This window comes from Microcebus murinus, chromosome 7 (assembly GCF_040939455.1).
Source record: "Microcebus murinus isolate Inina chromosome 7, M.murinus_Inina_mat1.0, whole genome shotgun sequence".
In the NCBI taxonomy this organism is placed as follows: Eukaryota; Metazoa; Chordata; class Mammalia; order Primates; family Cheirogaleidae; genus Microcebus; species Microcebus murinus.
In genome coordinates, this window is record NC_134110.1 from 20,052,815 (window position 1) to 20,124,903 (window position 72,089).

The 72,089-nt window shown below is 39.8% G+C and overlaps 1 long non-coding RNA gene across 1 annotated transcript; it reads left to right on the forward strand.

The window, feature by feature from the left end:
- The first annotated feature begins 34,432 nt into the window (after positions 1–34,432).
- On the forward strand, positions 34,433–49,449 carry LOC142871909 (uncharacterized). Its single transcript, XR_012920097.1, has 2 exons — positions 34,433–34,736; positions 35,448–49,449. It is a non-coding gene; the product is annotated as an uncharacterized LOC142871909 (long non-coding RNA).
- The last annotated feature ends 22,640 nt before the right edge of the window (positions 49,450–72,089 follow it).

A 72,089-nucleotide genomic window follows, 5' to 3' on the forward strand; every position in this document is an offset into this window, starting at 1 on the left:
GATACCAGAACCAGGAAAGGATGAAATGAAAAAGAAAACTACAGACCAATATCCCTAATGAATATAGATGGAAAAATTTTCAACAAAATCTTAGCTAACTGAATCCAGATGCTTATCAAAAAATTAATCCATCAATACCAAGTGGGCTTCATCCCAGGGATGCAAGGATGGTTCAACATACATAAATCTATAAATGCAATTCACCACATAAACAGAAACAAAAACAAAGACCATATGATTCTTTCAATAGATGCAGAATCAGCTTTTGAAAAAATTCAACACCCTTTCATGATACGAATACTTAAGAAAATAGGCATAGAAGGGACATACCTAAAAATGATACAAGCCATACATGACAGACTCATAGCCAGCATCATACTGAATGGGGAAAAATTGAAATCATTCCCACTTAGAACTGGAACCAGACAAGGCTGTCCACTATCTCTACTTCTATTCAACATAGTACTGGAAGTCCTGGCTACAGGAATCAGACAGGAAAGTGGAATTAAAGGTATCCAAACAAAGGAGGTAAAAGACATCTACAGGGAGAACTATGAAACAATAAGGAAGGAAATAGCAGAGGATGTAAACAGATGGAAATCCATTCCATGCTCAGGGATCTGCAGACTCAACATCATGAAAATGTCTATACTATCCAAACTGATCTACAGATCCAATGCAATACCTATTAAAATCCCATCAGCATTTTTCACAGATATAGAAAAAATAATTTTATGCTTTGTATGGAACCAAAGAAGACCCCAGATATCAAAAGCCATTCTAGGCAACAAAAACAAAATGGGAGGCATTAATATTCCAGATATCGGCCGGGCGCTGTGGCTCACGCCTGTAATCCTAGCTCTTGGGAGGCCGAGGTGGGCGGATTGCTCAAGGTCAGGAGTTCAAAACCAGCCTGAGCAAGAGCGAGACCCCGTCTCTACTATAAATAGAAAGAAATTAATTGGCCAACTGATATATATATAAAAAATTAGCCGGGCATAGTGGCGCATGCCTGTAGTCCCAGCTACTCGGGAGGCTGAGGCAAAAGGATCACTCGAGCCCAGGAGTTTGAGGTTGCTGTGAGCTAGGCTGACGCCACGGCACTCACTCTAGCCTGGACAACAAAGTGAGACTCTGTCTCAAAAAAAAAAAAAAAAAAAAAAAAAAAAAAAAAAAATTCCAGATATCAAACTATACTACAAAGCTGTAGTAATTAAATCAATCTGTTATTGGCACAAAAATAGAAATATGGACCAGTGGAGCAGATGTGAGAATCCTGATATAAAGCCATCCTTATATAGCCATCTAATCTTTGACAAAGCAGACAAAAACATACACTGGGGAAAAGAATCCCTTTTCAATAAATGGTGCTGGGAAAACTGGATAGCCACTTGTAGAAGGCTAAAGCAGGACCCACACCTTTCACCTCTCACAAAAATCAACTCACGCTGGATAACAGACTTAAACCTAAGGTACGAAACTATTAGAATTCTAGAGGAAAATGTTGGAAACACTCTCCTAGACATCGGCCTAGGCAAAGAGTTTATGAAGAAGTACCCAAAGGCAATCACAGCAGCAACAAAAATAAATAAATGGGACATGATCAAACTAAAAAGCTTCTGCACAGCCAAAGAAACAGTCATGAGAGTAAACAAACAACTTACAGAATGGGAGAAAATTTTTGCATCCTACGTTTCCGATAAGGGATTGATAACTAGAATATACTTAGAACTCACGAAAATCAGCAAGAAAAAATCAAATAACCCTATTAAAAAATAGGCAAAGGACTCGAACAGAAACTTTTCTAAAGAAGACAGAAGAATGGCCAACAAACATATGAAAAAATGCTCAACGTCTGTAATCATCAGAGAAATGCAAATCAAAACTACAATGAGATATCACTTAACTCCAGTGAGAATGGCCTTTATCAAAAAGACCCCAAACAACAAATGCTGGTGTGATAATGGAGAGAGAGAAACACTCCTACACTGCTGGTGGGACTGCAAACTAGTTCAACCTCTGTGGAAAGCAATATGGAGATACCTTAAAGCAATACAAGTGAATCTACCATTTGATCCAGCAATCCCATTGCTGGGCATCTACCCAAATGATCCAATGACACTCTTCAAAAAAGACACCTGCACTCGAATGTTTATAGCAGCACAATTCATAATTGCAAGGCTGTGGAAACAGCCCAAGTGCCCATCAATCCAAGAATGGATTAATAAAATGTGGTATATGTATACCATGGAGTACTATTCAGCTCTAAGAAACAACGGTGATATAGCACATCTTATATTTTCCTGGTTAGAGCTGGAACCCATATTACTAAGTGAAGTATCCCAAGAATGGAAAAACAAGCACTACATATACTCACCAGCAAACTGGTATTAACTGAGCAGCACCTAAGTGGACACATAGGTACTACAGTAATAGAGTATTTGGCAGGGGGGCAGGGGGTGGGTATATACATACATAATGAGTGAGATGAGCACCGTCTGGAGGAGGGTCATGCTGGAGTCTCAGACTTATGGGGGGAGGGGGGAAATGGGCATTTATTGAACCCTTAAAATCTGTACCCCCATCATATGCTGAAATAAAAAAAAAAGACCCTTTTTTGTTGGGGGGGGTAAAAGAAAAAAATGAATTTTTAGTTGAAAAACTGGGTTTCTTGACCAACCATCTTGAAAAAGCTGTCAACTTTGTGAAGATGTTTGTCTTAGGGGCCTGGGAACTAGCCCTGGAAATCCTTACTTTCAAGTCACCTGTAGGGGTTTGTTCTCCATTTATCTTGGCGTAGTCTAGCATGGCTCTCTCAAATCCAGGGAGATAGTTTTCCTATATTTTTATGGCAGTGTAGGTGGTTAATAGTACTTTATAAGGGCCTTCCATGTGAGGTGAGAGTACATGTGTTTTTCCAAAAATGTTGATGTATACAACAATCTCCTGGTAGAAAATGATGGCAAATCTTGTCAGTTGGTAGAGGCCATGCTTCTTTCATCTATTGATGATTTGACCCAAGCATATTAGTTAACATGGGTGTGTATCTAGTAATGGTATCAAAATTTTCACTTAAATCCTTAGAGTGTTCAGCCAAACTGGTAATAGATGGTTTAGATGTGCCAATAGTCATGGGGAGATCAAATATTTCCAAAAGAATTTAACTCATGCTTCCTTTTTGGAGTACCCCAGATTTCTGTAAGGGCAAAAGGTAATGTTTCTGGCCATTTGAGTTTAGTGTTTTGACTTTCCCCAAAATCCTGTGTATGGCTAGATTTTTACACTCCAATCATACTGAGGATTGGGATGATTTGAGGTATGAAATTTCAATGAGTACCCTAGTGCCTTTGTGAGTGTGGTGTTACTTTTACTGAAAAATGAGTCCCTTGATGAGAGTCGATCCATAAAAGCATATTAAAATGAGATAGAATATTAGTTAGTAATTTCTTTACAACTGTTGTAAATATCAGTTAATAATATAAAATATAATATCATAATAATAATACAATATCACTAATTTCTTTACAACTTTACAACTGTTGTATCAGCATGCCAAGTTGGATAGCATTCAGTCCATGCACTAAACATGCAAATAATACCAAACAATGAAAATGTAACAGAAGTAAGGGTCTGGAAAAGGGCAAAATGTTTTATGAGTTTTCTCCTTAAAACCCTTGGCCCTTTTTGAGGAATTAAAACCTGCATTCCTACCCAAGGTCAGTAATCAGAGGGGCAAAGGAGTGTTCTGTTTTTTTTGTGTGTGTTTGTTTGTTTGAATTCTTGATATTCTTTCCTGTAATATATTAAGATAACAGAGAGGGGAAGGGATGTTGTAGTTTATGCCTCCCACTAGGTTCTGACATTATTAGAACATAGGGGAGGGTTATTGGTTGACTGCAAGAAGGTGAGGAAAATACCAGACCATCGTTTCAGATAATATAAACATTAAATTAAAGACTATGTCTACTCTCAATCCTTCCATCCTTTTATGAGATGAAGAGAGTGACACTTTACAGTATGACTGTTTAGAGATTCTGGAGGCTTTCTATTCTAGAAGGATTGATCTGTGCACACTATTTGGAGGTAAAGGGGGCTCCTGGTGGCAGGAAATATGGATATAAATTATGCCATTGAAATAATGTCCCTGATACATGCTTTGGCTAATCCCAAGTGGTCCATCATGCACTGCCCTTGTCACCAAAAAAAGGAGACATTTATGTCACAGAAAGAAAGCAGGCTATTGGCAAAGCTGCTAAGGAGTCCACTAAAAGTGATCTGTTCATCGGGGCTTTCATACCCCAGCTAGAAGTTTAAAAACCTCCCCCTTTTAAAACTAAAGACTGTAGTCTGATAATTGAGATGACAGAGGTAAGTGCTGACAGAATTCTCATGGACTCAAAAAATGAGTCCATGAGAATATTTGAAGCATTGGTTCAGCCCCTTTATAAGGCACCTACATAAATGCACACATTAAGGGCTTTGATGGCTTTGGTAGGACCTCATTTAAGAGGACCCTGTTTGCAACAAACTATCCAACAAATAGATATGTTATTTATGAGCACAAAACAATCCAAAGACAGAAAAGTGAACCACTGTACAGGGAATCCAGGATGTGGGGACCCACTATATTGATGATTGACAAATTGTTCTCACTCAGATGCATGAAAGAGCTGGAACTTCTATTATTAGAAACATTTTCAGGGTGGGTAGAGGCTCATCCTACCCACACATAGAGAGTGTCTGAAGTTCCAGAATCCTTCTGAAATAACTCCTTTTGAGGTATGGACTCCCTCCCTTCTTTCATGCAAAGTAATCACGGACCCTCCATTATACTGGAGGTAACACAGCAAATTAGAAAAGTCATACAACTAGAATGAAAATATATGCATCCTGAAGACCTCAATCTATGGGAAAAACAGAAAGTGAATCATGCCTTGAAGAAAATTACAGCAGGAAAGCCATGTAAAGTGGGACATAATGTCACCACTTACCCTCCTCTAGATAAAAGTAGCCTATAGAAGCAAGCTGAAGTTAAGCCTCTATGGAATAGTTTATGGGAGACACTTCCTAGCACCCCAAGGTAAGGATGGTCACATAGTTTTGACCCCAGAGAACATGTGAAACATGGACAAAATCTTACTTGTTAATGTTCTTATTGTTACAATTAATATTGACTATTTAATTCTAAAAACATGTATTAAATGAATAGAAGTCATAAAATTTTATTTTTATAAAATGTAATGAATAGAAGAATAAATTTCATCTATTTACATTTACTTTTGAATTATACTCAAATATTTAATTCTATTTTTGTAATGAAACTCTGTGACCCCAAGAGGAAATGTTTCTGTTTTTTAAATCTCTCTCTCTCTCTCTCTCTCTCTCTCTCTCTCTATCTCTATCTCTGTGTGTGTGTGTGTGTGGCAGGAAATGTGTTAAATTTTAACCATTATGCATGAGTTTGCCTTTTTCAGGTCCCCATCCCAGTTGGAAGCAGAGAAGTGGAAAGGAACCTATGAAGTGCCTTTAATAACTCACACCTTATTTAAATAATCAGAAGTGAAACCTTGTGTCCATCATACCAAAGTAAATTGGTGTCCCATAGAAGAATAGAACCTAAGCCCCCAGTAAATGGACCAGCCTTTAGGTAATCTAAAGTATATGATTAAGAAGAATGAAAAACGAAAATATTGATATCTTTGTTAACCGTTCTTTGGTTATTTGTTCTGTCAATAGGATGGAGAGACAAATCCTCAGTGAGGATTTTCCCAGGGTATCAGCTCTGCTGCTGATCTGTCTGACTGCAGGTTTTGTCATCTTAGACCTCGTTCAGTGAAAGTATAGTAAAATCTCTCTGAGCAAGTACTCTCAATTTTGTCTTCTCAGTCTCCCCAGTTGTAATTGTTTATGCCCCTTTCACCTGATAAATGGTTGCATTCTTTATTTTTGTGAATCTACTGCCAAAGATTTGCAATGGCATACCTAAGTATAAATCTTCCATCTAAAACATGGATACAATTCAGCAGGAAGTAGATTGATAACTACATCACCCATCTTCCTATAGATATGGAAGGGAAAAAAAAATGACAGTGGAGAATATATAACAGAAGAAATTACCAGAAAATGGGAAAACTGTTTTATAAGTTGTCTCTTGAACTCCCTCCCCAACTCTTATTGAGAATTAAAATCTGCATTTCTGTCCAAGGCCAGTGATCAGAGGGACAGGGGAGTGTCCTTTGTTCTTTGTACTACAGGAGATGGCTCAAGGGAATTGTCTGCACAGAGGTCATGTGATTGTCTTTGAGAAGATGGGGTCAGCGAGGACCATCAACTATAGTTAGATACCAATAGCCCTAGGCTTAAAACTTATTTTAAGCTCTGTATTTCTGCTTATAGATAGAACTGTGGTACTTTAATAAATAAGTCTGCCATACTCCTCATTTGCCAGAAAATTAATAAACTTCCCTTTCCCTCTCTTCAAACCACTTTTCCTCCTTCTTCTGATGCAGCCTTGAAGTAAGTGCTGAACTTTTGATAACATAAAAAGTGAAGTTTTTCCTTTTGCGAATATGTAATCTCTAGTGAGGACTGTAATTTCAGCTGCTTATGCTGACTTTATGGTAGGCAGAGAATACACCTCAAGGGTTCTGTGTGGGGAAACTATAGCATAGTCAGATAAACTTTCTCAGAAATCATGATTACAAGAGCCATCACAGAAGAGGAATGTGTCTACATTGTCTAAAATATGTCTTGTATATCCTCTTGTGGCTTTCACATCTTATTTCTAGCTATAAGGCAATCATGTGAAATGGAGTAGAGCCTCCATCATCAGGGAGTTGTAGGAGGATAGCTCACTTTAAAGTGTTACAAGGATTAAAATAATGGAGGGAGTGGCTAAGGGGACTTGTTGATAGGTTGTCTGTTGTCTAGTAGAGAGGTTCTGTGTTTCATAGACTTGTAAGAGAGCAGACACACCATGGGGAACATAGAGGTGAATAGGGGATCCAAATGCAATGGTGCTGGTCTTGTCAGTTAGGCTGACACCTGCTGTTATTGCACACAGGAAAGGGGGCATATCTGTCACCACAGGATCCAATTTAAATGAAAAACATGCTATAGGATGGTTCTGAGAGGAAAAGGGCTATTTTAAAATGCCAGCAGAAATTCCATTATTTTCATGGCAATTTAGGTGTAAAGGTTTTCAAAATTAAGTAATCCCAGAGCAAGAGGTATGAATAATGTTAATTGTAAGGGATCAAAGGAATATAATGTCTCTGAGGGCCAGGGAATGGTCTCTGGAAAGCTGTCTAGAAGGAGAGAATATGACAATGTAGCAAGAGTACCAAAATTAGGAATCCATTTATGACAGTAGCCAGCTGCTCCTGGAAATTTATGTAGTTTTTTCTTAGTTTGGGGTAGAGTGATGGACAAAACTGACTCAAGACATTTTGGGGTGAGCATTTGAATGCTCTGAGCTATTTCATGTCCTAAGTAAGTAAAAGTTGTCTATATCCACTGGAATTTAGACCTGGAGGCATTATGGTCCCTCTCAGCTAGAGCCTTTAAAAGACTGAGGAAGTCTTAGAGGGAACCCTGCTTAGTCTAGTTACAGAGCAAAAGATCATCAATGTATCAGACAAGAGCAGATCTGTGAGTAAAGGTTACAGAGTCTAAATCAGCTTTGAGAATTTGGAAAAATATTGAAGGAGACTCACTGTATCCTTGATGTATTTGTATGCATGTTAATTGTTTCCCTCTGAGGATATATGCAAAGAGAACTTGTGAGCCAGGGTGCAATGGAATTGAAAATAAAGAGGAGCAGAAGTCATTTGTAAACCAGTCTGCAACAGCAGGAATTGAGGTAAGAAGAACAGCAGGATTAGGCACAACATAGTGTCAATAGATGACAAAGAAGTTTATAGCTCTCAGGTCCTGTACAAATTGATAGATTTGATTCAAATATGAATCAAATTTTTCTTTTTTTATTGGGTGCTACAGGGTGAGGTAATGAATAGAAGCACCCCCTATCATAAAAGGGAGTCTATTATTGGTTCAACTCATTCTTCCCCCTCTCTTGAGAGGCAGTATTGAGCTACTGAAGGGAAGTGTTTATTTATTTTCCAGGAAATGTATATGGGTTCAGCACTGAGCAGCAGTCTGACTTTATTTGCATGGTTTGCTTGGAGACAGTCTGGGACATCCTGTAAGATTGTATCTTTAGAGGACTTTAAATCAGAATGGGATTCTGAGAATGTCTCTAGGACCCTCACAACAAGGAATTCATGTCTCCTGGGATGCAACAGATCTTATGAATTACAAAACCCATTGGCCTCCACTTTCAGAAGATCCTACCAAATTTAGAGAAGAATTGGAAAGGCTAATAGCCATTCACGATCCCACTCACAGGTACCTTGATTGGCTGCTAAAGGGAGTGCTCTCCATTGATGATTATACTACAGTCATTAGACAGGCAAAAAGTCCTGTAAGGAAAAAAATCCATAGAAGAAGCAGGTGGCCAGATCCTCTCCCTGGACCCTCTACAAATCACCAGAAAGTAGCTCAGCTAAATTCTGGCATTCAGGGCCTGACAGGGGTGATATTGGAGGATTTTCTTCCTAAATTTAATTTTTCTAAGGTTGAATTATATACTCAGAAGGAGGTAGCACACCCTAAAATTTTTATTGAGAGATTTATACAAAATTATCAGAGGATTACTGCATTAAATCCTGAAGCACCAGAGCATAGGAATCTTTTAATTTATGACCTAATTGAAAATCTACTTCCAAATAGAAAAACAAAAACAAAAACAAAACAAACAAACAAACAAAAAACCAATGAAAACAGCACAATTGGGTTGGCTGGTCAGCCTCTAAGTGCCATAATGGAAGGAACTATGTTTTGTTTGTTTGTTTGTTTTCTTTTGTTTTTTTGAAGATGGATTACAGGAGAACAAAAAAAAAAGAAAAGGGAAAATAAAGATATTATGAAATATGAAATATGATATTATGAAATATGAAATTTAGAACCCTAGCTTTGAAGTTTGAATAATAGCATATACCACATTCATCCACTCATGAATTGACAGGCACTTGGGTTGTTTCCATGACCCACTCTCAAGTTCTCCCAGAGTTCCTGTGGGGATATATAGGCAGGGGTCTTCAGCTAACTGCTTTGCTATCTGAGTCCTAGACTTAAAAACACATTTTCTCTCCTGGGGGTTTCCTACTGTGTGGAGACCTTTTTAACATTTGGGCAAAGTCTTTTTTTGTATTCTTTCTTTTTACAAAAATCATGCATAATTTGTCCCCTTCTATTACAGAACAGCCCTTGGTCATATTGAGTTTTCTGTTTAGAGGAAGAGATCATTTGCACCTGAGTTAGTTTCAGTGTCAACCTTCCCTGTCCCTCACAGGATCAGGGCTCTAAGGAGGCTGAAGCTTAGGCTATCTGCCCATCTCCCACACAATAATGGGCTCTGGCTCCTCCAGAGTCATGCATGCATCATATTTATCATGCCCACAGGCCAGAGAAAGTGTAGAAAACACTCATGCTCCCTGATTCCCTGAGCCAGCATTCATTATGTCTTCCACGAACAGACTATATGGAGCTGGTGGCAGCATGTAAGTAAGACATTTTATTTTGTAAGTACTCTGCTTTTGTTCTAGATGAACACTAAAGGGAGATAGGAATTCTGGCAAGCACAATACACAGTTATCCCAGGCCATGATCTGAGTGGATGGAAAAGGTACTTTTCTATGCCCTCCTACAGATTGGCCACGGGCTCCATGGCCCCTCTTTTGGCTTTCTCCCTAGTAGTTCACATGCCTCCCCACCCTGTTGGTCACACGTGTGGGGGTGGGAGCAACAGGCATTCTCTCCACCAACCCCCTAACTACATGGCAGCAGCCTGTGCCCACTGCATCCCCCTTCTGCTGGGGAAATTCAATTGTTAAAAGCATTAACTTTATCGCATACCTTCAAGATCTATTTAGGTCATTAATCATTAAATGTCCAGCCTCAAATAAATCAGGCATTTTGTAACCAATAAGCCAATGCATATAGGATCCTGTCTTATTTACCTGACCTTTGCCAAAATAATTTCAGTTATACAAGAGTACAATCTAAAGTTTCATTTAACAGCCACTTTTCCATATACTCTAACACATAGATTGGATTATGATAAAACCATTTTCCTTAAATGTAGGTTTGCAGCCATAAATTTGCCATCCAGCCAAATTTTTTTTACCAAGGACTTTTATACAGAACTTTCCTATGTTGCAGCAAACATTTACAAACAAATATAGACAATACAGAGAATTCTCAGGAAAAAATAGCAAGCCTATGAAACATATGGAAAACCAAAGGGGATAAGACCTCCCAAATTGCACCTCCACGGTGAGCCAAATGCTATGCTACAGAGCTGGAAGTTTCAAACTTTCCCAAAACGATGGCCCAGTATCCCCTATTTCATGGGAACCACAAGAGAAATCCAGTTCCCTTGCCCCAATAAATCACTAAATTTCTACCCAGAAATGTCACTTTTAAACCAACAGGAATGTCTGAAACTTTCTCCTCCAAATGGGTAGGAACAGGGTCTTGGCATCCCAGTGTGGTTTACTTACAAATAGCTATGGCTTTAATGACACTTCCCAAATCTGTTTTCTTCCCCTCAAATCAGTTCAGGTTGGTTAGAGCTGTGTCTATTCAGGCACAAAGACATGGGCTCCTGGGAGAAAATCATGCCCCAGCATGTCCTAGGAATCCATTTCTTACTTACCCAAAATGGTGATGCTCCCACCCATGGCTTGACCTGGAGCTTTTCCCTGCCCTTTCCAGAAGATACAGGGCACTGTTCTGCCAGGAAGACAATGGGCCAACCTAGGGGCACCAAAATCTGTTGCCAAACACTTGGCCACTTCCCCCATGAGGCTGAATCAGAAGAATGAGGACAAGTGGTTTTGGGAGGAAGAAAAGAGAGTTTATGTAGTAAAGGAGGAAAAATGATAGACTTTCTCATCTCAAAATCCAAATTTCCTGAACCTAGGCAGAAATACAGAGCTTTTAAAGGGAAGGTTTTCAGCTTCAGGAAATTACTATGATTAGCTATTTTAATCATCCCATCACTTCCAAAGACAAAGCTGGTAAACTCCACCAGCTGCCCACCTGGGGGGCTGGTGGCACCTGGGAGTTTTAACAAAAACTTAACATGCCTCAGGGATGCAGGATAGGCTGCAGTTCCCAAAAGGAGTTGAAGAATGTTTAAGATACAGAACATATTTTGCCATCTTTTCTCAGGCCATTCTCTTTGTTACATAATGTCTGACTCCTCATCTGAAAACCTTTTAGGTAGAGACCCCTCATATGCAAACCTGTTATGTAAATTTAATGGCATGACAAAATGCAATAAAAAGGTGTTTTTATTTCTCTGTCCCCAAACCAACCCACAAACTTCCTACTCTGCATAGGGTGGTGTGGAGCTCATGGAGTTATTGCCTAGGATGAGAGCTCTCTAAAATTTTCCTTAATTAAGGAGCTTTTCTATTTCAAAGTATCTGTATTCTGCCCACTGGTAATTAGAATTCTCAATGATAAACTTATCCCCAAAGTGACTCAATCCAATAAACCTATTTACAGAAATCTCAGGTGGTAATTATCCAGGTTTAGATAAGTTTTTTATCCTATAAGCAAAAGGTATTCCTGGAGAGGGCCTAGAGGAAGCAGTTCCCATGACTCACACAAATTCGCTCTCAGAAATAGACTTAAGATAGACAAAGAGGATGGGACCTTTTATGACAAATACACCACTAGAGCTTGAACTGTTAGGTAGAAAGTGAGAAGCCTATATCTCTCCAGGAGATGGGGAGGACAAGTGCCCCACTTTGGATAGCAGACACAGCAGGAGGGAGGAGAAGGGCACTGCCAATCTGAACTTAGAGCACTAACCTCAGAAGCTTTCAGTGTTTCCTGGCCAGAAGTTCAAGCAGTGCAGGCACAGTAGGATCTGTAAGATAACCAAAAATAATCTCAGGCCAATTATCATGTCATTAGCATAATGCTACATTGCAGTTTGCCTCCCTGTGTACTTTCAGAGAAGCTCATGGGAAATTTACATGTGCAGTAAGACTCATGTTATGTGATCCTTGCCTGCCACGGAGGTTTCTACCAAGAAAACATAAAATAAATTTTTGGTTAGTAGTCAGGGCCTTCTGTAATAAAAGTGGCCCATTTGCTGTCTGTTACAATCATATCTTTCTTTTGCTCAATAAACTTTGCCTCCTGTTTGCTTTGCTATCAGCATATATTTTCACTCTTTGGCAAGAGTGAACTTATAACCAGGAGTAGAGCACCAGACCAACATTTTGGTGCTGTGACATAGATCACTCTGACCAGGTAAGCCAGCTTGCTTTTCCATTGAAATGCTCATGTTTCAGCTCTTTTCACCTTGTAGCCAGTGTTTAAGTGGACACAGTGCTTCCATCTGTTTGTTGAGAACTTTTTGCCATTCACAGATTGTACAGTTGAGTTTTTGGCTAGATCTGTGTGTATGAAAAGGGGCTTACAGAAAGTATTCTTTGCAGTTGAGGACAAGTCCTTCATTTTGTTTAATTTTGGGAAAGAAGGACAGGAGAATGACTCTTCCTCCACTGACTTCCACATCCACTCAGGCAGGGAAGTGCCTGAAGTTAGTGTGCAGTTGTAGCATGGGCCAACAGGCTGTATGGAGAAGAGACAAAACTGGGAAACATTTTGAACTGTCCAGTGCACTGTGCTAGGTCCACACTAGGCAGGGATGGACTGGTCAAAGTGGACACTTCCCGTGGCTACAGGAGGAAGTTCTGGAGACAGTTTCTTGCTTCTGGAAGCTGTCAGGACTAGAACAAAGGAGGTAACCACCAAAAAGGAGGCTCTGCCCTTGAAAACCATCAAGGATTAGGCTAACACGGAGTGAGACAGAGTAAAGATCCCTCCTACTGAATAGATCTGAGTTAGTGCATCAGGGAAGCAGTGGAGACATCTTGTGGCTCTTAGAGACCAGCCTGCCAAACCCAGCACCTGCTCCCCACTGAGTAGTCACCTTCAGTTCTGACTCTGTGCATGGGCAATGGACATTTTGGGAGTCCATAGCCTAAAAGCACTGTGGCATGTTGCTGATCTGGGCACCGTCCCTTCTCCAGCCCAGGAGGGCAAGCTCAGGCAATGGTCTCTGGTGGCGCCACTGCCCCCACCTGGAAAAGCAGGCCCTGTGCTTTGAGGAAAGGAGTAATGAGAGAAGCCACTTTCTGAACATTCCTCTTCCAATCCAGCCACTTTCCTTTTCTCTCCAGCAGGTCAAACCCCGCCCTTGAAGGGGAGGAACAATGATAGAAGCCACTTTCTTGACTGAGTCACCAGGTGGCCCCAGGTGGCCCCCCGCTCTTCCCAGCCACCTGTGTTTAGCACCAAAGGGACAAACTCCATCCCTGGAAGGGTAGAATAGCAAAGGGGGCTGCTTTCTGGGCTGAGATACTTGGTGGCCTTGGGCAGGGCTTCTCCAGTGGGCCTGTGACATGTACTTCATACAGACTACAAAAACCTTTGGAGGGGCAGAGTAATGAGAGTAGCCACTTCATGGGATGAGATGCCTGGTGTCCTCAGGAAGTACCCATTCCCCAGCCTGGTGGCTTTACTTCTCCTCTGGCAGGACATACCCCACCTTGGAAGTGGGGAGAAACAAGAGAAGATATTTTCTGGGCTGGGACATGTGACAGTCTCAGCCAATGCCCCTCCCCCAGCCTGGCAGGGCAGACTCTGCCCTTGACGGTAGAGAGAAAGGAGAAAAGTCACTTTCCTTGTGACTGTCTTGAATTGTGGGACCTTGAACCTAAGCAAAAGGGAAAAAAATGGTTGAAATGGTACAGCACGTTGGTTTTGATCATCTGATAAGATCATAACAAAAGGGATTGCTCCTGGAGCCCAGCTTGCTGCCAGCTTTGGGGCTTGTGGGAAGGAAAATCATGACCAGATTCCTTAGCAATTGCCCCAATTGACACCCCCAACCAGGAGCTTCTCTGCAACTGTGGCAACAGAGCCCTGAATATTAGCAACTCTCCCCTAGCAGCAGATCAAGCAAACTCAGAAGTATACACTCTTTGTCTCAGTCACCTGTTGCTCTTTTTACCCCATATAAAGTGGCCAAAAGTCTCAAGTAACTCTTTGGGATGGCAAGACAGTCCCCCAAAATGGGGGAACTTGTGTACCCCATTCAGGGGTTTAGAGCCCAATAACAAGGTATTGGAATATGTTGATAACTGACTTCTCCATGCAAACTACAAGCAACAAAAGGGAGGGAAACCCCATAGCCCAACACAGTGTCTTCCTTCTCAAATTAGTGGAGTCACACACAAGAGTGATCCAACATTTGGGAGTCTAAGCAAGGAGGCAAAATTCACTGGTCTCCTATGGCAGGAGGTGAAGACAACAGGTCAGAGGTGACCCAACAGGCTAAAACATGTCTAAGAAAATACAAGACCAGACCACATCATCCACAGCACTGTCAAGGAATGCCCCTTCAGGAACTCAAAGTTAAGGCCATAAACCAGTCCCAGCATCCCAGGTTTTTGACAAGGTAGGCTGATGAGAAAGAATCAGTGAAAGCACACAGGAAACAAAAGATCAGAGAGAAAAGTCATTCCCAAAAGAAAATCTTCAATCTCCATCAATAGCTACCAACAGACAGGATATTATTAAACTGACAGGGGAAGAACTCTGAATATGGATTGTAAGAAAACTCAATGGAATTGAAGAGATAATAGAATCCAAACATGAAGAAACCACAAGAACAAACAGAAAATGAATGAAAAATTCTCTAAAAAAATTGAAATATCATGAAAAAAACAAACAGAAATCTTGGCAATGAAGGAAGCATTCAAGTAATTACAAAACACAGTTGAAAGCCTCAAGAACAGAATGGGTTACACACATGAAAGAATCTCAGAGCTTGAAGAGAATGCCTATGTGCTAAACAAATCAGATGAAGAAAAAGAACACAGAAAAAAGAGATAAGACCAAAACATACAAGAAATGTGGGATTATGGAAAGAAGCCAAATATAAGAATCACTGGCATCCCAGAGAGAAAAAAAGAAAATACACAAGTGCTGGAAAACTTATTTCATGCAATTCTGAAGGAAAATATGCCTGGCCTGGCCAGAAATCTTGATATAAAGATATAAGAAACACACAGAATTCCTAGGAGACTTGATGTGAAAAGGCAATCACCAAGTCACGTAGTTGCTAGGATGACCAAAGTAAACATGAAAGAAGGAATTCTTCAAGCAGTGAGGTGAAAGCAGCAGATAAACTACAAAGCAAAAGCTATCAGAATAACTGCAGAATTCTCAACTGAAACTTTACAGGCCAGAAGGGACTAGGTGCCTATCCTTAATCTTCTAAAACAGAATAATGCCCAACCTAAAATTCTCTATCCAGCAAAATTAAGTTTCAACCATGAGGGAGAAATAAAGACATTCCCAGACAAGCAATCACTGATAGAATTTGTTAATATCAGATCAGCACTACAGGAAATAATCAGACCTGCATTACACACAGAACAGCACAATAGACACTCTCCAAAGTAAAATCACTCAAGAGTTAAAGTATAGAACCTGGACTCCATGATGGTTCAAGGAATAAAACAAAACAATAGGATTTCACCCAACAATATGAAGGGAAATTTAACTCAAATTTAAATCCTCAATAAATGTGAATGGCTTAAACTGTCCTCTGAAGAGACATAGACTGGAAGAGTGAATAAAAACCCACAAGCCTAGTATTGGCTGTCTATAGAAAATGCATATAACCCACAAAGATGCCTTCAGGTTCAAGGTCAAGGGATGGAAAACAATCCTCCAGGAAAATGGAAGTCAAAAGAAACCATGCATAGCTATACTTAGCAAAAGTAAGAAAGGACAAAGACAGCCACTATATAATGCTGAAAGGGAAGATACAACAAGAAGAATGAACAATTCTTAATATTTATGCACCCAACTCAGGAGTTCCCAGTTACATAAAGCAAACCCTGTCTGATCTAAATAGCATGATAAACAATAATGCCATAGTAGCTTGTGACTTCAACATTCCACTGAATGAACTGGAAAGATCCTCCAAACAGAAAATAAGCAAAGAAATAATGGGCTTAAGCAGAGCTCTAGAACAAATGGTCTTACAGACATTTACAAAACATTCCACCCATATAGAGCTTAATATACATTCTTTTCATCAGCTCATAGAGCTTTATCCAAAATTAATCACTTACTAGGCCAAAAGTCAGACCTCAACAAATTCAAACAATAGAAATTATGCTGTGTATCTTCTATAATCATAGTGGTGTAAAATTAGATTTCAATTCCAGCAGAAATACCACTTCACAAAGTCATGGAAATTAAACAATCTATTATTGACTAACTATTGGGTCAAGGAGGAAATTCAGAGGAAAATTAAAAGTTTCTTTAAAAGAAATGATAATGCAGACACAAGTTATCAAAACCTGTGGGATACAACAAACGCATTTCTGAGAGTAAAACTAACAGCATTAAATACTCACATCCAAAAAACAGAAATCTCAGAAATTGACAAACTAAGAAACAGTCTCAAGGAATTGGAAAAGGAAGAGCAAATCAATTCCAAACCTAGTAGAAAAAAAGAAATAACTAAGATCATATCAGAAGTAAATGAAATTGAAACAAATAAAAAAAAAAGAACTGTTCAGATGATCAACAAAACCAAAAGCTGTTTTTTTTTTTTTAAAAAAAAAGATAAACAAAATTGACAGCCCTCTTGCTAGATTGACAAGAATTCTTAGGGAATGAACTCTAATAAATTCAATTAGAAATGAAATGGAGAGGTCACAACAGACACCACAGAGATACAATACATTATTTTTGATTACCATAAAAACCTATATGCCCAAAAACTACATAATGAGGAGGAAATGGACAAATTGCTGGAAACATATAACCTCCATAGTCCATGCAGGAGGAAATAGAATTCCTGAATAGACCAATGTCAAGCACAAAAATTGGAGCAGGAATTAAAAACCTTCCCGAAAGGTAAAGTCCTGGACCAGGTGGCTACACTGCAGAGTTTTACCAAACATATGAAGAACTCATACCTATTCTACAGAAATTATTCCACAACATTGAGAAACATGGTATCCTCCCTAACTCATTCTATGAATCCAATAACACCTTGATACCAATGCCAGGAAAGGACACAACCAGAAAAGAAACTACAGACCAATATACCTCATGAATATAGATCCAAATATTCTCAACAAAATTTTAGCAAATTGAATTCAGCAGTATATCAAAAAAATAATTCACTATGACCAGGTGGAGTTTATACCAGAGATGCAAGGCTGGTCTCATAAATAAAAGCAAGAACAAAGACCATATGATTCTCTCCATAGATGTAGTAAAAGCATTTGACAAAATCCAGCATACCTTTATGATAAAAACTCTTAACAAAATGGGCATAAATGAGATATACCTTTAAATTATCAAGGCTGTTTATGATAAACCCACTGCCAATATCATACTAAATAAGGAAAAATTGAAACTATTCTCACTTATAACTGAAACCACACAAGGTTGCCCACTATTTCCGCTTCTATTCAACATAGTACTGGAAGACTTTGCTAGAGCAAATAGACAAGAGAGGATAAATAAGTGCATCCAAATGGGGACAGAAGAGCTCAAATTCTCACTTTTTGCCAATGATATGATATTATATCTAGAAACCCACGATGATTAAACCTGGAATAAATAAATGAATTCAGTAAAATCTCATGATACAAAATCAATACACACAAATCAGAGGCATTCGTATATGCCAATAACTGTCAAGCCAAAATTCAAATAAAAAACTCAATACCTTTTACAATAGCCTCAAAGAAAATTAAATATCTAGGAATATATTTAACAAAAGATGTAAGGGACATATACAGGAAGACATACGAAACACTAAGAAAAGAAATTTTAGAAGATGTAACACATGGAAAAATCTACCTTGCTCATGGATTCATAGAATCAGCACTGTTAAAATTTCCATACTACCTAAAGTGATCTACAGAATTAACGTAATCTCTTTCAAAGTACCGTCATCATTCTTTACAGGTCTAGATATAGAACAAATAATTCTATGCTTTGTATGGAACCTTTGAAGACCATGTATAGCCAAAGCAATCTTAAGCACAAAGAACAAACTGGGAGGTATCCCTCATCCAGACTTCAAGTTATACTACAAGGCTATAGTAACTTAAAACAGCATGGGACTGGCACAAGAATAAAGACATACATTTTTGGAACAGGACTGAGAATCCAGAGATGAAACTGTCCACATATTGTCATCTAATCTTTGACAAAGCAGACAAACATATACACTGGGGAAAAGAAACTCTTTTCATAAATGGTGCTGGGAAAACTGGATAGCTACATGCAGATGACTGAAATCCCCACATCTCACCTATTAAAAAATCAATTCATGATGGATAACAGACTTAAATCTAACGCATGAAACCCTAAGAATCTTAGAAGATGAAGGGAAGACCCTTTCAGACATCAGTCTAGGCAAATAATTTATGAAGAAGACCCCCAAAGCAATCACAGTAGCAAGAAAATAAATAAATGGGACTGGATCAAATTAAAAGGCTTTTGCACAGCCAAGGAAACTATCATTAGAGTGAATAGACAGCCTACAGAATGGGAGAAAAATGTTTGCTCTCTATACATCTGAAAAAGGGCTGATAACAAGAATCTATCTAGAACTTAAAAAATCAACAAGAAAAAATTAAACAACTTCATCAATAAGTGGGCAAAGGGCATAAACAGAAACTTTTCATAAGAAGACAGAATAATGGCCATAAAACATATAAAAATGCTCAACATCTCTAATCATCAGGGAAATGCAAATAAAAACTATAAGGATATATCACTTAACTCCGATGAGAATGGCTTTTATCTACAAGTCCCTAAAAAAATATTTTGGCATGATTCAGAGATATAGAAACACTCATAAACTGCTTGTGGGACTGCAAACTAGTGCAGCCTCTATGGGAAGTAATATGGGGATACATCAAAGAACTAAAATTGGAACTATCATTTGATTCATAAATCCCACTACTGGGCATCTAACCAAAGGAGGAAAAAGCTACTATATAATAAAGGCATTTGCAGTCAAATGTTTATAGCAGTACCATTCACAATTGTGAAGATATGGAAACAACCTTCCCATCAATACATGAGTGGATTAATAAAATGTGGTATATGTATATCATGGAGTACCATTCAGCCACAAAAAAAACCAAACCAAAACAAAACAAAAACAATGGTGAACTAACAACTCTTATTATCCACAATGGTGCTGGAGCCCATTCTTCTAAGTGAAATATCACAAGAATGGAGAAACAAGCACCATATGTAATCACCATCAAATTGGTACTAACTGATCAATACTTATGTGCACATATGGAAGTAACATTCATCAAGTGTCATACAAGTGGGAGAGGGAGAAGAGGATGAGTAGAATACATAGCTAATCACCTAATAGTATTGGTGTGTACTGTCTGGGATAGGCACATTTGTTCCTTCAACTCTGGCAGCGCAAAGGCAATATATGTAACCTAAGTGTTTGTACCCCTATTAAATTTTGAAATAAAAAGTAAATAAATATATTAACTAAAAAAATGTCTGTACTACCCAAAGTAATTTATAGATTCAATGCAATCCCCATTAAAATGTCAAGGTCATTTTTCACAGATCTAGAAAACATAATGCCACATTTTGTATGGAACCAGAAAAGAGCCCACATAGCCAAGTCATCCTAAAGCAAAAAGAACAAATCAGGATGCAGCACTTTACCCCACTTCAAGCAACACTACAAGGCTATCATAACTAAAATGGCATTTTGTGGCACAAAAACAGAGACATAGACCAATGGATCAGAATAGGGTACCCAGATATAAATCCATACTCATATTCCCATGTGATCTTTGACAAAGCAGGTAAAACATACACTGAGAAAAAGAATTCCTATTCAATAAATAGTGCAGGGAAAATTGAATGGCCACATGTAGAAGACTGAAAGAGGATCCTCAGCACTCACCAAAATTAATTCACAATATATAACAGACTTAAAACTAATACATGAAAATATAAGAATTCTAGAAGAAAATGTTGGAAAAAAACTCTCCTAGACATTGGCCTAGGCAAAGAATTTATGGACAATTCCCCAAAAGCAATTACAGCAACAACAACAATAAATAAATGAGACCTGATCAAATTAAAAAGCTTCTGCACAGCCAAGGAAACAATCAATAGAGTGAATAGATAACCTACAACACGGGAGAAAATATTTTCATTATGTACATCTGATAAAGGACTGATAACCAGAATCTACAAAGAACTCAAGCAAATCAGAAAACAAACAATCTCATTAAATAGAAGGCAAAATACATAAAAATTACATAACAAGATTAATTTCTAACAAACATTTGAAGAAATGTTCAACATCTCTAATCATCAGGTAAATGCAAGTCAAAACCACAATGAGATATCACCTAACTCCAGTGATAATGGCTTTTATATGAAAGTCTTCAAACAACAAATGTTGGCATGCATGCAGAAATATAGAAACACTCATACACTACTTGTGGGACTACAGATTAGTTCAACCTCTATGGAAAGTAGTATGGAGATACCTCAAATAACTAAAGTAGACCCATCATTTGATCCAGTAATCACACTACTGGGTAGTTACCCAAAGGAAAAAATGGATATTTTATAAAAAAGACACCTGCATTGAATGTTTATAGAAGCACAATTCACAATTACAAAGATATGGAAACAACCCAGATGCCCATCAATACATGAGTAAATTAATAAAATGTGGTTTATGTATGCCATGGAGTACTACTCAGACACAATTGAATGTGAACTAATATCTCTTGTATTAACCTGGATGGAACCAGAGACCATTCTTCTAAGTTAAACATCACAAGAATGGAAAAATGAACACAACATGTACTTACTATTAAATTGGAACTAATCAAACAATGCTTATGTGCACGTATGAAATAAAACTCTCCAGAAATCAAACAGATTGAAATGAGGATGAATAAATAAAATGGGGAGAATGAATAAAGTCCACCTAATGGGTACAATGCACACTATCTGGATGATGGGCACACTTATAACTTTGACTCAAACTGTACAAAATCAACTTATATAACCAATATGTTTGTACTCCAGTAATATTCTGAAACAAAATAAAAATAAATAAAATACAAAATAATTGACCTTTAATCACTAGAATGATCCCTTCTATGTCATTTTGTATTATCCTTTTATATGTAATTGAACTTTATTTTTCAGTCTTTTTTTGATTTGTAATCAAAATTTATGAGCAACATGAATCTGTAAAGTTTCTTCTTAAAAAAGTAATTGAATTAATTGTGAAGCTATCTTGTCCCAGAGTTTTCTTTTAAGAAGGTTTTCAATTACAATTAATTTCCTTTAAAACTAGAAGGTTATTTATATTTACCATTTGCTTTTGTTTTACTTTTGATAATTTATGGGTTTTCTAGAAAGTTGACTATTTTAAGTATGTTCCCATAATTAAAGACCTATGTTGTTCATGGTATCTTCCTATGATCTCCTTAAGGTATGAACAGTAGTGATATCACCATTTTTATTCTTGTTATTAGATCAGTAGTTACATTTTTTTTCCAGTAAATATCACTAGAGTTTAACAGGTTTACTCATCCATTTTTTATTGATACATAATAGTTGTACATATTTTTGTAGTACTTATGATATTTTGATACCTGTATAATAATCTTTGTAAAGAAGCAAACTCCAGCTATTCTGCTTATTATATGTTTGGGTTTTTAAATTAACTTCTGTTTTTATTTTCACTATTTTCTCATACTTTTTGTTTATATGTTTTGTCTTTTTTGTAAATATCTCACTTGAGTAATTGAGAAAATCATAATTTCACCTTTTCTAATGTATTAAAAATTAGAAATATATATTATATATTCCAAGCAATAAAATTTACACTAACAGTATTGCTTTCCATCCAGCACACACATTTTGAACTATAGCATCTTTGTTATTAATAAAATTAAATATTTTCTGACCTACTTTTAATTTTTTTTTAGACATATGGGTCATTTAGAAATATATTTATTAATGTACCCATAAAATTTGATTTTCTATTTATATTTTGTTAATGATTTCTGGATCAACTGGAATCCAGAATGAGAGAATATATTATGAATTATTTCAATCATTTGAAAAGATTGACATGATTTAGGCCCAATATGATGTAAATTTTCATAAAAGCACAGTATTGATTTGATGGGTGCAGTGTTTTGTTATACATCAATTATGTTGGTAGTATTAATAGTGCATCAAAATCCTTAATGTTGCTGTGGGGTTTTTCCCTTTGCTATTCAATCATTCACATTTGTACCCTCTTGTGGTCATATATATTAATGCACTTTCTTATGTTTTATGCAGTAGATGAACTAAATTGTCTGGTCAGAAGGGTATGGATTGTTCACAACTTGCTTTAATTTCTGCCTAAATATTTTGAAGAAGGAAATGAATGCATAAAATTATATAAGTATTTTTTTATTTTAAAAAATCAAGCACACTCCTTGTCTAAGTAGCCAAAATTCTGGTTAATTCTGTCTTTTTTTCCTGTGGCATCGGCATGCACATCTGTATACATGGTCCATCTTCTATATTCTAGTATGCTCCCTCACCCCCAACTCCATCTTATTTTTATAATTTTTTTATATCTTATGGAAATGAAGCATCTATCTTTCTTATGAATGCAGTTAAGGCTATGAATTTGGCCTCTAATCATGGCTTTAAGTGCATCCTAAAAGTTTTAACACATTATGTACTCATTCCATTGAAAATGCTTTCTGATTTTCTCTGTGATTTCTTCTATAACATATAGGCTAATGATATAATTCAATGTTGTCTTGGGTTTTTCCCCTTGAGTAGCTATTTCCTAAGCACTTACTTCATGTATTTAATTTAACCTGTTTCTGGATGAAAATATTATCCTGATATAAGCCATTTAATCTGGCTATAAATTTAAATTAGAGCACATTTTATTTATGTAAAATATATCAATATAACAAAATAGGAATGTGACTGTTAACCACACTAAAGAATAAATGTAGCAGAATTCTTGGCATCCATACAAAGGCATCAAGAAGATTTGTTGAAATTTTCAGTGTTTGATTACAATATAGAGATATCCACATAATTTTGTAATCAAAGCAACTTTCATGATCTTAAAAATGAGTGGTTGGAGGAGGATTTACACTTACTTTTTATGTTCCTATTGAAATTAAAAGACATATCTAAGTAACTTTCTTGTTATTTAGTTGTTCATTCAAGGTTACCAGCTGTGTATTCCTCCAAATAGTCCAAACTCTCCCAGGATGTGCTAAAGAAGTCCTGTTCCAGCCAGACTCCATCAGCTATCACAGGTGAAGAGGACAGAAAAATACTGCACAAAAGTATCTTCTACTGAACTTCTGAACTACAAATGGAGAAAACTCACTCTTTAAATTTCCAGAAATACAAATCAGTTTATCCATCAGTATGAGTCAATACGCGTACATTAACATCCTCTCATGCTCCAGTAACTTCCAGGTACTCCATAGACATAGTACCACTATGTGCAGATGGCAGAAAATGGGGATTAATAAGATTAAAACTTTAGTCACAGGATTCTTAGGGTGGTTATAAAATAGGTATCTCAATGATTGGCTATTGTAACAGGTAGCATTCCAATCATTTTATAAGAATAATTTATACCCACAGCAAGCCTGTGAACTAGTCACTATTATTATTACTGTTATTATTTTGTTATTTTTCAGATGAGATAAAAGAGAACAAATAACTTGTAAAAAAGTGAGAGGTCAGTGAGTGGTGGATTCAGGATTTCAACTCATGATAACTGTTTCTAGACTCTTGGATTTAATCCCAGCTGCACTTCCGGCGCCTGCACCTGCGCCCGCACTCTTGTTGGTACCCACACTCACAGCACACCCCAGAGCCTATCCTTGTCCCGAATTCGCCCGCTCCCAACCCCCGCCCCGACCCCGCCCCGCCCCATCAGTAGTGCTTAAATGTTAGATCTGGAGCTTCTGTGTGTGTTGAGAAGGAAACTGCTATGACACAGTTTGGTGTTCTTTAAATTTGGACATATTAACTGTGTAGGGCTGGGTCCAGCATGCTCTAGCTGTTTGGAATAAAAGAGAGCAGGACTTTTAGGCTTTTTCTATACACCCCTCCCATCCACTTCTGAACCTCTCTTTCGCCTCTTGGGTTATTTATTGTTAGGCTGCCCGGACTGTGCCTCAACTCTGCAGTGCTGTTAGCCCCCACCTCTTTCCACTGTATACTGGGGTAACTTGCCTGCTCAGCACGGGCTGCTCAGCTGGAGCTTTAATTCCTTTTCTTTCACTTGGACTCCCAAATGCTAAGAAGGCAGGATATCCAGTGCTGCCCTGCAGATTGGTGTGTGCTCAACAAAGTCTTAACCAGGACCCAGTCCCTGAGGTGCTCAGGGTTTTGATAGGAAAATAAGGCTCTCCTGAGCCAAATAACTAAAGAAATTGTCAGATGTGTGTATTCAGAGTCTGTGTGAAAACAATATCAATGTTCCAAAAAAAAAAAAAAAATCAGGGCAGAAATATGGACGAAGGCAGTCAGAGAATATTGTCTCTAAAGACAGAGACGTGGCCAGAATGATTAATAGTTAATTACATCTCTGAAAATGCACAACCCAATATTTCCTGTTATTTAATTGTATATGATATTTAAAATCATGACATATAATTTTACATTATAATAGTAAATAAGAAATACTCTCATAATAAACTGAAAGATATAGCCACAATGGGATGGTAAGACATGGACACAATTGTGAGCCACAGAGGTGGAGAATTGGAAGCAAATGCTTCCCTGTGCTAGCTGTATAGTCTTGGGCAGGTCAGGGAATATTCTACTTTCTTGTTTCCTTATGCTAGAAAAAGAGGTGGTCAAAGAATATACAGCAATTCACTCTCCAATACAGTAACTACTAGTCCCATATGGCTATTTAAATTAACTTTATAATTTACAAAATCAGTTCCTTAGTCACTCTAGCCTCATTTCAAGTGTACAAGAGCCACATAGGGCTAGTATACAGCATATTGTACAGCACATATATAAATTCTTGGAAGAAAATTCTTCTGAAGATGATGATGTATAAAAAGAGTTAAATAAAATTTAGACACAGTGTATAAAGCATATGATTATTAAACAAATAAAAGGTTTATATTCAGGATTCTTATGTTTGTGAATCTCTGGAGAGCTTCTTAAATAAGTCTGAGATCTATGTTGCATGTCTTTTTCCTGTAAAAATCATTGGGGCTATCAAAGGAATCCCCATTAACCAACACATTTAGGAGGGGCGGAGCAAGATGGTGGACGAATAACACCGCCAGACAGAGTGTCTCTGCAGAAAAGACAGATTCTAGCAGAAATTAGAGGAAAGAAACAAGAAGACGAGCATACAGCGGACAAGGGCTGGAAGGAGGGGTACCTGAGACCCCAGGAGACTCCACGGGAGGAGGCTGCGGAGGAGAACTGGAGGCTGAGACCACCGGAGCAGCCCAGAGACCAGCGGCAAGGGTAGGTGGAGTTGCTGTTTCCCCTCCCCTGCATTCGGGACTGCTGGTGGGATCCCCAGCGGGTGGAGAGACCTGCGGACACCAGCCCAGAGACTGCCGCCGCCTGCCAATGGTGAGCCTATAGCAGACGTGGCACCAGGTTCCCAACTTCCTCCGGGCACCTCCGGGTGCACAGACCCCAGCTGCGCGGCAGGCGCCATATTGCCTCCTCCTCCCCTCCGCCGACCCTACCCGCAGCTGCCCAGAGAGACAATACAGCCACCAGCCGGAGGCACCTCCAGGGAACGGACCTTCCTGTTTGGGACCCCGCCCGCCCTCCCAGGTGCTGCTGGCACCGTGTTCCCAGGAGAACGGTGCCGACTCAGAGGCTGAGAGACATAGACCCAGCTTGGGCTCCCTGTGGGTGAATTAGGACTGGAAATCCTCTCCCTGGTGGGGATACAGCTTGAACTCTGGGACCCAGAGGTCGGACCTGCAGACCAGATCCCCTGCACCAAGGGATAGCATTGCCCAGGGCACAGAAGGGTTATACGTGAACAGCTTACTGAGGTTTGTGTGCCTCCAGGGGCGGATCGGTGTCCTAGAGGGCAACCCTCCTCCCAGGAGGAGGCCGTGTGCCCAACCCAGGTGGCGTTCCTGTGCAGGAAACCTCCCCGCCGGCATCACAGTCCAGGGAGGCCTGGTGGCTTGTGGTCTGGCCTGCTGGCAGAGGCCCAGGAGTAGCTGCGGAGTTGGGGAGGGTGGAAAGAAGCGAGGCCCGCTCCAGACTGTGGGTCTCAGACAGCCCCACCCCCACACACAGACTTTCTGGCTGAGCAGGACCATTCCAGGCCTGCACTGACAGCTTTCCCTGGAAGCAGAGAACAGAACTCTGACCCCTGCTAACGGCCTAAGGGCAGGCTTACCCAACCCAGCTCCGCCCAGAACAAGAGCTGTTACCAGGACACAAAATCAACAGTATAGCCTGTTCCTCCAAGCAAACGCCACCTGCTGACAGGGACGGCATCTTGCACAGCCTTTCCACGGCACCCACTGACTCAATATACAGGCAGTGGTCCAATTTCACCCACAGACACCACCAAACGCCTCAGAAACTAAACAAGGTGTGTGAATACCCAAACAATAACCTAAGGAAAGAAACAACAACTGATCGACATGGGAAGAAATCAGCGAAAGAACTCAGGAAATATGAAGAACCAAACGGAAAACACACCCCCAAAGAGGAGCACCAGCCCCCTAGAAACGGACACCAACCAAAATCAGGCAACCAATATGACAGAAGAGGAATTTCGTATGTGGATCATAAGAACACTCACTGACCTGCAAGAACAACTCAATAACCAACATCAAGAAACCACAAAAAGCCTCCAGGAAATGGAACAAAAGTTCAACAAAGAGATTGACACAGTGAAGAAAACTTTAACTGAAGTCCTGGAGATGAAGAATCAACTCAGGGAACTACAAAATACTGTGGAAAGTCTCAAGAACAGGGTAGATCAAGCAGAAGAAAGAATCTCAGAACTTGAAGATAACACCCTCCAATTAAATAAATCAGTCACAGAAATAGAGCAGAGAAACAAGAGAAAAGAGCAAAGCCTACAAGAGATGTGGGATTATGTGAAGAAACCTAATGTGAGGGTCATAGGGCTACAAGAAGGGGAAGAAGACAACACTCAAGGGTTGGACAAGCTGTTTGAAGATATAATAGAGGAAAATTTCCCAGGCATTGCTCAAAATCTTGATATACAAGTTCAAGAAGCTCAGAGGACCCCTGGGAGATTCAACGCAAACAGGAAGACGTCACGACATGCAGTCATCAGACTGACCAAAGTATCAACTAAAGAGGCCCTTCTAAGAGCTGTAAGACAAAAGAAGCAAGTAACATACAAGGGAAAGCCAATTCGAATAACATCAGACTTCTCTAATGAGACTTTACAAGGAAGGAGAGACTGGGGCCCCATTCTCACTCTTTTGAAACAAAACAATGCCCAGCCTAGAATATTATTCCCTGCAAAACTAAGCTTCGTATATGAAGGAGAAATAAAAACATTTTCAGACAAGCAAAGGCTCAGAGAATTCACCAAGACAAGACCAGCCCTACAAGAAGTACTAAAAACAGTGTTAGGCACGGAACATCATAATAATAACACACGGATATAAAAACAACCAAAACACAAAGATATTAAAGGCCAGATATTACAATGGCTCAAGAGAGAAATCATAGCAAAAACATCCAACCCAACAGAATGATCAGTAATCTACCTTACCTATCAGTTCTCTCAATAAATGTGAATGGCTTAAACTCTCCACTGAAGAGACATAAGCTGGCTGAATAGATAAGAAAATACAGGCCAAGTATATGCTGTCTTCAGGAAACACATCTAACCTGCAAGGATGCATATAGACTAAAAATAAAAGGGTGGAGATCAATATTCCAAGCAAATAGAAGCCAAAAGAAGGCTGGTGTGGCAGTTCTAATTTCAGACGATTTAGTTTTTAAACCAACAAAAGTAGTGAAAGACAAAGAGGGTCATTATATAATGGTGAAAGGCACAGTCCAACAAGAAGAGATAACAATTTTAAATATATATGCACCCAACTTAGGTGCACCCAGATTCATAAAGCAAACCTTACTGGAGCTAAGCAAATGGATTAATAGCAACTCCATAATCGCCGGAGATTTCAACACCCCACTGACGGCACGAGACAGATCCTCCAAACAGAAAATTAATAAAGAAATAATGGACTTAAACAAAACTCTAGAACAATTGGGTCTGACAGACATCTACAGAACATTCTACCCAAAATCCACTGAATATACGTTCTTCTCATCAGCTCACGGGACATTCTCTAAGATTGACCATATCCTAGGACACAAAGAAAATCTCAAGAAATTTAAAAAAATAGAAATCATACCATGTACCTTCTCAGATCACAGAGGAATAAAACTAGAAATCAACCCTAACAGAAACACACATTTCTACACAAAAATGTGGAAATTAAACAACCTCCTACTAAATGATTACTTCGTAAATGAAGAAATCAAGACGGAAATAAAAAAGTTCTATGAAGAAAACGACAATGGACAGACAAGTTATCAACTCCTCTGGGACACAGCTAAAGTAGTTCTGAGAGGAAAGTTTATCTCCATAAATGCCTATAACCAAAAGACAAGAAGATCACAAATAGACAATCTAATGAACCGACTCAAAGAGCTGGAAAAAGAGGAACAGACCAACCCCAAACCCAGCAAAAGAAGTGAAATCAACAAGATCAAATCAAAACTAAACGAAATTGAAAACAGGAAAGCTATTCAGGAGATTAATAAAACATAAAGTTGGTTCTTTGAAAAAATAAACAAAATTGACACACCATTGGCTAAGCTAACGAAAAGCAGAAAAGAGAAATCTCTAATAAGCTCCATCAGGAATAAAAAAGGAGATATCACAACTGATCCCAAAGAGATACAAGATACAATTTATGAATACTACAAAAATCTTTATGCACACAAACTGGAAAATGTGGAGGAAATGGACAAATTTCTAGAAACACACAGACCTCCTAGGCTCAACCAGGAAGAAATAGATTCCTTGAACAAACCAATCTCAACAGCTGAAATAGAAACAGCAATTAAAAATCTCCCTAAAAAGAAAAGTCCCGGTCCAGATGGCTTCACACCTGAATTTTACCATACTTACAAAGAAGAACTAGTACCTATCTTGCAGAAACTATTCTACAACATCGAGAAGAACGGAAACCTCCCCGACACCTTTTATGAAGCGAATATTACTCTGATACCAAAACCAGGAAAGGATGCAACAGAAAAAGAAAACTACAGACCAATATCCCTAATGAATATAGATGCAAAAATTTTCAACAAAATCTTAGCTAACCGAATCCAGACGCTTATCAAAAAAATAATCCACCACGACCAAGTGGGCTTCATCCCAGGGATGGAGGGATGGTTCAACATACGTAAATCTATAAATGCAATTCACCACATAAACAGAAGCAAAAACAAAGACCACATGATTCTTTCAATAGATGCAGAAAAAGCTTTTGACAAAATTCAACACCCTTTCATGATACGAACACTTAAAAAAATAGGCATAGAAGGGACATACCTAAAGATGATACAAGCCATATATGGCAGACCCATAGCCAACAATATACTGAATGGGGAAAAATTGAAATCATTCCCACTTAGAACTGGAACCAGACAAGGCTGCCCACTATCTCCGCGTCTGTTCAACATAGTGCTGGAAGTCTTGGCTACAGCAATCAGACAGGAAAATGGAATCAAAGGTATCCAAATAGGGGCAGAAGAGATCAAACTTTCACTGTTTGCTGATGATATGATATTGTATCTAGAAAACCCCAAGGATTCAACCAAGAAACTCCTGGAACTGATCAATTAATTTAGTAAAGTCTCAGGATACAAAATCAATACACAGAAATCAGAGGCATTCATATACGCCAACAACAATCTACTTGAGAACCAAATCAAAGACTCAATTCCCTTCACAATAGCAACAAAGAAATTAAAGTACCTAGGAATATACTTAACCAAAGACGTAAAAGACCTCTACAGGGAGAACTATGAAACACTGAGGAAGGAAATAGCAGAGGATGTAAACAGATGGAAATCCATAGCATGCTCGTGGATCGGCAGACTCAATATCATCAAAATGTCTATACTACCCAAACTGATCTACAGATTCAATGCAATACCTATTAAAATCCCATCAGCATTCTTCACAGATATAGAAAAAATAATTTTACGCTTTGTATGGAACCAAAGAAGACCCTGAATTTCAAGAGCAATTCTCAAGAGCAACAAAAACAAAATGGGTGGCATTAATATGCCAGATATCAAACTATACTACAAAGCTGTAGTAATTAAAACAATATGGTATTGGCACAAAAATAGGAATATTGACCAGTGTAACAGATGTGAGAATCCTGATATAAAACCATCCTCATATAGCCATCTCATCTTTGACAAAGCAGACAAAAACATACACTGGGGAAAAGAATCCCTCTTCAATAAATGGTGCTGGGAAAACTGGATAGCCACCTGTAGAAGGCTAAAACAGGACCCACACCTTTCACCTCTCACAAAAACCAACTCACGCTGGATAACAGACTTAAACCTAAGATATGAAACTATTAGAACTCTAGAGGAAAAAGTTGGAAACACTCTCCTAGACATCGGCCTGGGCAAAGAGTTTATGAAGAAGTCCCCAAAGGCAATCACAGCAGCAACAAAAATAAATAAATGGGACATGATCAAACTACAAAGCTTCTGCACAGCCAAAGAAATAGTCATGAAAGTAAACAGACAACCTACAGAATGGGAGAAAATTTTTGCATCCTATGCATCCAATAAGGGACTGATAACTTGAATATACTTAGAACTCACGAAAATTAGGAAGAAAAAATCAAATAACCCCATTAAAAAGTGGGCAAAGGACTTGAACATAAATTTTTCTAAAGAAGACAGAAGAATGGCCAACAAACATATGAAGAAATGCTCAACATCTCTAATGATCAGGGAAATGCAAATCAAAACCACAATGAGATATCACTTAACCCCAGTGAGAATGGCCTTTATCAAAAAATCTCCAAACAATAAATGCTGGCGTGGTTGCGGAGAGAGAGGAACACTCCTACACTGCTGGTGGGACTGCAAACTAGTTCAACCTCTGTGGAAAGCAATATGGAGATACCTGAAAGCGATACAAGTGAATCTACCATTTGGTCCAGCAATCCCATTGCTGGGCATCTACCCAAATGATCCAGTGACACTCTACAAAAAAGACACCTGCACTCGAATGTTTATAGCAGCACAATTCATAATTGCAAGGCTGTGGAAACAGCCCAAGTGCCCATCAATCCAAGAATGGATTAATAAAATGTGGTATATGTATACCATGGAGTACTATTCAGCTCTAAGAAACAATGGTGATATAGCACATCTTATATTTTCCTGGTTAGAGCTGGAACCCATACTACTAAGTGAAGTATCCCAAGAATGGAGAAACAAGCTCCAGATATATTCTCCAACAAACTGGTATTAACTGAGTAGCACCTAAGTGGACACATAGGTACTACAGTAATAGGGTATTGGGCAGGTGGGAGGGGGGAGGGGGCGGGTATATACATACATAATGAGTGAGATGCGCACCATCTGGGGATGGTCATGATGGAGACTCAGACTTTTGGGGGGAGGGGGGGAAAATGGGCATTTATTGAAACCTTAAAATCTGTACCCCCACAATATGCCGAAATAAAAAAAAAGGGGGGGGGGGAGAAAAAAAAAAAGAAGAGGAAAGAAAATTCAAGTAAGTCAGACTTTGGAAGACCTGCCATCAAAAATACAAAATACTTTGTAAAGGAGGAAAACAAAACAAAAAAAAAATCAATAATATTGCCTAAATTCATGATGGAAATACACTAACATTTTCAAATCATCATCAAATTATGAAAAGGTTACATTTTAAAAATATGGAAACTTCCACTACCTGATCATGAACAATTTAATTTCTAGCATAGTTAACTTTTAATGTAGCTATACATATTATTAACGTAAAATGATTATTTCAAGTGTCTTTGGTGATAGAAGAGAAATGCAACTGATTTTTGGAATACCACACTCCTGACAGCTGCATTGCTAAAATAACTTATTAAATCTAATAGTTTATCTCTAAGTTATTTGTTGCTATTTTCCATTGATAATTCGTTTACAAATTATAACCTCTTTTATTTCTTTGTTTTCCCTATTGTATGCACTAGCCAAGACTTGCAATAAGAAATATAGTATTTTTTGCCTTTTTGTTGATTTCAGAGGGAAAGTTTTAAAAGCTTTTATGTAGATATTCAATTTAATTACAGATGTAGTTTGATTAATAGATCCATATTCATATTCCTTATTTCTGCTCCCATTATTTTTGTTAAAAGATGCATTTCTACTTATATGGCCATTTCACTTAAATTTTCATTTTTAATGTCTTAACCTTGTTTCTTACATCCTCTAATAATTTTTAATATTTGTTATTATTTTAGTAATACCACTTTTGAAATTTCTGATCTTGGTTAATTGATATTTCTTCACTATCCTTGATAAGTTTCACCAGAAATATATCAATTTTAATACTCTTTTCAAAGGATTTTACCTGAATTGTTCCCCTTTTTCATGTTTACTTTTTTAATTCATTGCTTTTCATGTCTTTATTATTTGTTTCAATCTGCTTCCTTTGCTTTCACCTATTTAATTATAATATAACTTGTTGACTCAGATGATTATATCCTATTCAGTTTTCCACTTTTAAAACATAACATTAGACTAAAAAATTCCTTCTAAAAATATTTCATACCACTAAAAAATCCAATAATGTGTACAATTATGATATATCAGAACACAGAAAGGTTTATTCTTAGAAATAATGGTTAGGTAAATATCTGAAATTACACTGGCGAAAATAATAGCATTAAGAATAAGATAACGTGATTATCCCCCTGAAATGCATAAAACTACATGATGAAATTCAGTCTACAGTTTGATAAGTACTGTTAGCAAGGTAGGAAGACATTAAGAAAATTAGTGCATTCAATGTATCTGCAAAGATGACAAAATACTCACACATGTGGAAATTACAAAGCATCTCTTGTGGGTAGTATGGCAGAGAATATGTTAGGAAAGGCTGTCCTGCCACAACACAGCACAGATCAGGGTGAATGGAAGGGAAACAAAGGGCCTCCATGAATTAAACCAGCAAAGAAAATAAAAGCTCTGGTCACACAGAGGACAGTGGCTTATTAAAACAGCATTAGGGCTGGATGAATTCTGGGGCTTCTGCACAGTGGGAAAGTGAGCATTAGAAATCACAGTGAAGAAAGACATCTGAAAAGTGCCAGCAGCCTATGAACAGAAGAGAACCCTGTTAATGACTTGTTGATGAAAAATGTATCCAATGTAAGCCCATAGAATTTCCAGAAAATAAAAACAAAAAGAAACATTGTCTTGTCAACAGAACAAATTGAAAAAAGCTTGTGGCGGTGATAGTCATGAAATAAAATAAATAAATAAATCCAAATTTTAAAAATAGAGCCACATATAATATGGAGTGAATAGAAAAGTAAGTTATAAAATTCATGAATGAAATGTCTCAGAAGCTACAATGTGATGTTTAAGCATAGCAAAAAAAGCAAGGATTATGCTTATTTAAACAGATATGACAAAGTCATGAAATAAAATATACGCCATGGAAACTCCATGAGAAGAAATTGAAACCTTATCTTCCGTAGGAATCGCTTTGAGAAGGGTAATTAGGGACTTCCAGAATGCAGTGGAGCATGGCCAGAAGCCAGACAAAAGGATCTGGTTCGGTTCCCGCCTGTGTGAACAAAGGAGATGTTAGGTTGAATATCCGCCATATTGGACAGGAGGAATAAAGTCATAGCTCCTACAGAAAGTGTCCGCTGCGCTGCCTGGTGTGGAATTATGTAGGAACAAAGAGTCAGAGCATATGTGGGAGCGGGGAGGAAGGAAATAGAGATGCACACTTCCCTGTAAAAAGGCCAAAGTACCAGTGCCGAACTCCGGGACACAAGCCCTGCAAAATAAGATACGGGAGAGGTGTGGCAGGGCTTTTTTTTGGGGGGTGGGGTGGGGTGGGGGCATAAAGAGCCATGGAAGAGGTCCTAGCTCTCTTAGATGCCCACACTGCCCCTGGGGCCCAGGACAGGTCTGGGGCAGCAGTGTGTGGGGGGGGATGGGGGGGAGGCATCTGGGCCTGGCCTCCCTCCAGGGAGTTTGTGGCTTCCGACTCTGCCTCCCTACGTTTGGCTCAGTGTTTTTCCCCCATCCATTGGTATCCGGCCTGGCCCCAGCATCCAGCAGCCCTGAGGCCTGAGAGAGAGGGGCAAGTCCCATTGGCCTGCCGGAGCAAAGCAGTGACAGCTGGACAAAGCAGATCATCTGGAGGTATTATGTACATGGTATGTGCAACGAGGGGGAGAACTGTTGCTACTCTCATGACCTTTCTGGTGGCAGATGGCAAGTGAGGCCTGCACTGAGCATGCTCAGGTCTCTGCCTATAGCTGCCCTGGCGCTGCTGCACAGATGTACCCCTAGACTCAGGAAGTAATCAAAGCCTCCCTGCTCATCCTCTGGCTCCTTGCCTATGATTGGCTCGGCTGCTGAAAGGGGTTTCCATGCCGCCGATACAGACAATGCAGGTCATGGAGCCACTGGAGGAGCAGGTCCAGAAGGCTGGGAGCATGCTGTGGAGTTTTATTCTGGGCAGCCCCTACCGGGGCCACTCACTCCTGTCTGTCCCAGAGGCTCCTGGACAGAGTGGGGTGACTGAGAGGAAACAGATGGTTGTTGTCCTATGGCAACCACTTTGCTGCTATGCTCCCAGGGGAGCGTGCTTTATTGGGGAGAGGGTAGGTACCGCCATGGAGACATATGCAACACGTGTAGGCTGCCGGTCTTGCACTCCACAGATTCTGCCAAGAGGGAAGAGCATAAAGGGCCTGCTCTGAAGCATATGATAAAAGTATGGAACTGGTTGTGGTGAAGCGCAGTGTGGACAAGGTGTGTGGCATCTGCATGGAGGTTGTCTATGAGAAAGCCAGCCATGCCAGCCACCGCTTTGGCATTCTTTCCAACTGCAACCACACCTTCTGTCTGCCCTGTATCCGCAGGTGGAGAAATGCCATAGAGTTTGAGAATGGGATCATCAAGTCCTGCCCACAATGCAGGATCTACTCCAGGCTTGTCATTCCCAGTGAGTACTGGGTGGAGGATGAGGAATAGAAGCAGTACACTTACTCAGCAGTACAAAGAGGCAGTGAGCAAGACAGACTGCATGTATTTTTCTCAAGGCAAGGGGCACTGCCCATACTGAGAGAAATGTTTTTACAAGCATGCATACCCCTAAGGCCATGGAGAGGAGCCTCCTAGGCCAGGTGGTGGGTCATCCAGAACATACTGGGTTCAACTTTCGGAGCTTGTGCAAGTGGAAGCGAGCAACATGCTCCTTAAAAGCAGTAACAAGGAGCTTGTAGCACTTCAGCTGGCCAGTCTGTTGTTTAAACTATTTCCTTCACTGAGTGATGAGTTCTTCTCTGAAGATGAGTGGGCCTTCCTTCATCATGATCTGGAAGAATATTTCAGTTGAAATCTGTAGCATCCTACTGTGGCATGCGGTCTAGTCTATTGAGATTCTGTTTTCTGCTGTTGCCTATTTTCCCTATGTTGACACACCTATTGCTTTCAGGGGATGTTGAGGCAACTCTTATGCAGTATTCCTCTCAGTTTTATTGTCTCTTCTCCAAATCTCTTCTTCTAGGATTTTGGTGTTTCATTGTGTTAAAAATAAGTCCTTGAAGTTATTGTTTTGGTGGCATTAATATTATGCGCAGTTTGTGGTTTATTTTGTCATTACTGTTTTCAGCAGACTCAACTCAATTCTAGTCTAGTGTTTACATAATTTCCACATTCATTTTGAAGTTCCTCAAGTGTAAATATGACAAGGTAAAAGCAGAACTTTTAGTTGAATTAGGAACTTTGTGCTACAACAGCCTTAACAAATGGACCCTCACAGTGTTGTGCAGCTGCTCATGTGTTTGTTTACAATCTGTTCTTGCCTTCATTCTCTTTCAAGTGCACTTGTCAACCTGTGGTAATTTTGTGATTTTGCATTTTACTTGACCAAAACCTAGTATATATGTTTACATGTTTTTATCCTGTCTACCTTGACGTGAAATGATTTGTATTTGGAAGTATATATTTAAGAATGGTATATGTAATATGTATAAATATATGTGTATAAAAGTTATGTATTGGAAAATATACATAAAAGAATGTGCACCATAAAATAATGTGTATGTTTGTGTAATAAAATAAATACACAGTTGAAAGCTGAACATCAAAGCCTGACAGGATTGGCTGTTGTGTGAGTGTGAATTATAGGAATAAGCCATCTGTCTCTTGTACAGATGTCAGTGATTAGCATCTAATTAAAAAGATGATTCAAGTGGGTCTAGCCAAATGTAACAGAGATCTTACAAGACTAACAAAACATGGCATTGGTAATTCTTACGATGTCATTAAGAGCCTCACTGTTTCTATTGTAAATAGAGAAATGTGTGTTCCTATGCAGTCTAGCCACCTCCTCATCCTTCTTTATAACAGCAAGTCCTAGACTCAGACATATAATGGTTTGTATTGATGTCTAAAGTTTGTAGACTTTCCAAACAAAGGGTTTTTGACAAAAATTTTCAACATAAAATTAACAATATTGTAAATGGGAATATAGAATTAAACTATTAAAATCAGTAAGAATACATGAATGGAAACATAAAATAATGAAATACGGAAAGGACCAAAACTAAATACAATATAATATAGAAAATTTATAATGAAAATATACATTAAATATATTAAATTAAATTGGTTTAAAAACTGAAAGCCTGGGATTATTAAAATTAAAATAAAACTATGCTGTTTAAAATGCATACAATATAAAAATATAGAAGCATTAAAAATAGTAGGATGGGAAAGAAACAGAAGTGCTGTGACTTTCTTTGTCATAGACAATGTTTCCATTATATTAAGGATAAACACTTTGGAGATAAAAATGAATGATAAATTATAAATCATCAGGAATATATAGCTGTTCAAATTTTGTATTTAATAACATTGAATTAGATATAGTAATAACTGATAAAAATGGACAGTCTTAAATCCAAACCTTTAGTGGACAATTTATATATATATATATATTTTAGTATCTGAACAAGCAAAGAAAGAATGTGAGAGAGAACAACAGGCTTTTAATCATTTCGCTAATTGACCCATTAGATTACTGTTTGCATAAACTGCTGAATGCACTTCTCTTGGCTGAGATACCTGAAAAATATGCTGGGGGCCTGAGTCCTGAGTTCCAGGTGATTCACCCTGACCTGAATGTCCAAAAAAGGTGGGACATTTATAGAGTTTATACAATATACTAAGTATATTGTATACTAAGTATACTAAGTTACAAAATACTATTTTAATTGCCAGAACTACCTTATGTGGTACTTTCTATAATGTTCTCTCATTATCCTCATGAGATAAATAAGGTAGAGAATTTAAATGTAATTGCTTGCCCAAGAATTTAATTGCTTGCCCATATAGCTATGGGCCATAGCTGTGATGAATGAAACAAGGAATGGAGCTGAAATAGTATATTTCCAGAGCACTTGCACTTACTATGCTCACTGGAAGCAGGTGGACTGGAGGAATATAGCTGTTGGAGAAACATCCATCTGTGGCCTTTAAATATGGATGGTTCAAACAAGTGGGACATACTTGGAGATAAAAACATTCTCACACAATTGGGGAGCCTTGGTGCTCTCATCTATAGGTTGCCAGCTCGGTGTTTTTTTAGGCTGCTGCTCAGAATGTGCTCCAGCCTCCTATAGTTTTACACTGCCTCTCCCTTCTTCTATGATTGCTGATTCTCTGAGTAAGTACCTCAGTCTGTTTGGCTGGGCTTTTTCCCATATTACTTCTTTCTTTATTTCTCTTAACAAAATAATTCATCAGTCTGGAGACCTGCAATGCCTGAGTATCACTGACATATAAGATGATTGATTCCAAATGAATTCCAAACATCTGAGGCCTCTTCCCCATAGTAATAAAGGGGGAAGATATGTTAGATTTAAGAAAACAACCAAATAATTGGACCAGATGGGGCACTCAAATACTGTGCTGACACCAGTCTTAAAAAGATGAGCTTCTGCAGTGGCTAAGCTGTCGGGAAGAGGTTTTAAGCTGAGTCTGTACAACTGGAAACTTTGTCTGGATGTATATTGCCCAGAATCATGAAATATCATGTTTTTATTCAAATATTATTTTGAAAAAGACAATAATAAAGTGGAGGAGATATATTAAATAGTGTTACAAGGATTAGCAGGAGATAAAGTATTCTTGGGAGATAAACAATAGTTAGAATTCTGACTCTGCATTTTACTAACTATGTATTCTTGCAGGTTAAGCAAGGTACTTAAATTTTCTATACCTCAGTCTCTTCATATGAAAAAATGGGTACAACTGATTTTTTAGTATTATTGTGAGGAATCAAATACAGTCTGGACAAATGACACTGAAATACTTTTTCTCTTAAGTAGCATGCGTAAAAGTGGGATTTTGTGTGTGTTTATACACATGAGAATTGCTTACACAGGAAATAATTTTCTTTTAGACAATCTTTGGAACTTGTGTTAAGGTAACATTATAATTATTTTTGTAGGCAAAGGGCATATAACTCTCACATTTATAAATTTAAAAATACTGAGTATTTTTTTCAGCAAAAATCATTCAGTTAAAAACAAAAATATACTTAAAAAATAATGAGATTCCTAGTTTCCTCATGAGTTCATTCAGAAAGATGTCAAATAACAGACATATCACTGCCATCAAGGTTAGGCAAAGTGATCCCAAGGGCTTTCCCATGAATGGAGCTGGGCCTTTCTTGCTGCAGTCAGGAACAAAAAAGCCCTTGCCACACAAAGGTTTGATCTGTGAGTTATTCAGAATGTGTGCAGCTCCCCTCCCCACAAGGACTGGGGGATTCAGCCCTGGAATCCACAAAGAAGGTGTCATTTTAGCTACAACAAGAAAGTCTGAAGAAAATCAGATTTGCTTTTTCTTCATGTATCTAAATTTGGAGGATATTCACAAATATGCTAAAGGAAAATTACCTAGTAATACCTCCCCTCCAAGATATGGAAACAACTTTGTCTCAGTGCTCACATGTCACTAAATCAGTTTACTGAATTTCACTGATTAACAGGAAAACATTTCCAGTCCACAATTGATGGTGATATTCTCATCAGTTTTGCACTTGCTGGTGTGGTTTCTATTTCTGTAGCTGATGCTAATATACAACCTTACTGTTGGATGGAGTCAGGATGGGGCTAGAAAAAGGAATGTTTGGTCAATAACCCTGCACTAGTGTGAAGATGTAAATTAATACGTGTTATATTTTTGCCATGTGAATATATAGTATATTGCATTTTCCAATATTGATGGAATACTACAAAAAGTGTATAAATAGTTCACAGTGAAGCTGTCAAAAATGTAGATATTTGTGGGGCGCGGTGTCAACGCCATTTACAAGTTGGCGCCTGTTTCCGGCTTTGCCTAGAGCAGCAAACAAGTTCAGCGCACGCGCAATTGTCGGTTGCCCTGTGGCGCGAGCATGCAAACGAAGGGTCCTGCTATGGACTAATGCTTTGGTGGCTCGACAGCTGAGCGGCCTATCCCAGCTTAGGGGTTGTGCTTCTAGGGTATATAGCAGCCTGCGCGCTGCTGGGCTGGGTCTTCCGCATCATGTAAGTCTAAAGGGAACCCCATTAAAGCACTGTCAGAAGAACTCCAGTTGCCGCGTCTTCCTTGCTGGCGAGGCGGGCGCGACAGATATTATAAGTAGTACAGACAATATTCTCTTATTTCAATAAAAGAAATAAAACCATGACCACTCAAAATTTTTTAAATTATCTGTCTTGTAAATATTTTGATAAAAGAGTGAATTCAAACTCATTCAGTAGGATAAAATATAAAAATGAAAAAATATACATACCGTAACCTACAGGATATGGCTGGATCTGTGATTAGAGTAAAATGTAAAATTTTAAACACTAGTTTATATTGTCTAAAGACAAATAGCATAACTAAATTTGAATCCAAATCTAAATTTTGAAGATAACACAACATGAAAAAACACAAACACAACTAAGGTAAACAGAGGCAATTAAGAAGGATTAAAGCAAAATTTAGTAGATCAGAATGTGAAAATATAAAAGTTGCTTTTTTGGTAAAAATTCAATAAACGAACCACTAAGTAACTTAAAAGTGTGGGAGAAAAGACAGTAAATAAAATTTAAAAAATAGAGAATGATAAAAAGGAGGTATTCGAAGCTAAAAAGACTAAAGAAATGGGAGACAAATCTTTTCCTTGTTATGCCTGAGGGAAATACACTTATGAAACAAATTTAACATTTTTCAACATAATTTTCCAAATATCAATCCAGACAACAAAATTTAATATAAGTAAATCTAAATAAACTGATTACTAATAAAAACTTATGGAAGTTCCCTGGGATATACTTACTTTCCCCATACTCCCCCAGCCACCAAAAAACAAAACAAAACAAAACAAAATGAGAAGACGTTGGCCCCTGAAATTTACTAAAACATTTAAATGTATTTGTCTTCCTCCATTTCAACTGGTATAAAAAATATATACCCTAAACTATGTGGATCAAAAACAAAATTGATTTCTCACAACTCTGAAAGGTGGGAAGTCAGATATCATGGTACGGGCAATTTGGTGTTCAGTGAGGGTTACTTCCTGATTCATGGATGATCATCTTCTCATGGCATCCTGACATGGTGGAAAGGACTAGCTAGTTCTCTGGATGCCACTTTTAAAATAATTTTTAATACACAATAATATTTATTAAAGAAATGAAAAGCAATAAATAATTTCCTAAATTACTTACCTTTATTTTCTTTTTAAAGCATAGGCTATTTTTCAGTGGACAAGTGCTTGAAGCAATGCCATATGCTACCATATTTACAGTGAAATTTTTAGGCAAGTTAAACAAAAATACCATATAAACAACAAATAAATCACACATGTATGCACTAGACCACAAAAAGCTGTATATGCCATCTGAATTGGGTATATGGTATATGGTTGTATATACCATCTGAAATGCTATATACCATCTGAAGTTTCATCTGAAATGAAACTGAGAACGCTTTTATGAAGAGCACTAATTCCATTTAATAGGTTGCCACCATTATGACCTAGTCATGCTCCAAAGGTCGTATCTCCTAATACTATCACATTGGCAGGGAGGTTTCAACATAGGCATTTTGAGGAGACATAAATGTCAGTCTATATCACTGTTGTGTTTCAATATGGTGTGTTTGGTTCAGTGAAGTCTCATGTTGAAATTGATTCCAATATTGGAAGTGGGCTTGGAAATTTGGGAACAGATCCTTCATGAATGCCTTGGTGCCATTCTCACATGAACATATGAATTCTCACTCATAGTTCCTGAGAGAACTGGAACTAGCTGTTGAAAAGAGCCTGGAAGCTACACCACCTCTCACTTGCTTCCTCTCCTAACATATGATGCTGCTACTTTTCTCCTTCCACCATGAATGGTAGATGCCTGAAGTCTTCACTAAAAGCAGATGTTGACACCATGAATCTTATTCAGTCACCAGAACCATAAGCCAAATAAATTTCTTTATAAATTACCCAGCCTCAGGTATCCCTTTAGGACATAATTGGACTAAGACAGAAAATTGATATCAAGGTGTGTGGTTTGCTATAAAGATACCCAAAAATGTGGAAGCAGCTTTGGAAATATGTAATGTGCGAAGGTTGAGAGAGTTTAGAGGACTCAAAAGAAAAGAGGTAGATGAAAAAAAGTTCATCTCATCTAAGAAACTGGTTATGTAGTTGAGAACAAAACACTGATTAAATATAAACAATAAAGGCCATTATCAGGAGGTCTCAGATAGAGATGAGGAACTTGTTGGGAAATGGAGCAAAGTTTAAGATACTGGGCTATAAAGACAATGGACACCTTTTAGCTTCTGTTTACTGCTTGTTTGCTAACCACAAGGCATTATGAGTACATTATGGGATGCAGAGGAAAAAAAAAACAACGCAGAAATCGGAGTCTCTCAGCTAGGACCCAGAATAGGTTAGAGCCTATTAGGGGAAGGATGAAGTAAGAATAACTGTGCGGGCGGATGCATGACCAGTGTGTAAACAACTGAGTTATAAAAAGGGGACTAACACACAAAGGAGGGTCCCTGCCGGAGAAGAGGCCACTGCGCTGGCACTCTGGGGACTTGGACCCTAGCTCAAGCTAGACAATAAAACTTCTTTTAATAATTACAGCCTCGGTGACTCTGTCTCTCTGTCCTGTGGCCTTGTGAATCTCGAATATAACATTTGGGGGCTCGTCCGGGATTCCCGCAGACTGCTGGATAAGACGCAGAGCCAAAAAATGAGTGTATAGATTAAAGCCCCAGACTAGTGGACTGGCATTAAGACCTGGGCGGATGCACTGGTGGGTCGCCAGTGGAGGCAAGACAGAGACGTCTGCTGGCCTCCTTAGAATCCCAGTGGCTGACCTTAGAGCTGGAGGCTCGGTTAAAAGGGGACCGGGGAGAGGTTCTGGAATAAGTGGGCCATTTTGTTTTGTTTGTTTGGGTTTTTTTTGTTGTTGTTGTTTATTCATCTGTTTAATCATTTTGTTACTTGTGCCTCATTTGTCTAGTCTTTTCACCTGTGTGATTGTGCGAGTGATTTTTGTCCTGTGTCTAAAATTACCTCTTCTTTTCAGAAATAGGACAAACTCTGATGACGCTGTTGTCTATCCTCGTGAGTCACTTTAAGAATGTGAGAGAGAGGGCACAGGATCTATCCTTAGAGGTTAAAAAAAACAAAAAAGCTTATCACTCTTTGTGAAGGAGAGTGGCCTAAGTTTAGGGTGAGATGGCCCAAGGAGGGCTCTTTTAATGCCTCCCTCATCAAAAAAGTAAAAGGGGTGATGTTTGGCCGCCATGGCCATCCCAATCAAATTCTTTACATTGTGGTCTGGCAGGGTTTGGTCCAGGACCCCCCACCCTGGCTAAAGACCCTCCTGCCTGCCCCTAAGGAAAAGGCCAAGATTTTGGCTGCTAAAGGTGTGAAGAAGGGTGAGATGCAAGACTCACTCTGCTGGCACCTCCCCTGTGATGCCGGACTCAAATCTGTACCCAGATTTAACAGAGTTAAAGTAGAATGCGCCCCCTGCCCTATAATTTCTCGGTGGTGGTGCTCGACCCTGCCCCCTTGGTGGTGGTGGCGGAGCCTGCACACTCGCCCCTCCTGGCGCCCCTCCCCGTGGTGCTTGACCCGCCTCCCTGGTAGTGTCAGCGCCTGCACCTGAGGTGCCTATAGCCACTTGGTACCGCTGATGGATAGACCAGCTTACAGAACTAGGCAGAGGACTGGACGGGCTCCAGATCCGGAGCCTATGAGGGCACTCCCCCTGAAAGCGGCGGAACCCCCTGGAGCAGATGAGGAACAGACATACCAGTACTGGCTCTTCTCCACCAGTGACCTCTACAATTAGAAATCCCAAAATACAATTTTTTCTGAAAATCCGAGGGATTTAATTAACCTTTTAGATTTGGTCCTTTTTACACACCAGCCCACTTGGGATGATTGCCAACAGTTGCTCAAGGTACTTTTTACAACTGAAGAGAGAGAGAAAATCTAAGCGGAAGCACAGAAGCTGGTTCCAGGAAAGGACGGCAGACCTACCATTAACCCCCGAGTCATCGACCAGACCTTTCCTCTGGAACAGCCACCCTGGGATTACAATGAGGCTGAAGGTAGGGCGCATCTCCAGGTCTACCGCCAGACTCTGATGGCCAGTCTCTGAGCAGTGGCACGGAAGCCAACCAATTTGGCTAAGGTAGGAGATGTCCATCAGAGGCCTGAAGAAAGTCTAGTAGCTTACCTAGAGAGAATTATAGAAGCCTTTCGGCAGTACACTCCGATAGATCCCACCGTAGAAGACAGTAAAGCGGCCGTCATGATAGCCATTGTAAATCAGGCAGCCCCAGACATTAGGCAAAAAGTGCAAAGAATAGATAAGCTGTGCAAGAAAAGTCTACAAGACTTGGTAGAGGTGGCATAAAAAGTATATAATAAAAGGAAAATGCCCGAAGAGAAGTTAGAGAGACTAACATTAAAAAATAGAAAGTTTCAAGCAGGCGAGGCGTGCAAGGCGAACAAAAAAATGGCCAAGATCCTACTCGCAGCTACAAAAAGAGGTCAGCTAGGGGCAAGAGGCCAGGAGTGACCCCAGAGGGAGAGGCTAGGCAAAGATCAGTGCACCAATTGCAAAGAGCATGGACACTGGGCTAAAAATTGCCCCAAGAGAAAGGGGGGAGATAGAGCTTAAACCTCCTAGAAAGTTATGGTGCTGGGGCAAATAGAAGATGAATAGCGGGGACAGAGTTCGGTTCCCCTCCCCAAGCCCAAGGTAACTTTACTACTGGAAGGGAGCCCAGTCAGTTTCCTAGTAGACATAGGGGCAGAACATTCGGTGATTACTGAAACCATAACAAAACTGTCTAATATGACTAGCTAGGTGCAGGAGGCAACTGGAACCAAGCCCTACCAATGGACCACATGGAAAAAGTTAGACTTAAGTTCAGGACAAGTGAGTCACGCCTTCATGGTCATTCCAGAGTGCCCCACCCCATTATTAAAGAGGTCACACTCACAAAATTAAAACCCCGTATTTACTTTGAAGAAAAAATAATAATAATAACTAATGATAAAGGCAACCTTATTAGCAGCCCCTGGGTCACTCAAATCTTGACCTTGCCACAGGCAGATGAGTATAGACTATACCAGCCCATGAGAGGACAGAAAAAAAGACGTAGAGCACTGGCTCCGTGAATTTCCCAAAGCTTGGGCTGAAACAAGGGGTGCAGGGTGGGCAAAGCATTGGCCACCTCTATACATTGAGTTAAAACCAGGGGCTGATCCAGCCCAAGTTAGACAGTACCCCATGCCCCTGGAGGCTAGAGTGAGAATAATGCCCCACATTCAATGGCTCCTAGACACCGGAATTCTCCAGAGGTGCCAGTCAGCCTAGAATACTCCTTTGTTGCCAGTGAAAAAACTGGGTGAAAAAGATTATTGGGCTGTGCAGGACCTCAGGGAGGTCAACATGCGTGTCCTATACATCCACCCTACAGTTCCAAACCCATACACCCTACGAAGCTCCCTTTCTCCAACACAGATTTGGTACACTGTCCTAGATTTAAAAGATGCCTTTTTCAGCCTAGCCATAGCCCTGCACAGCCAAGAAATATTTGCCTTTGAGTGGCAGGACAAAGAGAGATCCAGGGGCAGCTAACTTAGACAAGACTGCCCCAGGGGTTTAAGAACTCGCCCACCTTGTTCAACGAGGCCTTTCACAAAGACCTGGGTGAGTACCGTGCCAACCACCCAGAGGTGACCCTGCTGAAGTATGTAGATGATTTACCATTAGCTGCTCCAACCCTTCAGACCTGCCTGGAGAGCACCAAAGACTTACTCAGAGTGTTAGGGGAAATGGGCTACAGGGCTAGTGCCCAAAAGGCCCAGATTTGCAAAGATGAAGTCACCTATTTAAGGTATAAAATTAAGGGAGGCCAAAAGTGGCTAACAAAAACAATAAAACAGACTGTGCTTAAAATATCCACCCCGACCTCATGTCGAAAAGTGCGAGAATTCCTAGGGTAAGTGGGATACTGCCACCTCTAGATTCCGGAGTTAGCAAAAAAGGCTCGACCATTGTATAAAGGGTGCAAGGCAGGGCAAACATAAAAATGGACAGTGCAAATAGAGGGTGCCTTTTGAGCCTTGAGAACAGCTATGTTAGAGGCTCCAGCTCTGGCGCTCCCTGATCCCACAAAAAAATTCCACCCATTTGTAGATGAGAAGAAGAGAATAGCCAAGAGAGTGCTCACACAGGCACTAGGACCTTGGAGGCGCGCATTAGCGTACCTGTCAAAAAAACTAGACCCGGTAAGGGCGGGATGGCCGGCTTGCCTGCGAATCATGTGGCTACTGCCTTACTAGTCAAAGACACTGATAAGCTCACCCTGGGTCAGCATTTACAGATTACCACCCCTCACACCATAGAGAGGATCCTGAAGCAGCCGCCAGGACAATAGATTACAAATGCGAAGCTGACTCACTACCAGGGGCTTCTGTTGGACACTCCTCGCATTGAGTTCCGGACTCCTGCCATCCTGAACCCAGCCACACTCCTGCTGGATCCCGAGCTGGAAACACCTGAACATAGTTGCCTTGAGATCCTGGCCGAGACCCAGATGGCCAGGAAAAATCTAAAAGACCACCCTCTTCCAAACAGCGACCTGACCTGGTTCACTGATGAGAGCAACTTTGTTCAGGACAGACACAGGTATACGGAGATGGCTACAGTGAATGAGCAAGATAATCTTATCTGGGCATCATGCCTCCCACAGGGGACATCGGCCCCAAAGGCAGAACTAGTGGCATTGACAGAAGCCCTCTGCCGGGCCCAAGAAAAGAGGCTGACTGTATACACTGACCGTTGCTATGCCTTTGGGACAGTACACATACATGGGGCTCTCTAGAAAGAAAAAAGTTTCTTCACGGCAGAGGGCAGAAAAATCAAACATAAGCCTGAAATACTTCAGCTGCTAGAAGCCATTTTGTTGCCAAAAGCAGTGGCAGTAGTCCACATTCTGGGACACCAAAAGGGGGATTCTTTTAAAGCCCGGGGCAACCAGGCTACAGACGCTGAGGCAAAAAGGGCTGCAGAGAAACCAGCACTAACAAATGTTCTATATTTGAGCTTGCCACCTCCTGGGATGAGAAAGATGCCCCCCCAACCAGATTATTCCAGCACAGATATAACCTTCCCCCCCCAAAAAAAAAAAAAACCTGCAGGCAACACAGAGTAAAGATGGTTGGGTCCAAAATAGAGAGCATCGCCTAGTAGTTCCTAAAGCCTTGGAGAACCACCTACTAAGACACTTGCACCAGACGACGCATCTGGGAAAAAAAAAAAAAAAGATGCTACAGTTGCTAGACACTGCACAAATCAAATTCAAATCACAAAGAAAAATAGTAGAAGACGTTGTCCAGAACTGCCGTGTCTGCCAGGTTATGCAGTCAGAGAGGATCAAAGAGACCCATGTAGGTACCAGGGAGTGGAGAAGGCAACCAGGATTATTTTGAGAAATAGATTTTACAGAAGTAAAACCCAAAATATATGGGTACAGGTATTTGTTGGTCATGGTAGACACCTTTTCAGGGTAAATAAAAGCTTTTCCTACTAAAAGAGAGACTGCCTTAATAGTAACAAAAAAATATATTAGAAGAAATAATGCCCAGGTACGAGCTGCCAGAGAGCATAAGATCTGACAATGGGCCAGCCTTCACAAGTCATGTCAGTCAAGGGCTAGCCTGAGCACTGGGGGCAAATTAAAAGTTACATTGTGCATATAATCCCCAGAGCTCAGGGCAGGTAAAAAAAATAAACAGAACCCTAAAAGAGATCTTAACTAAATTGGTCCTAGAACCTGGTGAGAACTGGGTAACCCTCCTTCCCTTCACCCTGTTTCAAGCCCAGAACACCCCTTACCATTTGGGCCTAACCCCCTTTAAATTTGTATATGGTAGCCCTCCACCTGTAATCCCTAGGGTGAGCCCTGAGGCTCTCCCAGAACACCCTAAAGAGGTACTTCAGGCTGTACAAGCTCTGCAATGTGTTCACAGCCAAGTGAGGCTGGCCCTCCAGGCCATCTACCAGACAACTGGGCCAAAGAGTGAGAGTATTAAACACTTGTATCACCATCATCAGCCAGGGGATTGGGTGTGGATAAAACGGCATAACAATAAAACCCTAGAGCCTAAATAAAAAAGACCCTTTCAAATTATTCTTGTTACCCCCACTGCTCTTAAGGTTGAAGAGGTAGCAACCTAGATCCACCACTCCCACGTGAGACCGGCTGGTGAGGATGAGCAGAAGCAACAACAAGATGAGTAGAGAGTGACAGCAGACCTCACAAATCCACTAAAGACCAGGCTGACCCGTGTGCGTCTGCAGAATAAATGAGACTATTGACTCAAATTCTGGTAGAACTGCTGATTGCCCTTCTAAGACTCAGACTGGGACTAGTTACCCCAAAGATTGAGACTAAGCTGCAAAAATGGGGTTTGGTATTGTTCTATGTTTCATACGCAAGTGCATTATAAATATCCTGCTCTTAAACCAAAGTTTTGCAGTTGTAATTAATAATGAGAACCTGCATCTGCCATATAAACTTACATGGGAAATAACGAACTTAAAAACCCATGAGGTATACAATAGCACCTCAAGGGCAGAGCCACTAAACACCTAGTGGCCAGATTTATATTTCAACTTAAAAAAGTCAGTCCCTTAAAAAAGCCAGCACAGACAGTGGCGATATCCTCGGAGGCCCCGCTGCTGCCCCAATCCCCAGTTCTTGGGTAACTGGATCATCGAGAAAAGACGTAGAATGGACCTCTATGAGCCAAAATGAGTTTTACGCCTGTCCGGGTTTCCAACCCCCTCAGGAAAACAGTCAGTGTGGGGGTATTAAAGGTTATTATTGTGCCAAATGGTGGTGTGTGACCATAAATGACAAAGAGTAAAAATGGTAGATACAACCTCTTTTCATTAAAATGTCCTATGTCCAACCTTATACTAAAAACAGGTATGCCAGAAACTATAACCTGATACAAATAAAATTTACAGAAGAGAGAAAAAAAGATAAAAGATAAATGTCAGGGCTGTCCTAAAAAATATGCCTCTATCAAAGGTCGTATCTCTGCTCCATAATACAAATCAAACTTAAAGTGGCTCCCATCACAGGTGCTATAAGGCCTAACCCAGAGGTACAAGTGTAAAAAAAAAAAAAAAAAAAAGCAAAACAGACCAACTCCACAGCCAGCAGTCTCTTATCCACAACTCGCCGAGGCAGAAACTGTAAGTCAGGTCATCCCTAAAGGTCAAAACACCCCTAAAGCAAAAAAAAAAAAAAAAAAAAAAAAAAAAAAAACAAGACTCCCTATAAAATATGCTGACAACAGCATATGAGACTTTAAACCATACTAAACCAGCCCTCACGGAGGCGTTCTGGTTATGTTATGATATCAGACCTCCTTTCTATAAAGCAGTAAAAATAGCTATCCCCTTTAGCCAGTCAAGAAAAAAAAAATCCCAAGTCTTGTAAATAAAACCACAAGAGACCGAGACTAACTCTTCCAACAGTCACCGGAAATAAAACCTGCATTAAAAAGGTGCCCGATAGCCACACACAGCTTTGTGCTGAGGTTCACCCTACCATAGACCAGACCAGTGAAGTAAAATGGCTGGTCCCAGCACTCAACGGTGGTAGGTCTGTTCAAAAACAGGCCTAACCCCCTACCTAAGCCTATCAGTCTTCAATGAGTCTAAAAAACACTGCATTATGGTACTAGTGTTCCCTAAGGTCATCTATCAACAACAACAACAAAAAAACACCATCTATGCTGCTTGGACCAGAGAAAAAAAAAGACTCCAACTTAATTAAACAAACGACAAATAAAAGATCCTTTCACAGCAATAACCTTAGCTACTCTTTTTGGCCTGGGGGCAATAAGAGCAAGGACAGGCATCTCATCCTTGGCAGTACAGCATAGGGGGTTCAATAGCTTAAAGGCCGCCATAGACAAAGACATAGCCAAAATTAAAGAGTCCATCTCCCATTTAAAAAAAATCCCTAACTTTGTTGTCCGAAGTAGTGCTGCAGAACCAGAAGAGGCTAGACTTAGTATTCCTCCACCGGGCGGGGGTATCTGCGGCCCTAAGAGAAGAGTGCTGCTTCTATGCAGACCATACTGAAATAGTTTAAAAGTCCATGGCAAAGGTCAAGAAAAGACTTGCCTGACTGAAACTAGAGCGTGAGCAACAACAAACATAGTTTAAATTTAAGTCATGGTTCAACAGTTCCCTGTGGTTAACTACCCTGCTATCTACCTTGTTGAAACCTATAATAGTGCTCATGCTCATCCTCACCTTTGGGCCATGTATTTTGAATAGGTTAGTCACTTTCATAAAAAAAAAAAAAAACCAAAAACAAATAAATACTGTGCAGTTAATAATACTATAGCAGCAATACCAAAGGGTGCTTAAAAATAAAAGAGATACAAGACCCTAGATAGGAGCAAAAATGCTCATAAGAACCAAGAGAAAGGGGGGAATGTAAGATACTGGGCTATAAAGACAATGGACGCCTTTTAGCTTCTGTTTACTGCTTGTTTGCTAACCGCAAGGCATTATGAGTACATTATGGGATGCAGAGGAAAAAAACAGAGAACGCGGAAACCGGACTCTCAGCTAGGACCCAGAATAGGTTAGAGCCTATCAGGGGCAGGATGAAGTAAGAATCACTGTGAGGGCGGATGCATGACCAGTGTGTAAACAACTGAGTTATAAAAAGGGGACCAACACAAAAAGGAGGGTCCCTGCCTGGAAAAGAGGCCACTGTGCTGGCATTCTGGGGGCTCGGACTCTAGCTCGAGCTAGACAATAAAACTCCTTTTAATAATTACAGCCTCGGTGACTCTGTCTCTCTGTCTTGTGGCCTTGTGAATCTCAAATATAACAAAAGGTCACCCTTGTTATACTTTAGCAAAGAAGTTGGCTGCATTCTGCATACTCTAGAGCCTTGTGGAAGACCAAACCTAAGAGTGATGACCTAGTGTACCTGGGCAGAAGAAATATCTAAAGAACAAAACATTCAAAAAGTAGTGTGTCTTCTTCTAACAACTTACTGTAAGATATGGGAGCAAAGAAATGATCTACAGTGGGAACTTATGACTAAAAGGGAAGCAGATCTTAAATACTTGGAAAGTTAGTAGGCTGGCCAGGTGGCATAGAAGGAAAGCATGTTTAGGTGAGGAAACCAAAGGTGCTGTGGGAACAAGCACTAGCTAGTGAGATTAGCAGGGGTACAAAAGAGCCAGTTTCTAATAGTCAGAACAATGGGAAAATGACCCTGAGGCATGCAAGAAATCTTTGAAGTAGCCCTTCCCATCCAAGGCTCAAGAACCTGGGAGGATAAAATGGTTTCCAGGGCCCAAACCCAGAGTGCTGCTGACCTGTGCAACCTCAGGAGACTACTTCCTACATCCAGTCCATTTTGGCTCCAGCTGAGGCCCAAAGGGCCCCAGGTACTAAGGCAACTGCTCCAGAGGACACAAGACATAATCCTTGGCAGCTTCCACATGGTGCGAAGTCTGTAGGTGCACAGAAAGGAATAGTGGTGGAGGCTTGCCAGCTTCCTCCTATATTTCAGAGGATGTGTGAGAATGCCTGGATGCCCAAGAATAAGCCTGTTACAGAGATAGAGTCACTACAGAAAACCTCCACTAGGGCAATGATGAGTAGAAATGTGGGGTTGGAGCCCTCACACACAGTCCCCATCCAGGCACTGCCTAATGGGGGTGTGGAAGCATAGCTGCTGTCTTCCAGACTGCAGAATTACAGAGCCAACAGCAGTATGTACTCTTATCCTATAAAAGCCACAGGTGTTGGGTTCCAATCAATGATAGCAGCTCTTTGGGTTGTGCCTAGCAAAGCCATGGGGACAAGGCTGCCCAAAGCTTTGGGAACCTTCCCCTTTCACCTTTGTGACCAGGATGTAGGACTTGGAGTCAAGGTAGATGATTTTGGAACTTTGAAATTTAGTACCTGCCTTGCTAAGGTTTAGACTTTGTGTGGACCTATTATCCCTTTCTTTTGTCTGATTATGTTCTTTTGAAATTGGAATGTTTACCCAATAGTTGTTGTAACTTTGTGTCTTGCAAGTAAATCACTTGTTTTTGTTTTGTTGTGTTTTACTTTACAGGCTCACAGCTGTAAGAAACTTGCCTTCATTTTCAGATGAGACTTTGGACTTTTGAATTGGTGAAACAAGTTAAGACTTTGGTGACAGGATGATTGTATTTTTCAATGTGAGCAGGATATAATTTATTGGGGGGCAGGGGCAGAATGCTATGGTTTGCATATGGCTTGTTTGGCCCTGCCAAGACTCATGTTGAAATTTGATCACCAGTGTTGGAGGTAGGGCCTACTGGGAGGTATTTGAGTCAGGGGGACAGATCCCTCATGAATGGCTCAGTGCCATTCTCACAGGATTGAGTAAGTTCTCAGTCTGAGTTCGAAATGTAACTGACGTTATAAAGAGCCAGTAACCTCATTTTCCTCTCTCTTGCTTCCTCTCTTGCTATATGATGCCCATTTCCCTTCCCTTCTTCCATGAGTGGAAGCCTCCCAATACCCTCATCAGAAGCAGATGTTGGCACCATACTTCTTGTTCAGACTCAAGAACTGTGAATAAAATAAACCTCTTTTCTTTATAAATGACCCAGCCTCAGGTATTCCTTTATAGCTACACAAACAGACTAAGACAGACACTATTCCAGAAAGAAAAAGAAAGAATTGTAAATATTGTATGACATATAACATTGGTATGAAAATATTGCCAGTTGTCTTAGTTTACTTTGTGGTGCTACAACAGAATACAAATATCCTTGGCTTATGAAGAGGCTACGTTGCAATAAAACCATTGTAAGTTGAAAATATCATAAGTAAAAAAAAACACTTAATACCCCTATAAACCAATTAAAGATGTCAAAAATTATAAGTCAAACTATTGTAAGTCCAGATGTCCATTGAGTTACAATGGGGATATGTCTCAATAAACCCATCATGAAGTTAAATATTGTAAGTCAGACCATCATGAATTGGGTTTCCTCTATACTGGAGAATGGGTAATATATAATGAAAAGTTATTTATTGGCTCATGGTTCTGGGGGGCTGGGAAATCCAAGATTGAGGTACCAGCATCTAGGGAGGGCTTTCTTGTTTCATTTTCCCCTGGCAGAGGGTCAATGAGAGGGTGAATGAGAATAATAAATTAAACTCGAAGCCTCAAGTCTTTTTATAATTGGCATTAATCCATTCACAAGGGTGTAGTCCTCAAAGAAGGCCCTGTCTCCCAACTCTGTTATATTAGGGATTAAGTTTCCAACACACATTTTTGAGGGGACCATATAGCATAATACAGAAATAAGTAGAGATCAATCTTACGTGATCAATCTTTGTGTCTTGCAAGTAAATCACTTGTTTTTGATTTGTTGTGTTTTACTTTACAGGCTCACAGCTGTAAGAAACTTGCTTTCATTTTCAGATGAGACTTTGGACTTTTGAATTGGTGAAACAAATTAAGACTTTGGTGACAGGATGATTGTATTTTTCAATGTGAGCAGGATATAATTTATTGGGGGGCAGGGGCAGAATGCTATGGTTTGCATATGGCAAGTGTTGAACTTAAGTGTTGAACTGATCAACACTTAAGTCCACATATAGTAATAACATCCATCAGGTGTCGGGCAGATGGGAGTGGGGAGGAGGGCATGGGTATATACACACCTAATGCGTGAGGTGCACACCCTCTGAGTGATGGATACATTTGAAGCTCTGACTCAGATGGGGAAAAGGAAATATATATAACCTAAACATTTCTACCCCTGTAATATGCTGAAATAACATACAGTTTTTTTAAAAAAAATTCAAACATAAATATGAATCCAAAAATGTACAGAAAAACAGGATTTTCTTTTTTTTTATTACTTCATATTATGGGGGTACAGATATTGTTAGGGTTACATATCTTGCCCCTACGCCCCTTCCCCCACCCCACTATGCCAGAGCTTCAAGCGTGTCCAGCCTCCAGGTGGTGCGCACTGAACCCACCATGTAAGTACATACCCTTCCCCTCCTTTCCCCTTCCCCCTGCCCACTTCCTGATTACAGATTTTTTTCCAGACATTTTGGTTACAATGTATATCTTTGCCTTTCCCTAAAAAGTGATAGAGGTAATCCCTCCCCCTCCCACAATGCTGGCCATTTCCTTAAGATGTAGATTCCCCAAAAGATTGGGAGCAAGATGGCGGACGAATAACACCGCCAGACAGAGGGTCTCTGCAGAAAAGACAGATTCTAGCAGAAACTAGAGGAAAGAAGCAAGAAGACGAGCATACAGCGGACAAGGGCCGGAAGGAGGGGTACCTGAGACCCCGGGAGACTCCACGGGAGGAGGCTGCAGAGGAGAACTGGAGGCTGAGACCACCGGAGCAGCCCAGAGACCAGCGGCAAGGGTAGGTGGATCTGCTGTTTCCCCTCCCCTGCATTCGGGACTGCTAGTGGGCTCCCCAGCGGATGGAGAGACCTGCGGACACCAGCCCAGAGACTGCCGCCGCCTGCCAATGGTGAGCCTGTAGCAGACGTGACACCAGGTTCCCAACTTCCTCCGGGCACCTCCTTGTGCACCGACCCGAGCCGCGTGGCAGGCACCATATTGTCTCCCACTCCCCTCCGCCGACCCTACCCACGGCTGCCCAGAGAGACAATACAGCCACCAGCCGGAGGCACCTCCAGGGAACGGGACCTTCCCGTTTGGGACCCCGCCCGCCCTCCCAGGTGCTGCTGGCACCATGTTCCCAGAAAAACGGTGCCGACTCAGAGGCTGAGAGACATAGACCCAGCTTGGGCTCCCTGTGGGTGAATTAGGACCGGAAATCCTCTCCCTGGTGGGAATACAGTTTGAACTCTGGGACCCAGAGGTCGGACCTGCAGACCAGATCCCCTGCACCAAGGGCTAGAATTGCCCGGGGCACAGAAGGGTTATACGTGAACAGCCTACTGAGGTGTGTGTGCCTCCAGGGGCAGATCGGCGTCCTAGAGGGCAACCCTCCTCCCAGGAGGAGGCCATGCGCCCAACCCAGGTGGCGTTCCTGTGCAGGGAACCTCCCCGCGGGCATCACAGTCCGGGGAGGCCTGGTGACTTGTGGTCTGGCCTGCTGGCAGAGGCCCAGGAGTAGCTGCGGAGTTGGGGAGGGTGGAAAGAAGCGAGGCCCGCTCCAGACTGCGGGTCTCAGACAGCCCCACCCCCACACACAGACTTTCTGGCTGAGCGGGACCATTCCAGCCCCGCCCTGAAAGCTTTACCTGGAAGCAGACAAAAGAACTTTGACCCCTGCTAACAGACTGAGGGCAGGCTTACCCAACCCAGCTCCGCCCAGAACGAGAGCTGATAACAGGACTCAAAATTAACACCATAGCCTGTTCCTCCAAGCAAACGCCACCTACTGACAGGGACGGCATCTTGCACAGCCTTTCCACGGCACCCACTGATTCAATATACAGGGAGTGGTCCAAGTTCACCCACAGGCACCACCTAACGCCTCAGAAACTAAACAAGGTGTGTGAATACCCAAACAATAACCTAAAAAAAGAAACAACAACTGATCGACATGGGAAGAAATCAGCGAAAGAACTCAGGAAATATGAAGAACCAAACGGAAAACACACCCACAAAGAGGAGCACCAGCCCTCTAGAAATGGACACCGACCAAAATCAGGCAACCAATATGACAGAAGAGGAATTTCGTATGTGGAACATAAGAACACTCACCCAGCTGCAACAACAACTCAATAACCAACACCAAGAAACCACAAAAAGTCTCCAGGATATGAGAAAAGAAATAGACACATTGAAGAAAAGTGTAACCGAACTCCTGGAAATGAAGAATCAATTCAAGGAACTACAAAATACAGTGGAAAGTCTCAAGAACAGGGTAGATCAAACAGAAGAAAGAATCTCAGAGCTTGAAGATAACACCCTCCAATTAAATAAATCAGTCACAGAAATAGAGCACAGAAACAAGAGAAAAGAGCAAAGCCTACAAGAGCTGTGGGATTATGTGAAGAAACCTAATATGAGGGTCATAGGGTTACAAGAAGGGGAAGAAGACAACACTCAAGGGTTGGACAACCTGATTGAAGATATAATAGAGGAAAATTTCCCAGGCCTTGCTCAAAATCTTGATATACAAGTTCAAGAAGCTCAGAGGACCCCTGGGAGATTCAACGCAAACAGGAAGACGTCACGACATGCAGTCATCAGACTGACCAAAGTATCAACTAAAGAGGCCCTTCTAAGAGCTGTAAGACAAAAAAAGCAAGTAACATACAAGGGAAAGCCAATTCGAATAACATCAGACTTCTCTAATGAGACTTTACAAGCAAGGGGAGACTGGGGCCCCATTCTCACCCTTTTGAAACAAAACAATGCCCAGCCTAGAATCTTATTCCCTGCAAAACTAAGCTTCGTATATGAAGGAGAAATAAAAACATTCTCAGACAAGCAAAGGCTCAGAGAATTCACCAAGACAAGACCAGCCCTACAAGAAGTACTGAAAACAGCGCTACGCATGGAACATCATAATAATAACCCACAAATATAAAAACAACCAAAACACAAAGATATTAAAGGCCAGATATTACAATGGCTCAAGACAGAAATCATAGCAACAACATCGAACCCAACAGAATGATCAGTAATCTACCTTACCTATCAGTTCTCTCAATAAATGTGAATGGCTTAAATTCTCCACTCAAAAGACATAGGCTGACTGAATGGATAAGAAAATACAGGCCAAGTATATGCTGTCTTCAGGAAACACATCTAACCTGCAAGGATGCATATAGACTAAAAATAAAAGGGTGGAGATCAATATTCCAAGCAAATAGAAGCCAGAAGAAGGCTGGTGTGGCAGTTCTAATTTCAGACGATTTAGTTTTTAAACCAACAAAAGTAGTAAAAGACAAAGAGGGTCATTATATAATGGTGAAGGGCACAGTCCAACAAGAAGAGATAACAATTTTAAATATATATGCACCCAACTTAGGTGCACCCAGATTCATAAAGCAAACCTTACTGGAGCTAAGCAAATGGATTAATAGCAACTCCATAATCGCCGGAGATTTCAACACCCCACTGACGGCACGAGACAGATCCTCCAAACAGAAAATTAATAAAGAAATAATGGACTTAAACAAAACTCTAGAACAATTGGGCCTGACAGACATCTACAGAACATTCTACCCCAAATCCACTGAATATACGTTCTTCTCATCAGCTCACGGGACATTCTCTAAGATTGACCATATCCTAGGACACAAAGAAAATCTCAAGAAATTTAAAAAAATAGAAATCATACCATGTACCTTCTCAAATCACAGTGGAATAAAACTAGAAATCAACCCTATGAGAAACTCACATTTCTACACAATAACGTGGAAATTAAACAACCTCCTACTAAATGATTACTTCGTAAATGAAGAAATCAAGACGGAAATAAAAAAGTTCTATGAAGAAAACGACAATGGAGAGACAAGTTATCAACTCCTCTGGGACACAGCTAAAGCAGTTCTGAGAGGAAAGTTTATCTCCATAAATGCCTATAACCAAAAGACAAGAAGATCACAAATAGACAATCTAATGAAACGACTCAAAGAGCTGGAAAAAGAGGAACAGACCAACCCCAAACCCAGCAGAAGAAGTGAAATCAACAAGATCAAATCAGAACTAAATGAAATTGAAAACAGGAAAGCTATTCAGGAGATTAATAAAACATAAAGTTGGTTCTTTGAAAAAATAAACAAAATTGACACACCATTGGCTAAGCTAACGAAAAGCAGAAAAGAGAAATCTCTAATAAGCTCCATCAGGCATAAAAAAGGAGATATCACAACTGATCCCAAAGAGATACAAGATACAATTTATGAATACTACAAAAATCTTTATGCACACAAACTGGAAAATGTGGAGGAAATGGACAAATTTCTAGAAACACACAGCCTCCCTAGGCTCAACCAGGAAGAAATAGATTCCCTGAACAGACCAATCTCAACAGCTGAAATAGAAACAGCAATTAAAAATCTCCCTAAAAAGAAAAGTCCCGGTCCAGATGGCTTCACACCTGAATTTTACCATACTTACAAAGAAGAACTAGTACCTATCTTGCAGAAACTATTCCACAACATCGAGAAGAACGGAAACCTCCCCGACACCTTTTATGAAGCGAATATTACTCTGATGCCAAAACCAGGAAAGGATGCAAGAAAAAAAGAAAACTACAGACCAATATCCCTAATGAATATAGATGCAAAAATTTTCAACAAAATCTTAGCTAACCGAATCCAGACACTTATCAAAAAAATAATCCACCACGACCAAGTGGGCTTCATCCCAGGGATGCAGGGATGGTTCAACATACGTAAATCTATAAATGCAATTCACCACATAAACAGAAGCAAAAACAAAGACCACATGATTCTTTCAATAGATGCAGAAAAAGCTTTTGACAAAATTCAACACCCTTTCATGATACGGACACTTAAGAAAATAGGCATAGAAGGGACATACCTAAAAATGATACAAGCCATATATGACAGACCCATAGCCAACATCATACTGAATGGGGAAAGATTGAAATCATTCCCACTTAGAACTGGAACCAGACAAGGCTGCCCACTATCTCCACTTCTGTTCAACATAGTGCTGGAAGTCTTGGCTACAGCAATCAGACAGGAAAATGGAATCAAAGGTATCCAAATAGGGGCAGAAGAGATCAAACTTTCACTGTTTGCTGATGATATGATATTGTATCTAGAAAACCCCAAGGATTCAACCAAGAAACTCCTGGAACTGATCAATTAATTTAGTAAAGTCTCAGGATACAAAATCAATACACAGAAATCAGAGGCATTCATATACGCCAACAACAATCTACTTGAGAACCAAATCAAAGACTCAATTCCCTTCACAATAGCAACAAAGAAATTAAAGTACTTAGGAATTTACTTAACCAAAGACGTAAAAGACCTCTACAGGGAGAACTATGAAACACTGAGGAAGGAAATAGCAGAGGATGTAAACAGATGGAAATCCATAGCATGCTCGTGGATCGGCAGACTCAATATCATCAAAATGTCTATACTACCCAAACTGATCTACAGATTCAATGCAATACCTATTAAAATCCCATCAGCATTCTTCACAGATATAGAAAAAATAATTTTACGCTTCTTATGGAACCAAAGAAGACCCCGAATATCAAGAGCAATTCTAGGCAACAAAAACAATATGGGAGGCATTAATATGCCAGATATCAAACTATACTACAAAGCTGTAGTAATTAAAAGAATATGGTATTGGCACAAAAACAGGAATATTGACCAGTGGAACAGATGTGAGAATCCTGATATAAAACCATCCTCATATAGCCATCTCATCTTTGACAAAGCAGACAAAAACATACTCTGGGGAAAGAATCCCTCTTCAATAAATGGTGCTGGGAAAACTGGATAGCCACCTGTAAAAGGCTAAAACAGGACCCACACCTTTCACCTCTCACAAAAGCCAACTCACGCTGGATATCAGACTTAAACCTAAGGTATTAAACTATTAGAACTCTAGAGGAAAAAGTTGGAAACACTCTCCTAGACATCGGCCTGGGCAAAGAGTTTATGAAGAAGTCCCCAAAGGCAATCACAGCAGCAACAAAAATAAATAAATGGGACATGATCAAACTACAAAGCTTCTGCACAGCCAAAGAAATAGTCATGAAAGTAAACAGACAACCTACAGAATGGGAGAAAATTTTTGCATCGTATGCATCTGATAAGGGACTGATAACTAGAATATACTTAGAACTCACGAAAATTAGGAAGAAAAAATCAAATAACCCCATTAAAAAGTGAGCAAAGGACTTGAACAGAAATTTTTCTAAAGAAGACAGAAGAATGGCCAACAAACATATGAAGAAATGCTCAACATCTCTAATGATCAGGGAAATGCAAATCAAAACTACAATGAGATATCACTTAACCCCAGTGAGAATGGCCTTTATCAAAAAATCTCCAAACAATAAATGCTGGCGTGGTTGCGGAGAGAGAGGAGCACTCCTACACTGCTGGTGGGACTGCAAACTAGTTCAACCTCTGTGGAAAGCAATATGGAGATACCTGAAAGCGATACAAGTGAATCTACCATTTGGTCCAGCAATCCCATTGCTGGGCATCTACCCAAATGATCCAGTGACACTCTACAAAAAAGACACCTGCACTCGAATGTTTATAGCAGCACAATTCATAATTGCAAGGCTGTGGAAACAGCCCAAGTGCCCATCCATCCAAGAATGGATTAATAAAATGTGGTATATGTATACCATGGAGTACTATTCAGCTCTAAGAAACAATGGTGATATAGCACATCTTATATTTTCCTGGTTAGAGCTGGAACCCATACTACTAAGTGAAGTATCCCAAGAATGGAAAAACAAGCACCAGATATATTCTCCAGCAAACTGGTATTAACTGAGTAGCACCTAAGTGGACACATAGGTGCTACAGTAATAGGGTATTGGGCAGGTGGGAGGGAGGAGCGGGGCGGGTATATACATACATAATGAGTGAGATGTGCACCATCTGGGGGATGGTCATGATGGAGACTCAGACTTTTGGGAGGAGGGGGGGAAATGGGCATTCATTGAAACCTTAAAATCTGTACCCCCATAATATGCCAAAATTAAAAAAAAATAAAATAAAATAAAAAAAAATAAAATAGATCATACAGAAAAAAAAAAGTTATATTTCACAAGAGGCATCTCACAACTATCATGAGCAATCCTCAATTTGGTGGGCACAGCTCACACTATTCAAAATGCTTTAGATTAATATGGATTTTCTGGCTAGCCACGAAGGAGGCATCCTTCCTGCATAACAAATATTATGATACCAGGGGGGATTTGTCTCTTAAAGGTGCCTGGGTACACCACCCCAATGCCACCATCACAATGATCTTGACTTTTTTGCATCCCATCACCACCCTTAGAGCACCTAGTAACCCCTTATATTGGCAATTAAGGGATATGGAGTACCAAACAGTTTAATTCTAATTTCAGGGCAACCAGCATCCAGCATCCATTTCAACACCTAAAAAATGCTCTAATGCAAGGAAAGCCACAATTTCAACCTAATCAAGTAGCTGCCCAATGACTTTCAGCTGTTGCTCAAGGCAATAGCCCCACTCATGCTGTGACATGGCCTGACCTGCACAAGTGGAGGCCATCAAACCTCTACCACAGTGGTCTACTGGCTCCTCAGGCCATTCCCCACCTCTTGGGGACAATTGCCCCTTCACAACTTTGGTTGTTCATTGGAATAGGAAAAAACTCATAGGCCTATCTGGCACTAATAGATATAGGTGCCCAAGTCACTGTCTTGGGGAATCCTAATAAATATGCCAAAGGCATACTCTGTCACAGAGGATTGTAAAAACAATTCCTGGCAAGCAGATGACCTTAGCTGTAACCATTGACTCTACTTCTATTAAACAACTCCTAGTGGTGGTTCCAGTGACTTTCTCCTTGTCCATTGTAGGAATGGATGCCTCAACTCTCAAACATACATGTTGGGATGAAGACAAATCCTTGGTGCTGCTTGTGGGAAAGGCCAAATGGGGACCGGTGTACCTCTCCACACCAATAAAGTCAGTAAATAGTTCCAATATCAGTCAAAGCAGGGTGATGAGGGCCTACATTCTGTCATTTCTTACTTCCTCTAGGAGGAGGTCATTGTTCTTGCTATTTCACAATTTAATAGCTTTATCTGGCCTGTACTCAAGGCCTGTAAAAGTGAGAGTAGCCATAGATTGCCATAATTTAAATGTTCAGTTTCCTCCAATAAAGATTCCAACCCCAAACCCATTGCAATTGATGACAAAAGTGCTTTCTTCACAACCATTGACGTGACCAAGATGTTTAGTCAATCCTACTGATACAGATTCTCAGGGCCAATTTGCTTTCACTTCCAAAGGAGCCCAGGGTACACCCACTCAGTTGCCTGTGAGACACTTAGATAGGCCTGCCATTGTGCATAACCTATGCCAGCAGGATTGATATAGTCTTACACTTACTCAGTGCCACTGCTGGCATTGCATTAATGATGTAATACTGAAGGGGCCTTCTGAGGAATGGCACAAACAGACCTTACTATTCTTGCAAGATAGGAAGGGTATGGACTATAGTTCCTCATAAAAGGCAAGGGCCTTTGACCACTGTTAAATTTGAGGGGATCATGTGGTCTCCAAGGAACAAGGCATTTCCACATCAGTGAAGCACCACATGCTTATATTAGAGGTTCCCAAGACACTCAAACAAGCCCAGCATCTCCTGGAGCTTTTCATGCCTTGGAGGCAACACACTTCTCACCTGTCTCTTCTACTTAAGGTTACTTATGCAATTACATGAAAGTCCACTTTCTTCCACTGGAAGGAACCCCAACAGAGAGCTTTCCAATTAGCACAATGAGTGGACCGACAAGATTCACCCTCAGTTTCCCCATGCTCAGCCTTGTGGGTCCAGTCCTTAGCCACTCCAGAGTTTGTAGGATAGAGTCTCTGCATTAAACCTGATCCTGACTGGTTGCCCATGAACTTTTGATCTAAGAGGCTACTATCAATAGCTAACCCTTAGAGCACCACATTCTATGCATACTGAGGTACTCATAGGCCCACAGGCTGTGATTGACACTGCAAAAACAAATTCTCATTCTGCCTGGGGTGCAGATGTTTCCCAACAGGAACTCAGCATGACCACTGAAGCATCCATACTAAAATAAAAATGGTACCCATAGGAAAGGGCAAAAGCTGACATTAAAGGTCATTTCAAATTACAGGAGATTGTGGGTACGCTCCCCATGCTTAGTCCCATGCTTATCATACTTGAGAAATGGAGAATGGCACAACTACTCCTTCCTTCTTTTGCCAAGTGGGGTGTCCCTTGGGACCAATAGTCTGTCATGGAAAGGGGGTCAGGGTATGGTCATGCATTGCATGATGATTTTTTGGCTTATGACAGACCACATATATGACGGTGGTCCCATAAGATTATAATGGAACATATATAGAAACCTGATATATGGCACTTGATGTTGACATTGCAAATCAAGTAGAGAAATGACTGATACTTGGCAATGGTGCTGGGATATTTGGTTTTCTGCATGAAAAGAATATATAAGTAAAACCATATATAACATCTAAATTTGTGTAAATATAGTCTAAGATGTTTGAACAATGACGGAATTGCCTAGCGACAATTGTTCAAAATGTATCCTCATCATGACACCATGTATAACTGTACTTCAACTGTAGCACAACCATTGTACACCGTGCAGCCTTTTGGAGGACTGCAGCACAGCACTCAGCCTCAAACACCTCATTCCCAAAGGACAGCATCCTTTGGTCTGTTCAATTAGAACTTGTCATCACTTTGGTTGGATCTAAGAGATGCCAAAAAGTGGGGACTAGCAGAGCTTTGCATTTTTACTGACTTATAAGTAGCTGCCGATGGCTTGGCTGTCTTGTCTAGACACCAGATAAATGAATTTATTGTACAAAATAAAGCTCTTTGGGCTACTAAATTTTGGAATGGAAGGAAATAGTTACCATCACACTTCTCCATTTTGTTTTATGTGTCTCAGCCCACACCAATGTTGCTACCCAAGAAGAGCATTTCAAATATATTGCAGGCACACTTATAAAACAACAGTTCTGTACCATCTTACCAGACATTCTCTATCTTCCAGAAAAGTGGGAACATGTCAAGGCACCTCTACACTGATGCACTAATTCCTTCTCTAACCAAAACAGTCACTTACAACTGTACCACATGCCCTAAGACAAAGTTTTGGATGTTTTCCTGCTGGGGCCAGGTTCCTCTAGTGCATTGCGGCATATTCAAACTGTCATATTGACTATATCGGTACTCTTCCTTTCAACCAGAAAGCCATAAATTATGCTTTCACTCTCATTGGTTCATTCAAAGTTACTCTTGACTTATCCCACTGGACACAATGCCGTTTCTACAACAGTGGCTGGGAGCACTTGTGGGTTGCTGATTCAGACCAGGACATTCACCTCTCAGCACATGTTGCCCAACAATGGGCCTAAGAGTAAGGTGTACAGTGGAAATTCCATGTACCCTATTGGCCTTTACTGCAGACTCTCTCCATGCTCTTATTAGGTATCTAGGGATGGCCTTGCCCACTTCAGTGTGGGAGAGGACTGCATTCACATTCATCCTCTCAATAAAATATATCCTACATTTTTTTTTTTATTTTTCAATCCTTCCTCCAACCACGCATAGGTGGACCAATCGTTGGTAGATGATAAAGTCTCACACACTAACAACTGAAGGCAAAACTGAAAACTCCTTATATCTGCTGCTTGACCATTCATATCCTGAACCAACTATCCCTAATCCACAGACATTACCCAAGTTTGGGGGATCTAAATGCTGGTTAATAAAATCAAGTTCCTTCCATGACTCATAGGAAGTAGATAGCATCATTCCTGGTCTCAGCAGCAGCATGAGCTGGTCACAATTTAAGATGAAAATAAATGTCTAATGGATGCCAGTCATTCTAGAAAACAACTTGATTCTTCAGCCCAGGTTTTCATGGATAACTGACTAGTTCTAGACTAGTTCTAGATTATTTACTAGCTAAGGAAGACAAAGTCTGCACATATACTGATAATTCAGGTCAGATGCAAACCAACTTACCAACGATGGCTAAAGAGGTTAAGATTGTCCATAACATCACTGAAACACCATGAATCACCAACACCATGCACCCAGAGACTCTCGATATATTTTCCTGGCTATTCCCCAATGCCTGAGAGTCCTGGATTTGCAAGGGATTTTAAGCAGTAGTAATCATTTTCATTTTGATTTTCATATTAAATAATTTATGTAAATGCTTGGTCCGCAGGTTAAACAATGCTATTACTTTTGTAGTCGATGCATCTACCACTCAGGTGGCAACCATAATTCATGTAAATGATACTGGAACAATCAGGATAGATTGCCCTTACTCTCTTTCATATTAGTGCTGCCTCAGCATCTATCTTGTGCTATCTCTGGCTTGCTACCCTTGACCTACATATTTTGAGGCAATCTCTACTCAGTTCCCATTTTCGTGTTCTAGCAATATAATGCCCTATACCCTGAGCCCTTTGACCTCTGGGCTACTGCTTTCAGCCTCATCAACTCAATAATGTAATCCCTTGTTCAACCTTGAGCTCTTTACAAATTAACCAATTTAACCTTGCTGTGGGAAACCCACCTAGGTAGTCCCATGGACTCTGTTGGAGACTTAATCCTACAGATTCTTCCCTTTGTCTTGCTCCCTGGTCCCTAGTTGAATGCACATGTCCTGGATAACTCCATGCTTTCCCATTAGCCATGTGGGGCACATTGCCATCCTCTCTTTGCTATCTGAATTAATACACTTAATCATTTCACCATTTCAGTCCTTCACTGTGATATACCTACACACACACACACACACACACACACACACACACACAAATATGTTCATAGCAAAATAAGGAGGAAATACTCGTGACAATTCCTGCCTGCAGCTCTGTAACTTGTCATGTGGTCATAGTTGATATTTATAATTAACTTCTTCCACTACCCATTCTGTACTCTCTTTGCTTTCAGCAAAACCTCAGTTTGTTGTGGATCATTACCTGATGGAGTTATCCAAACTTTCATTCCTGACTGAAAGATTTGGGCCATTAGATGTCCTTCCTAGCCTATGTTTCTATAGTTTTCTATTCACCTTAATCAAAAGGCATAGTATTACTGAGAGACACCCTAAGAGATCTCCTGTATTCTAGACATACTCTTTGATACTGTGTTGTAGAGTAGGAGTTCAATTTCTCCTTTGTAATCAGAACAAATTACTTCATTCAACACCAATCATGTTAATTTTATTTATGATCCAATTGTGGACAAGAGAGTGTAAGTCCCCGATGCTACAATGGCCCTGATGAGTGGAAGAGGAGGCAAGATTCACATGTATGGTCTCTTCACATATACCCCAAACATTTGTGTCAACACACACACACGCCACACACAAACACATACTCATACACAAACACACACACTGACACACACAATGACATACAAACACACATAAGCACACAGAAGTGCACACACATTCACATACAAACACAAACCCACTCACACACATTCAAACGCACACATTCGAATGTGTATATACTTGAAAACACACACTTTCACATGCAAACTCAAACAGTATTACACACAGTTACGCACACTGACAAACACATTCGTACACACAAACATACACACATATTCAGACAAGTGTACACACACAGACATACACCATCACATGACTCACAAACACTTAAACATATATCATTCACAACACATACACAAACACATACTAATAAACATTGACAGTACACATTAACAAAACATATGAGGACACACACACAAGTATACACTTACACAAACACAAAAAACACACTAAAATACACAGATCCACACTTATTCACACACAGATCCATACAGAAGCACACGCTTAAACACACAAAATTTACAGCTGAACACACGTGCGCACATACTTTTGTATACACAAGCATTCACATACTCACAGAACAACACACACACAAATACCTTCTCTCTCCCATGTACAAATACACACTCGCATTTACTTCCCTTGCCCTCCATCTATTTCCCTCTATCAATCCTTTTATTTAGAATTAATTTCTAAAACCTCACTTGTTCATTTTTCCTTATTCTTAAACCATTCTTATCAAAATTCCTGTTCTTATTAACTTACTTCTCCTAAACCCAATGGTGATTTCATATCACAATCTAAATCTCTGCACAGTGCTTAATTCTCTCTTTACTGGGATTATTGACTATCACTTTTCCCTTCTGCCTCTGTTCTTGTGGATCATTTTCTTGTTCTTTTTCTGTTGTGGATATTCTTCCATTGCTTGCCTATGCCATGGCTGTTTTCTGAGGCCCTCAACCCTGGCCCCTTCTCATTTAGTGTACTCAGTATTCACCTCCTCAGTTCCATGCAGGTCATTATAGACAATGGTGAAGAGTTTAAATTTCATTCTGTTTGTCATGAAACATCATTGGAATATTTTAATCAAGGAAACACATGATCTTATTATGCATTGATATTATTATGATAAATATTTGATTTATTATGGTATATACATTTTTTATTTTGGCATATTATGGGGGTATAGATTTTAAGGTTTCAATAAATGCCCTTTCCCCCCCCTCCCTCCACAAGTCTGAGTTTCCAGCATGACCATCCCCAAGATGGTGCACATCTCACTCATTATGTATGTATATAAACTTTTAAAAGATAAATTGAGTTACTCTTTGGAGAATAGATTTTAAAGATTCAGAGGGGAAGAAGAGTGACCAGTTAAGAGATAATAGTCTTCTAGGCAATAGATCTTAGTGATTGGAACAAGATTACTGTAGTAGAAAGGGGGAAAATGTATATATTCCACTGAGTCATTCAATAAATCAAGTCTAGGGAAATCATAGGGATTACACATTTATGCAATGATAATACTATGATATAGTATAATCGTTATATTATCAAAACATATGGATAATGAATTGTGTTATATGTTAAAGACATTTGTAGTCTGCAGAACTACAGACATTTTAGACTTCTTAGTAAAGATTTAGTGAAGCTAAAATTCCTCACGATGACAGAAAATACAAAAAGCTGTTAATATACCTAGTGGCCACCAGGTGGCCTAATAAACTCTACTTCATAGAGTTTGGAAGTACAGAGAAAATGAAGTGTGTTCAGTTTGCCACGGAAGACTGTACAATAAGAAGCCTTTGCTGTTGTTTACTGGAAATGCACAATAAATAACAGAATTATGTAAATTTAACAGGTTCATATCCAAAGAGGCTTTGCTATAGGGTCCTACAAAACTTAATTAAATGAAATCTTCCTGAGATATGAAAGCACTCATCTTAGTAATGTGTATGTGTGCAAAATATGTAATCATTCTCTTGGACTTCAGCTAAATATATATATATATATATATATATATATATATATATATATATATATATATATATATATATTTGCTTTTCTTTTCATGAGAAAGTACAGTCCCTAGACACGAACATTAGGGAACTGTATAGACAGTAAAGGGTGTAATGAAGAAAAAAGCTAAAACTGGAGTACACTATCAACAAGTGTCTTGGACACGTTTTATGAAGTGTTCTTTTGCTCATTTATTACTTGGGTCATTTGTTTTATATGTGTTGAATTGTAATGTTTCTTTGTATATTTTGGATATAGGTGCTTTATCAGATATGTGATGTACAAATGTATTCTCCAAGGCTGTAGCTTGGCTTTTCATTTCCTCAGCAGTGAATTAATTTTACATAGAAAAATATATAATTTAAATTAAGTCCAATTCATCAATTTTTCTTTCATGTATTGTACCTTTTAGTTGTGTCTAAAAGCTCATTAACAAACTAAAGCCATGAAAATTTCTCCTATGTTTCCTACTAAAAGCTTTATAGTTTTGTGCTTTATATTTAGTTCTATAATCCATGTTGAATTACTTGTGTGAGGTCAGTGTCAAAGTTCACTTTTTGCATATGGACATCCAATTTCTCCACCCTCATTTATTGAGAAAATGTATTTTTTCTACATTGAGTTGCCTTTGCATCTTTCCCACAAATCAGTTGGCAATATTTTTGTTATTCTATTCCTGAATTCCCTATTCTGTTTCATTGGTGCAATCGTAGCTCACTGCAGCCTCAAACTCCTGGGCTCAAGCAATCCTTTCACCTCACTCAGCCTCCAAACAGGAAGCACTATAAGCATTAGCTACAGGCACACTCTACCATTCCCAACTAATTTTTTTTTTTTTTTAACAGATGAGTTAGCCAAGCTAGTCTAAATCTCCTGGCCTCAAGTGATCCTCCTACCTCAGCCTCCCCAGTCACTGAAATTGCAAGCATGAGCCATAACCCAAGGCACTTTTAGTTTTTTGAGAGTGTGTATTATTAATAAGTGTTGCATTTTGTTCAGTGAATCTTCTGCATCTATTGATATGATTATAGATATTTTATTTAGGCTATGAATATGATAAATTATATACATCACTACTTACAAATGTTGAATCAGCCTTGAACCCCATATTTCAATTTTTAATGTTCAATATTTTTTATATTGCTGGATTTGATTTTCTCAAATTTGTTAAGGAGTTTGGTATCTAAATTCATTAGAAGTATTTCTTTGTAGTCCTCTTTTATTGTAATGTGTTTATCTGCTTTTGGTTAATGTTAGTTTCATAAATGAATTGCATAGTGTTCATATTAATATGGAAGTATTATAAAATTAATTGGATAGTATTTCATCCCCATATTTTCTGGGCAAATGTGTAGAATTTTTACTATTTCATTTTTTATTTTTATTTTTTATTCTTTTCCTCAATGTTTCTTTTTTATTTTATTTTTTATTTCAGAATAATATGGTGGTACAGATGTTTTGGTTAAATAAATTGTTTTTGTACTGTTTGAGCAAAAGTTATAAGTGTGCCTATCACCGATATAATGTGTACTATACCCATTAGGTGTGAATTTACCCATCCCCTGCCCCCCGCCCCCACCTGCTTGATTTCCGATGAATGTTATTTTCATTGTTTTTTTTGTTTTGTTTTTTCTTTTTTTTTTCCTTAGGACAAAACATGGATGACTTTTTCTTTATTTTTGTTTTTCTTTTTTTTTTTCCTAGTGTTATTTACATATGTGCACATAAGTGTTGATCCATTATTTCTAATTTAACAGTGAGTACATATGGCATTTGTTTTTACCATTTTTATGATACTTCACTTAGAAGAATGGTCTCCAGTTCCATCCAGGTTAATATAAAAGGTATTAGTTCACCATTTTTATGGCTTAGTAGTACTCCATGGTATACATGTACTACATTTTATTAATACACTTATGTATTGATGGGCACTTGGGTTGTTTCCATATCTCTGCAGTGGTGAATTTGGCTGCTATAAACATTTGGGTGCAGGTGTCTTTTTTATGAAGTGTCTTTTATCCTTTAGGTAAATACCCAGTAGTGGGATTACTAGATCAAATAGTGGTTCTACTTTTAGTTCTTTGAGGTATCCTCATACTACTTTCCATAGAGGTTATACTAGTTTCTAGTCTCACTAGCAATGTATGAGTGTTCTATCTCTCTGCATCCACATCAATATTTTTTGTTTTGGGACTTTTTGATAAAAGCCACTCTCACTGGAGCTAGTGATTTCTCATTGTGGTTTTGATTTTCATTTCCCCAATGATTATATATGTTGAGCATTTTTTCATAGGTTTGCTGGTAATTAGTGCATCTTCTTTTGAAAAATTTCTGTTCGTATTTTTCCTACTTTTTAAAAGGGTTCTTTGATTTTTTTCTTGATAATTTGCTTGAGGTATTTATAGATTCTAGTTATCAGCCCTTATTAGCTGTATAGCATGCAAATATTTTCTCCCATTCTGAAGGTTGTCTATTTGCTCTAATGATTGTTTCCTTGGCTGTGCAGAAGCTTTTTAATTTGATCAGGTCCCATTTATTTTGTTGTTTCTGTGATTGCTTTGGGGGTCTTCTTCATAAATTCTTTGCCTAGGCTGATGTTATTATTTTCACAATAGCAACAAAGAAAATAAAATACCTAGGAATATGTTTAACTAAGGAGATGAAAGACCTGTATAGGGAGGACTATGAAACACTGAGGAAGGAAATAGCAGGGGACAGAAGATGTAAACAGATGGAAAAACATCCCATGCTCATGAATGGGCAGAATAAAAATTGTTAAAATGTCTATACTACCCAAAATGGTCTACAGATTCAGTGCAATCCTTATTAAAATATCAACATCAGTTTTTGCAGATCTGGAAAAATAATTCTACACTTCATATGGAAACAGAGAAGACCCTGTATAGCCAAAGCAAACTTAAGAACAGATTGGGAGGCAACAATTTATCAGATTTCAAGCTATGCTACCAGGTTATAGTAACCCAAATAGGTTGGTCCAGGCACAAGAATAGAGGCATAGACTAATGGATCAGGACTGAGAACCCAGATATAAAACCCTCCTCATATTTCCATCTGATCTTTGACAAAACAAAGAAGAGGATGGGTGGAGAAAGATGGTGGACGAGAAACACTGCCAGACAGAGTGTCTCTGCAAAAAAGAAACAGTTTCTAGAAGAAATTAGAAGAAAGAAGCAAGCAGACAAGCATACATCGGACGAGGGTCAGAAGGAGGGGTACCGGAGACTATGGAAACTACAGGAGACTCTATGGGAGAAGGTTGCAGAGGAGAACTGGAAGAAGAGACCTCCCAAGAAGCTTGTAGATCAGTGGTAAGAGTAGGTATAGTGGTTAACTTTCGCCTCCCTTGCATCTTGGACTGTTGGTAGGCTCCCCAGTGGGTGGAGAGACCTGTGGACACCAGCCAAGAGACAGCCACTGCCAGTGAGCCGTAAGCCTGTAGTGGACATGGCACCAGCCTCTCAACTGCCTTGGGGCACCTCCATGTGCACAGACCCAAACCACGTGGCAGGTGCCATATTGCTTCATTCTCCCCTTCCCCTTCCCTATCTGCAGCTGCTGAGAGACACAATATAGCCACCAGCCGGAGGCATTTCCAGGGAACGAGACCTTCCCTTTTGGGGCCCTTCAGCTGACTGAGGGGAACTCAGACTATGAGCTCCGTACCCACCAGCCCTCCCAGGTGCTGATGGCCCAGTGATTCTAGGAGAATGGGGCAGATCCTGAGGCAGAGAGATATTGACCCAGCTTGGGCTCCCTGTGAGTGAATTGGGACTGGCACTGCTCTCCCTGGTGGGGTCAGGGAGTGAATTCTGGGGACCA